Source organism: Lolium perenne, chromosome 3 (genome assembly GCF_019359855.2).
Source record: "Lolium perenne isolate Kyuss_39 chromosome 3, Kyuss_2.0, whole genome shotgun sequence".
NCBI classification, from domain to species: Eukaryota; Viridiplantae; Streptophyta; class Magnoliopsida; order Poales; family Poaceae; genus Lolium; species Lolium perenne.
In genome coordinates this window covers 300433096-300504314 of record NC_067246.2, presented here as the reverse complement: position 1 = coordinate 300504314, position 71219 = coordinate 300433096, and the positions used below count along the sequence as shown (strand labels likewise).

General features: G+C 43.9%; 4 protein-coding genes and 1 long non-coding RNA gene across 5 annotated transcripts; 3 read left to right on the top strand and 2 right to left on the bottom strand.

Moving 5' to 3' along the window:
- Positions 1-45166: 45166 nt before the first annotated feature.
- On the bottom strand, positions 45167-53125 carry LOC127344993 (uncharacterized). The gene is made up of 2 exons (XR_007878378.2): positions 52881-53125; positions 45167-45806 (listed from the first exon to the last, which is right to left on the bottom strand). It is a non-coding gene; the product is annotated as an uncharacterized lncRNA (long non-coding RNA).
- LOC127344992 (putative ABC transporter C family member 15) lies at positions 46428-52591 on the top strand. The gene is made up of 10 exons (XM_051371382.2): positions 46428-47268; positions 47356-48803; positions 48995-49081; positions 49271-49855; positions 49947-50111; positions 50185-50479; positions 50928-51448; positions 51632-51695; positions 51780-52019; positions 52146-52591. Exons 1-10 carry the CDS (start codon positions 46443-46445, stop codon positions 52250-52252), a joined length of 4338 nt encoding a protein of 1445 aa, XP_051227342.1. The 5' UTR covers positions 46428-46442; the 3' UTR covers positions 52253-52591.
- Positions 53126-54781: 1656 nt separating the features above from the next.
- LOC127344994 (protein PLASTID TRANSCRIPTIONALLY ACTIVE 10) lies at positions 54782-59535 on the top strand. The gene is made up of 12 exons (XM_051371383.2): positions 54782-55538; positions 56498-56557; positions 56648-56677; positions 56775-56848; positions 57192-57273; positions 57535-57608; positions 57760-57826; positions 57994-58086; positions 58229-58405; positions 58525-58575; positions 58657-58808; positions 58893-59535. Exons 1-12 carry the CDS (start codon positions 54834-54836, stop codon positions 59281-59283), a joined length of 1956 nt encoding a protein of 651 aa, XP_051227343.1. The 5' UTR covers positions 54782-54833; the 3' UTR covers positions 59284-59535.
- Positions 59536-60577: 1042 nt separating this feature from the next.
- Positions 60578-62913, top strand: LOC127344995 (uncharacterized). Its single transcript, XM_051371384.2, has 5 exons — positions 60578-60886; positions 61797-61953; positions 62145-62195; positions 62366-62458; positions 62606-62913. Exons 1-5 carry the CDS (start codon positions 60729-60731, stop codon positions 62693-62695), a joined length of 549 nt encoding a protein of 182 aa, XP_051227344.1. The 5' UTR covers positions 60578-60728; the 3' UTR covers positions 62696-62913.
- A 329-nt stretch (positions 62914-63242) lies between these two features.
- LOC127344996 (uncharacterized) lies at positions 63243-66990 on the bottom strand. Its single transcript, XM_051371385.1, has 11 exons — positions 66714-66990; positions 66424-66506; positions 66192-66327; positions 65630-66126; positions 65464-65511; positions 65019-65193; positions 64788-64900; positions 64603-64699; positions 64220-64439; positions 63885-64038; positions 63243-63797 (listed from the first exon to the last, which is right to left on the bottom strand). The coding sequence occupies exons 1-11, from the start codon at positions 66913-66915 to the stop codon at positions 63384-63386; spliced, it is 2139 nt and encodes a 712-aa protein (XP_051227345.1). The 5' UTR covers positions 66916-66990; the 3' UTR covers positions 63243-63383.
- Positions 66991-71219: the final 4229 nt, after the last annotated feature.

The following is a 71219-nucleotide window of genomic DNA, read 5'->3' as shown; positions in this document are numbered from 1 at the left end:
TATAATGAAGGGCAAGGTCCTTTAAAGAAGAAGAAGGAGGACAAAACAGGGTGTTTTCGTTGTAAACAACCTGGACACTATATTGATGACTGTCCTACGCTTTGTTGTGATCTATGTGAGTCAATCCATCATGCAGCCCCAGCTTGTCACCTTCTGCAAGCTCCAAAGCCCTCATCAATTATACATGGATATGCAAATGAGGCTCTTATGTTCTTTGAGCTTCCTTGTGGTGCTTTCAAGGCTAAGGTTGAGAATCCAAAGTTAGCTAAAGTCACTGTTGATGGAGATGCTATGACTATTCCTTAATTAATTGATCAATTAAAGAAGATTGTGCCTTCTGACAAGTTAATTTGGGAAGTTTTTCATTTCAAGGAGAACATATATAGAGTCAAGCTACCAAGTAAACAGGAATCTCAAAGATTGAAGAATTTTGGTACTTATATTTGCACTGATAGGAAATCGTGCTTGACTTTTGGTCTCTGGTCTTCTTTGGAGGAGCCACTGTATACATTGCCATAAGTATGGGTTCGTGTGTCAGGTTTGCCGAGTGACATTAGATCTGATTATCTTTCCTTATGGGGGGTGGGAACTCTTTTTGGAAAGACCCTGGATGTTGACATGGGATTCACTTGTAATCATAAGGTCCTTAGGACTAACATAGGGTGTTCGGACCGTATGATAAGGTATCGACTTGTCAATGCGTACAGATTGTAGACTAGGGTTTTCGTGGGAAGTAGAAGGCAAGTAGATCTCGAGGGTTCAGCCGGAAAAGTACTCGACTGCTAGAAAACTAGGGTTGTGTTGATAATGAAATCGATCCTCTCTTTCTCCCTCGACTCCCCCTTATATAGAAGGTGGAGCCAAGGGTTTTGTGATGTACAAGTTACAAAATCCAGGAGACTCTTTGAGTTCGTCCCGTAATAGTTACAAGTCGAGTATTCCTAATACAACTCTATCTTTCCAAACTATCTCTTAATTGGGCTTCTGGGGTTCATAAACTTCGGGTCGTGGGCCTTCAGTAAACCCCAGGTACCATCTTCGGCAGGCCCATTGGGGATGCCTATGTCAGTAGGCCCCGAGATTTTGCTTGAATCGAAGAATCAGGGAAAATCTCCATCTTTACAATTATCATATAATTTCTTCGAGTCAGTAAATAACTTTCATGAAACAATCGTATATTGTACAGGGATAACGATAATTGGGGCTGGTTCATCTAACGGATCAGGTACCAGTTAACTGCTCTTGTGGCAATCCCGCAAAAACCTACTTCAAGATCCCGTCCCTGGACATGATCTCGGGATACTGGCGTAATTCGACATTTGTCGCTTAAGGTCTTACCAGATGTCTGATACGTCCAAAACGTATCTACTTTCCCGAACACTTTTGCTATTGTTTTGCCTCTAATTTGTGTATTTTGGATACAACTAACACGGACTAACGCTGTTTTCAGCAGAATTGCTCTGGTGTCTTGTTTTTGTGCAGAAATTCAACTTTCGGGAAAATCCTCGGAATTTATATCAATGGGCCTATTTTACCAGAAGACTCAGGGAGCCAGAAGGGCAAGCCAGGTGGAGGCCCGAGGGCCCCACACACCAGGCCGGCGCGGCCCATGGGGGGCGCGCCGCCCTAGTGTGTGGCCCCCTCGGCTGGCCTCCGACGCCCCCCTCTGGACTACTTAAGGGGTTCGATCTAAAAATCGCGAGAAGGAAGTCGAAGTCGCCAGAAACCCTCCAGTACGCTGCCACATCGCGAAACTCCGTCTCGGGGACCAGAAGCTCCGTTCTGGCACTCCGCCGGGACGGGGAATTGGAGGAGATCATCGCCATCATCACCACCGACGCCTCTCCATCGACCAGCAATGTTTCCCCCATCCATGTGTGAGTAATTCCCGCGCTGTAGGCTGAAGGGGATGGTAGGGATTGGATGATATTGGTCATGTAATAGCATAAGATTGTTAGGGCATAGTGCCTAGTGTCCGTAATTGGTACTTTGATGATATTGTTGCAACTTGTTATGCTTAATGCTTGTCACTAGGGCCCGAGTACCATGATCTCAGATCTGAACATGTTATTATTTCATCATGATATGCATTGTTTTATGATCTTACCTGCAAGTTGTATACATGTCACCGTCCGGAACCAAATGCCCCGAAGTGACAGAAATCGGGACAACCGGAGGGGTTGGCGGTGATGTGAGGATCACATGTGTTCACGGAGTGTTAATGCTTTGCTCCGGTACTCTATTAAAAGGAGTACCTTAATATCCAGTAGATTCCCTAGAGGCCCGGCTGCCACTGGCTGGAGGACAAAAGATGTTGTGCAAGTTTCTCATTGCGAGCACGTACGACTATATATGGAACACATGCCTATGGATTGCTTTGTACTTGGACACCGCTTTATTATTATCTGCAAATGCCCTGCTTTGATTGTTACATGAGTTTCTCTCATCCATGCAACGCCCGTCATCCATCCCTGTGCCTACAGTATTTTAATCCTGCTGTTTACTATAATCACTACTGATGTCTGTGTTACTCTGCTGCTGTTATTTCACTATTGCTACTGCTATAAACTGTTACTACTGATAAACTCTTGCGAGCAAGTCTGTTTCCAGGTGCAGCTGAATCGACAACTCCGCTGTTAAGGCTTTCAAGTATTCTTTGTCTTCCCTTGTGTCGAATCAATAAATTGGGTTTTACTTCCCGCGAAGACTGCTGCGATCCCCTATACTTGTGGGTTATCAATGTCAAATTCCAGTTATGTTTTATCGGGTACCTAACGCGTCCGTTAGGATTTTTCTTCGCATCTGTTGACACAAAAAAAGTAGCAAAACGCATTCAGAGGCGGTGCCACGCCGCACAGGACGGATCCCGGGGTCTTACCTTCGCAAAGTTCTGCGGCATTCAGAGATTAAATTGCGACTGAGGCGCTCTGAGAATATATTGTCGAGTGCCTTTTTCGGCTGCTGGAATAGCACATTTATTTGAGTCAACGGATGACCTGTATTGTTTATCTTGTCCTCCCGATGGGAGTATATGAAGAGTTATATCATAACTCGAAATATGCTCATCATGAATTTATCAATTTCATCGGGTAAGCGACCAGCGTTCCTGATGGGAGTAGCCCCCGAGGCTACAGCCAAGTGCTTGTACTTGGTTGTAGGCTCACCTTTTTAGTAACTCTGTCACTATATTGGCAATCTTTTTCAGTAATGTCATATTTATCGGGTGCGCGACCAGCGCTCCCGATGGAAGTAGCCCCCGAGCATTTGTGCAAAAACTTGTATTTGATCAAAAGCTCCCGAAATTCCTAACAATACTTCCACTATCGCCAATCCTCCAAGCACTGTAGCCGAACTTTTTCTTTTATTATGACATCAGCACTGACGATAGCCACGATCACTGTATTGGGAAGGCGCAGAAGATATCATGTCGCTGACCTGTGGGCCCAGAACTCTGCAGTTTTGACACGTTCCGCAAGTGGGGGACACACGTCCTCCGCTTTTTCTGCCGCGCGCACTATTGCGCCTGTTTAGTTACCTCCAAGTAAAAATACTTTTTTACCCTTGGACACACATGTAGGGCATCAAATCCATTCTCCCACCATCCAACGGCGCGACGTTTCGCTGGCCTGCTATAAATGTCCTTCTTCTTCCTCCTGTTATCCCCTTCCCTGCGCTGCGCCGCGCTCCTGCTCTCTCTCTCTCTCTCTCCAAAAAAACCTCCATTACTCCTGCAAAGCTCCTGCGCCCTTGCTTGCTTCCACCTTTGCCACTCACTCGCGTTGATGCCACCACGGGCAAGGCTCTCAAGGCACACCTCTCCAATGGTGGCAGAAGACCTGGAGTTCTCCGAGTGGGAGAGATCCAAGATCTCCAATCAAGATGTGAACCTGCTCAAGAAACTTGGGCTGGCGACGAAGTATGAGACACTGATCTTCCCCAGCGAAGAGAGCTTCCCGACGCCCCGCATCGGATACCGGGTAATCTTCGTTGATCATCTTATCCGCGGCTTGTCTACTCCTATCCATGAATTTCTCCGTGGATTGCTCTTTGCTTACGGGCTGCAGCTACACCAGCTGACTCCCAATTCCATCCTCCATATTTCCATCTTCATCACCCTGTGTGAATGCTTTCTCGGGACCCCTCCAAATTGGGGCCTGTGGAAACACATCTTCCTTGTCTGCCGCAACAACTTACACAACATCGCCTACAATGTGGGCAGTGTTGTTATCTGTGTCCGCCCTGATGTCGAATATTTTAATGTCAAATTCCCTGATTCTGTCCAAGGGCGGCGCAAAAGATGGCTCTACATCCGCGAGGAGCACATCGACTCGCAAGAGTACAACATCGCGCCTTTTGATGGTAGTGAAAAAATTCTTCGACGCCGGTCGTGGGATGCTGAAGCTACCGATGAAGAGAAAACATCGACAGATTCACCGATGAAGCGCATCCACGAGCTGCAGAATACCCGAGGCAAAGAATTGTTGGGTATTCAGATTACCACATATTTCCTTAGGATCAGGGTGCAGCCTCTGCAGGCTCGCAAAAACCCCCTCTGGATGTATGCCGACGACAAAGACGCGGATCGCATATCCAAGGATCTTTCAGTGAAGGATTTGGAGAAGCTTATCCGACGTATTTCGTCGCTGAGCAAGAAGGACCCGATTCCATCGTCGTGTCGCGTGGAACCGTATAGCGACTCCAATCCCCTTCCCAACGTAAATGACTTGTCCTCTCGCAATTATGTCTTCCCGAGTTTTTATCGTTTCGACTACTATCTTGCTGAACTTTTTGTTGGTGATTTCCTTCTTCAGAAACATAAACTTTTATCCTCCCTGCCTCCCCTTCCTGAAGGTGGGGAGGTGATGTCTACGCACGCTTCTATTCTTGTAGACAATGTTGGGCCTCCAAGAGCAGAGGTTTGTAGAACAGCAGCAAGTTTCCCTTAAGTGAATCACCAAAGGATTATCGAACTCAGGGAGGTAGAGGTCAAAGATATCCCTCTCAAGCAACCCTGCAATTAGGATACAAGAAGTCTCTTGTGTCCCCAACACACCTAATACACTTGTCAGATGTATAGGTGCACTAGTTCAGCGAAGAGATAGTGAAATACAAGTAATATGGATGATTATAAGTAGTAATTGCAATCTGAAATAAAAATGGCAGCAAGCGAACATGTAGCAGAACTTGTTGGAAACGGTGTTTCAATGCTTAGAAACAAGGCCTAGGGATCATACTTTCACTAGTGGACACACTCAACAATGATCACATAACTGAATAACTTCTCTTCACTTGTGCTACTCCGAATTACTCTCCTATTGGAATCACTAATCATGTAGTGGCTACAAAATCTCCGCTCAAAGTTCATCAAGTACTTGACAAACACCATTCATAGGGATATCCTCATCAAATCATAATCCAAGACAATACCGTTGCAATTTAGACCGAGTACTAACATAGCATACTCACTGTCAACAATAGCTATGAAAGAGGGAATAGATCACATCAATACTATCATAGTAATAGTTAACTTCATAATCTACAAGAGATTACAATCATAACCTACGCCAAGTACTACATGATGCACACACAGTCAACTTTACATCATGGAGGAGGAATAGACTACTTTAATAACATCACTAGAATAGCACATAGATTAATAGTGATACAAAGCTCATGATCACATAAAGATCACACCATGGGAGAGAGAGATGAACCACATAGCTACCGGTAGAGCCCTCAGCCTCGGGGGAGAACTACTCCCTCCTCATCATGGGAGTCAGCAACGGTGATGAAGATGGCGGTGGTGTCGATGGAGATGACTCCGGGGGCAATTCCCCGTACCGGCGGCGTGCCGGAACAGAGACTTCTGTCCCCCGAAACTTGTCTTCGCGATGGTGGCGGCTACGTAACTTTTCGTGGAGGAAGACCGATATATTTAGGGTTTTCACTTCTGGAAGAATATATAGGCGAAGGGGCAGAGTCGGGGGACGCCCGAGGGGCCCACCCCATATGGCGGCGCGGCCAGGGGTGGGGCCGCGCCCCCTATGGTGTGGCCGCCTCGTGGCCCCTCTTCGTCTCCTCTTCGGTGTTCTGGAAGACTCCGTGGAAATTAGACCGTGGGCTTTTGTTTCGTCCAATTCCGAGAATATTTCCTGTGTAGGATTTCTAAAACCAAAAACAGCAGAAAACAGGAACTGGCGCTTCGGCATCTTGTTAATAGGTTAGTGCCGGAAAATGCATAAAAATGATATAACGTGTATATAAAACATGTGAGTATTGTCATAAAACTAGCATGGAACATAAGAAATTATAGATACGTTTGAGACGTATCAAGCATCCCCAAGCTTAGTTCCTACTCGCCCTCGAGTAGGTAAATGATAAAAAGGATAATTTCTGAAGTGACATGCTACCATCATGATCTTGATCAATACTATTGTAAAGCATATGAGATGAATGAAGTGACTCAAAGCAATGGTCTATAGTTTGTTAACAAATAGATAATGACTAAACAACTGAATCATAAAGCAAAAACTTTTCATGAATAGTACTTTCAAGACAAGCATCAAAAAGTCTTGCATAGGAGTTAACTCATAAAGCAATAGATTCTTAATAGAAGGTTTTGAAACAACACAAAGGAAGATTTAAGTTTCAGCAATTGCTTTCAACTTTCAACATGTATATCTCATGGATAATTGTCAACACAAAGTAATATGATGAGTGCAATAAGTAAGCATGTAAGAACCAATGCACACAGTTGATACAAGTGTTTGCTTCTAAGATAGAAAGAAGTAGGTAAACTAACTCAATATAAAGTAAAAGAAAGGCCCTTCGCAGAGGGAAGCAGGGATTACTCATGTGCTAGAGCTTTTCAAGTTTTGAAATCATATAGAGAGCATAAAAGTAAAGTTTTGAGATGTGTTTGTTGTTGTCAACGAATGGTAGTGGGCACTCTAACCCCCTTGTCAAACAGACTTTCAAAGAGCGGCTCCCATGAAGGACGTTATATCTACCAGCAAGGTAGATCATCCCTCTTCTCTTTTGTTTACACATGTACTTTAGTTTTATTTATGGATGACACTCCTCCCAACCTTTTGCTTTCACAAGCCATGGCTAACCGAATCCTCGGGTGCCTTCCAACATTTCACATACCATGGAGGAGTGTCTATTTGCAAAATTAAGTTGCTTACTGATGAATCAGGGCAAAACATGTGGAGAGAATTATTAATGAAAGTTAATTAATTGGGGCTGGGCACCCCGTTGCCAGCTCTTTTTGCAAAATTATTGGATAAGCGTATGTGCCACTAGTCCATTGGTGAAAGTCTGCCCAACAAGATTGAAAGATAAAACACCACATACTTCCTCATGAGCTATAAAACATTAACACAAATAAGGAGTAATAAAGTTTTGAATTGTTTAAAGGTAGCACATGAAGTATTTACTTGGAATGATAGAAAAATACCACATAGTAGGTAGTTATGGTGGACACAAATGGCATAGGTTTTGGCTCAAGGTTTTGGATAAACGAGAAGCATTCCCTCTCAGTACAAGGCTTTGGCTAGCAATGTTGTTTGAAGCAAACACAAGTATGAACCAGTACAGCAAAACTTACATAAGAACATATTGCAAGCATTATAAGACTCTACACTGTCTTCCTTGTTGCTCAAACACTTTTACCAGAAAATATCTAGACTTTAGAGAGACCAATCATGCAAACCAAATTTCAACAAGCTCTACGGTAGTTCTCCACTAATAGGTTTAAACCACATGATGCAAGAGCTTAAACATAATCTACTTGAGAGCTCAAAACAATTGCCAAGTATCAAATTATTCAAGACAACATACCAAATACCACATGAAGCATTTTCTGTTTCCAACCAAATAGCAATAAATGCAGCAGCATTCAACTTTTTCCATGAACATTAAAAGTAAAACGAAGAACACTAGTGTTCATATGAAAAAGCGGAGCGTGTCTCTCTCCCACACAAGGATTGCTAGGATCCAATTTATTCAGAGAATGAAAATAACAAAACTAAAATAAAAGCACACAGACGCTCCAAGTAAAGCACATAAGATGTGACAGAATAAAAATATAGTTTCACTAGAGGTAACCTGATAAGTTGTTGATGAATAAGGGGATGCCTTGGGCATCCCTAATCTTAGACGCTTGAGTCTTCTTGAAATATGCGGGGATGAACCACGGGGGCATCCCCAAGCTTAGACTTTTCACTCTTCTTGATCATATTATATCATCCTCCTCTCTTGATCCTTGAAAACTTCCTTCACACCAAACTCAAAACAATCTCATTAGAGGGTTAGTGCATAATCAAAAATTCACATGTTCAGCAAGGACACAATCATTCCCAACACTTCTGGACACTACCCAAGGCTACTGAAATTTAATGGAGCAAAGAAATCCACTCAAACACAGTAAAAGAGGTAATGCGAAATAAAAGGCAGAATCTGTCAAAACAGAACAGTCCGTAAAAACAAAAAATTTTGAGGCACTTAACTTGCTCAGATGAAGAAGCTCAAGTTGAATGAAAGTTGCGTACATATCTGAGGATTACTCATGAATTTTTACAGAATTTTTAGATTCTCCTACAGAGAGATCAACTCAAATTCGTGACAGCTTAAAATCGGTTTCTGCGCAGAAATCCAAATCTAGTATCAACCTTCTATCAAAGACTTTACTTGGCACAACAATGCAATAAAATAAAGATAAGGAGAGGTTGCTACAGTAGTAATAACTTCCAAGACACAACAAAACAGTAGCAAAATAAAAACATGGGTTATCTCCCAAGAAGTGCTTTCTTTATAGCCATTAAGATGGGCTCAGAAATTTTAATGATGCTCTCGCAAGAAATAAGAGTTGAAGCAAAAGAGAGCATCAAAAGCAAATAAGAAACACTTTTAAGTCTAACCCACTTCCTATGAAAAGGAATCTTGTAAATAAACAAGTCATGTAAGCATAATGCAATAAGCATAGGAAAACAAGACAATCGCAACTTCAAGATTTTCAGCAAAAAGAGAGGTGTTTTAGTAACATGAAAATCCCTACAACCATATTGTCCTCTCTCATAAAGATTTTCAGTAGCATCATGAACAAACTCAACAATATAACTATCAGATGAAACATTTTTATCATGAGCTACATGCATAAAAGTATCATTACTCTCCACATAACCATAATCAATTTTATTTGTAATAGTGGGAGTAACACTATCACAACCATCATTGTAATCATCATAAATTGCAGGCATGGTATAATAATAATAAACTTTATCCTCCATAGTAGGTGGCACCAAAATACCACTATCATTATAATCATCATAAATGGGAGGCAAAGTATCATCAAAGAAAATTTTCTCCTCAAAACTTGGAGGATTAAAAATATCACAACCAGCTTCCCCAAGCTTAAATTCTTCCATAGCATTAGCAATAATAGTGTTCAAAGAGTTCATGCTAATAACATTGCTACAACTATTTTGTAAACAAAGTTTCATGGGTTTTTTAATTCTCTCTTCAAACACATCATGTCCTAATTCAATATAAAGTTCATAAAGATCTCTAATTTTTTTGTTGTTTTCCATTAAGCCTAACTAGTGAAAAATAAAAACAAGAAACAAAAAGATGCAATTGCAGGATCTAAAGGAAATAGCTTTGAGCACTCACACACCGGCAACAGTGCTAGGAAATAGCTTAGTAGTCGGAGGATATGAATACCTTTTACCTTACCTCCCCGGCAACGGCGCCAGAAAATAGCTTGATGTCTACGCACGCTTCTGTTCATGTAGACAGTGTTGGGCCTCCAAGAGCTGAGGTTTGTAGAACAGCAGCAAGTTTCTCTTAAGTGAATCACCCAAGGTTTATCGAACTCAGGGAGGTAGAGGTCAAAGATATCCCTCTCAAGCAACCCTGCAATTAAGATACAAGAAGTCTCTTGTGTCCCCAACACACCTAATACACTTGTCAGATGTATAGGTGCACTAGTTCGGCGAAGATATAGTGAAATACAAGTAATATGGATGATTATAAGTAGTAATTGCAATCTGAAATAAAAATGGCAGCAAGCGAACATGTAGCAGAACTTGTTGGAAAGTGTGTTTCAATGCTTAGAAACAAGGCCTAGGGATCATACTTTCACTAGCGGACACTCTCAACAATGATCACATAACTGAATAACTTCTCTTCACTTGTGCTACTCTGAATTACTCTCCTATTGGAATCACTAATCATGTAGTGGCTACAAAAGCTCCGCTCAAAGTTCATCAAGTACTTGACAAACACCATTCATAGGGATATCCTCATCAAATCATAATCCCAGACAATACCGTTGCAATTTAGACCGAGTAATAACATAGCATACTCACTGTCAACAATAGCTATGAAAGGGGGAATAGATCACATCAATACTATCATAGTAATAGTTAACTTCATAATCTACAAGAGATTACAATCATAACCTACGCCAAGTACTACATGATGCACACACTGTCAACTTTACATCATGGAGGAGGAATAGACTACTTTAATAACATCACTAGAGTAGCACATAGATTAATAGTGATACAAAGCTCATGATCACATAAAGATCACACCATGGGAGAGAGAGATGAACCACATAGCTACCGGTAGAGCCCTCAGCCTCGGGGGAGAACTACTCCCTCCTCATCATGGGAGTCAGCAACGGCGATGAAGATGGCGGTGGTGTCGATGGAGATGACTCCGGGGGCAATTCCCCGTCCCGGCGGCGTGCCGGAACAGAGACTTATGTCCCCCGAAACTTGTCTTCGCGATGGCGGCGGATACGTAACTTTTTGTGGAGGAAGACCGATATATTTAGGGTTTTCACTTCTGGAAGAATATATAGGCGAAGGGGCAGAGTCGGGGGACGCCCGAGGGGCCCACCCCATATGGCGGCGCGGCCAGGGGTGGGGCCGCGCCCCCCTATGGTGTGGCCGCCTCGTGGCCCCTCTTCGTCTCCTCTTCGGTGTTCTGGAAGACTCCGTGGAAAATAAGACCGTGGGCTTTTGTTTCGTCCAATTCCGAGAATATTTCCTGTGTAGGATTTCTAAAACCAAAAACAGCAGAAAACAGGAACTGGCGCTTCGGCATCTTGTTAATAGATTAGTGCCGGAAAATGCAAAAAATGATATAAAGTGTATATAAAACATGTGAGTATTGTCATAAAACTAGCATGGAACATAAGAAATTATAGATACGTTTGAGATGTACCAGGAGGTCGACGAACGTACCATCATTACTGACGATGCGCATGGTACTTCTCGCCCTGAGACTGAAGTCGTAGGATCTCACAAATCCGCGGCTTCCTCTGAAAGAGAAACTGAATCGGAGGCTTCCGAGTCAGTGCCTTCTCTCCCTTCCGCTGCTTCCCCCAGGAACAAGAGGAAAAGGGGTGATGTCGAAGACTCCGGCACCTCCAAGCTCAGTGGATCACCTGCCGAGGAAACTGCTCCCGAGGAGGAGGATGCCTTCAATCCTTACGAGGAGGACCTCGTTAGCTCGTAAGCTACCATGCCTTCTTTTCCTTTCTTGTATATTGTTTGTGGATTCTCATTCTATCTTTTGTGGACAGTGACAAAGAAAAAGAAGAACCGGCTGCCAACTTGACTGCTCCCACGAGCACATCACACACTTTGGTTCTTTCGGAAACTCGTCGCGCAGCGGAGCAAACCTCGCCTCCTCCACAACATCTGGAAATGTCGAGTCTTGCCGCTAGCCCCGAGCCCCCTCACCGAAGAGAGCGAGGGTTGAACTTGGCAAAGAACGGGGCCTCCTGGCAGGGAGCTCGATGACTCCTTCCTTGGATGATGTAAGTACCCTTGCAGCTATTTTGTCTTTTGTCGAGTTTTTTCCCTCTTAACCTTTCTTGCAACTTTCTTTTTGGTCAGCCTCTGATGAAGGAATTCATCCGGCTTGGTACTCAAATCATTGGGTACCGCGACACTGCTGATAGTTTGAAAGGTATATCTATCTTCTGACTCTTTTTTGTTTATCGAGTAGACTATATTGCTATATTTATCTTGACCCTTGCCGTGTTTCCTTCTGCTAGAGGCTCTCGCCAAAGCTAACAAGCATGCCGATGACCTTGCCTTCAAACTTGAGCAAAGTGAAAAAGCTCACGAGAAGGCCCAACAGGATGCTGCCTCTGTCGGAGATCTTCGGAAGAGACTCCAACAGGCTGAAACTGCCTTGAGCGAGAATATAAGCCAACAACATGCTCGTGAGGAAGATGTCATTGGCCTCCTAGAGTCGCAGAATCGGCGCTTTGTCAGTAAGTTAATAAATCCCTTTGCTCGAGTCCCTTCCAAGATTAGCTCTCCTTATATTTATTGATAACCCAAAATTCATCTCAGCGGGAAAGATGGTTCAAGATTTTGAACTTGAAAGGCCTGAAGGGGATCGTCTTCTCGACACCCTTTCTCTTCTTGAAATTCACGGGGATCTGGCGCGCCGCAGTATTTCCGATGCGCGGACCGCATTTAAGCGCATTTTCCCCTACTTCTTCCCGAAGAAAAGCCCGCCAGAAACCTTCTCTGAACTCGCGAAGTGTTATATTCCTGGAGAAGATCTTGGGTTGGCTTTCCGGCAGGAAAACCTGAAGATTGGCGTCGAAGGCACCATAGCTTTGGTCGCCGATAGCCAGCAAAGCGTCGAATGGGCGAAAGCTGGCGACACGCAGAAGATCAGCAAGGAGAGGTGGCAATCTTTGATCAAGGTTGCCAAGCCGCATTCGAAGAAGATCCTCTCCTTCCTCGGATACAAGTCAGCTACTCCCTCCCGTTCTACCAAGCCGGAGGTCAAGTAGACCATCCTGTCTCTGTTTTTTTCTGTTTCTTCTTCTTTTGATGTTGTTGCCTTAGTAGTGTCTTGCGGCAGCCTGTCACTAGTTCAATAGGAACCAATTCTTGTAATGAACGTGTAAATATCCGAATGATTAATGGAATGCTATTTTGCAAAACGATTGATGTCGGGATTTTCTTTCCAGTTTGTTTTTGACAACTATACCGTGATACCTCGTTATTTGGATGCTTTGCCCGCTTCCTCCTACTCGAGGAAAACTTCCCCTCATGATTTCGTTGAAGATTCTTTGAATGCTAATCCTTTACGGGACTTGGATGAACTTCGACAACAACTTCAGTCGATGAAAAAACAAACACTTGTAGTGATGGAACAACTTCGAAAATCATCAGAACGGGAAAAGACTGCTCTTCAGCAAGCTCAAGAAGCTTTAACTTTAAAATAGGATGCGGTCGCTGAGGCTGCACAGGCTGCTTCTCGAGAGGATTATATGCTTGACTTAATGACCGACGCTAGTCTGGATATGGCGGGTATGTTTCACGAACTTGATGTTCTTCCCCTTTATTTGCTTGTTGTCGTCTTACTATGATACTTTTGTTAAGTAGGCTCCTTTGTGGATGCTGCTGTCGAGGATCAGCGGGTTGACGCGAGATCAAACTTGCTTGTTAAATTTTCTTTTGATCATGGCTCCAACTTATGGGCTACACCGGATCGTACCTGCCGGATTGTCCGATTTCAGGACCGCGCAGGCCAAGTTCGTGAATATCTTGATTTCTACACAAGGACGCTGGCGCTAGTTTACAATACCATGTTTCCTCGAAACTCCCATCCGAAGACTCTTCCTGATTTGATGGATAAATTCAGGGATGCTCCTCGAATCCATGGTTTTGTAAAGGCCCAATTGATCGCTGGAGCTAGATTTGCTATGATCATGCTACATGTCTGCTACCCAAAGTTGGATATGACCAACATCGTGGAAATTTGCCATGACAAACTGAAGAGGCGGAGGAGGAACATCGAAAAAATCGACGATGTTGTGACTCCCGTGGCCGAGAAAATAATGGATGACTTACTTCGGATGGACGCTGAATTCTTCGTGAAAGGTAATTATGCTGACTTCATGGGTGCCACTACTGGCGATGAAAGAGTGAACATAGATGACCTAATAGAACATGACTAAAAGTCTGCCTCCTCTGTCAAAATTTTCCTTGACAAAGGAACCCTGTATATTGTAAGCATTATGTATAATGCGAAATAACTTGTATGTTTTTCTTTCCTCTAGCCCCCGAGCGTTTCGGTGGCTAGTGTATTTATTTTTATTGGTTTGCGAGGTGTTGTAGACCAAGGCAAATAACTTGTAGATTGTATATTGTAGAAATTCGTGTATATATATTGAATTTGCGGGTTGCAAGCCCCCGAGTCTTTCGAACAAAAAGATGTATATCAATATCTTCACTATATTGCAGCATCGCGAGACTGCCTCATTAAAAACCTTTCAGTCCTACTCGGTGCCCTAAAAGGAAAAGAGTGCGTCTGAAAACTCGCGAGCTTTTCAGTACAATGTATGTTTACATGTATGTTTCTATGTTGACTGCTACGCGTAGAAGCGCCGAAGTTGCGCCACGTTCCATGGATTCTTCTCTGGGACTCCTGTCTTCTTGTCCTTTATCATGTATCCTCTTCTCGCGATTACTTCTGTGACGATGTAGGGTCCAACCCACGGTGACTCGAATTTTTCATGGCTATCCTGGGAAAGCCGAAGAACTAAATCCTCCACTTGAAAAGACCTTGGTCGCAGACGTCGACTGTGGTAGTTTTTCAAATCTTGCTGGTACTTAGTGTGTCGACATCATCTTCTAGCGCCTTTCTCGAGGTTTCTTCATCATATTCCGCCACTCTCGGTGAATTATGTTCTATTTCTATCGGGAGCACTGCCTCGGCTCAGTGGACCAGGAAAATGGGGTTTCCTGTGTTGCTGTATTGGGTGTTGTTTGTATGCTCCATAAGACGCTTGGCAACTCTTCTGGCCAAGTGTGTCGAGCTTTCTCCAGAGGTGTTATCAATCGTTTCTTGATACCATTGCAGATGATACCATTTGCTTTCTTGACTAGACCATTGGTTTGCGGATATGCTACTGACGCAAAGTGTAGTTTGATCCCTACCTCTGCGCAGTATGCTTTGAATTCCTTGGAGGTGAAATTACTTCCATTGTCCGTGACGATACTATTGGGAACACCGAACCGAAAGATGATGCCTTTGACGAAGCTGACCACCGATGCTGCATCTGGCGAGTTTATTGGTTTTGCCTCAATCCATTTGGTAAACTTGTCGACAGCCACCAGCATATACTCGTAACCTCCTGGCCACGCCTTATGTAGTTTTCCCACCATATCAAGGCCCCATTGAGCAAAAGGCCATGACAAGGGTATTGACATCAGTTCTGCTGCCGGTGAATGAGGTTTTGCCGCAAATCTTTGACACGCATCACAAGTGCGTACTACGTCCTTTGCATCTTCTATTGCTGTCAACCAGTAGAATCCTGCCCTGAAAACCTTGGCTGCTATTGCTCGACTGCTTGCACGATGTCCGCACACCCCTTCGTGTATATCTTTCAGAATAAGCCTTCCTTCTTCGAGTGTAACACATCTTTGTAGCACTCCCGAAATACTTCGCTTGTAGAGCTCTCCTTTGATCACAGTAAAGGCTTTGGATCGTCTGATAACTCGCCTTGCTTCGACTGGATCTTTGGGTAGTTCTTTTCTTAGGATATACGCTATGTAAGCCTGCATCCAAGGAATTTGTACCATCATTATCACGTGCGGTTCCTCCTCATCTTCTGATGTGTTTTCCTCTGGTGCTGCTGGAGCCCCCGAGGCTTTCTCAACCTTCTCCTTCTTTTGCTGCTGTTTCTTCGCCTTGGTTGATCTTTCAGTTATCTCTTCCCAGAATACGTCGGGTGGTATTGCTAAACACTGCGACCCGATGTTTTCTAGAACATCGGCTTCATCATTGCTAAGTCTGCTGATATGATTTACTTCACACCCGTCGAAAAGCTTCTCGAGTTCATTGTATACTTCCTTGTATGCTATCATACTATCATTAACTGTGTCGCACTGATTCATCACCTGTTGAGCCACCAGCTGTGAATCGCCGAAGATTTTTAATTGGGTTGCTCCGCAGGCTTTCGCCATCTTCATCCCATGTATGAGCGCTTCGTACTCCGCCTCATTATTAGATGCGTTTGGGAACGTCATCCGTAGCACGTATTTCAGCTTGTCGCCTTGAGGTGACACTAGTATCACGCCTGCTCCAGCTCCTTCTAACCTCTTGGACCCGTCTAAGTTAATGGTTCAGGTTCTCGACAAATCTGGAGGTCCTGTATTTTGCAGCTCCATCCACTCTGTGACGAAGTCTGGTAAGATCTGTGACTTTATTGCTTTTCTTTTCTCATATGTGATGTCCCGAGGGGAAATCTCTATTCCCCAAAGGGAGACACGACCCGTAGCCTCTGGGTTGTTTAATATATTAGATAAAGGCGCCTCATTGACCACTATTATCGGATGTGCCAAAAAATAGTGTCGCAGTTTTCTTGCGGTTGTGAACACTCCATATGCTAACCTCTGGTACTGCGGGTACTGCTATTTTTGAAGGCGATAAAACTTCACTGATGAAGTATACCGACCGCTGGACTCCATGGAGTTTTCCTTCTTCTTCCCTTTCGACCACAAGTATTGTGCTAACCACTTGAGGCGTGGCTGCGATATATAACAGGAGAGGTTCCTTTTCCTTGGGTGCCACCAATATTGGTGGTGTCGAGATTATGCGCTTTAGGTCCTCAAAAGCTCTATATGCTTCTTCGTTCCACTCGAACTTTTCTCCCTGCTTGATCAGGGCGTAGAACGGCAACGCCTTTTTCCCCACCTGGCGATGAATCTGCTTAAAGCTGCGACTCGCCCAGTCAGCTGTTGTATTTCCTTTAACTTTGTTGGCTTTCGCATCGTCACGATGGCTTGAATTTTCTCCGGGTTGGCCTCGATTCCTCTTGCTGACACTAGAAACCCGAGAAGTTCTCCCGCAAGGACGCCAAAGGAGCACTTCGTCGGGTTCAGCTTGAGGCAGAATTTATTGAGATTGTCGAAAGTTTCCTTGAGATCCTCGATCAAGGTTGATCCCTTCTTTGTTGTTATGACGACATCATCAATGTATACTTGAACGTTCTAGCCGATCTGTGTGGCAAGACACTTCTGCATCATCCGCTGATATGTTGCTCCCGCGTTTTTAAGCCCAAAAGGCATTGCTCTGTAACAAAACACACCATACGGTGTTATGAAAGTTGTTTTGACTTCATCTTCTTCTTTTAGTCTGATCTGGTTGTAACCAGAGTATGCGTCCAGGAAGGAAAGACGTTCACATCCTGCCGTGGAGTCGATGATTTGATCGATCCTCGGGAGGGGGAAGTGATCCTTTGGACAATGTTTATTGAGACACGTGAAGTCGACGCACATGCGAAGGACCTTCGTATTTTTCTTTGGGACCAGCACTGGGTTTGCTACCCATGTGGCTTCTGTGTGCAACTCTTTGATAAATCGTGCTTCTCTGAGCCGATTAATTTCTGACAGCATAGCTTTGCGGTTTGGTTCCGAAAAACGCCGCAAAGGTTATTTGATTGGTATAGCCATTGGATCCAAGTTTAGGGGGTGCTCGGCAAGTTCCCTGGGTACTCCTGGCATGTCAGCTGGACACCATGCGAAGATTTCCAAGCACTCACGGAGGAACTCGATGAGCGCGCTTTCCTATGCGACGTCCATGTTTGTTGCGATAGCTGTCATTTTCTTGGGATCTGTCGGGTGAATCTGCACTTCCTTGGAATTTTTAGTAGTGTCAAAGGTTGGCTCCTTGAGCCGCCTCCCTGTGTCTGGCAACACGTCGTAATCAGTTGTTAGCCTTGACACCATATATTCTGCTTGCATCCCGAAAGTTTCCGACAACCGGTGAAAATCCTTGTCGCACTTATCAGCTAATGCAAAGCTGCCTTTCACTGTGATTGGGCCCTTGGGTCCAGGGAGTCTCCACATTAAATATGTATAATGTGGTAGTGCCATAAACCTAGCATAGGTGGGTCGCCCCAACAAAGCATGATACTGCGACGGGAAATCCACGACTTCAAACTCCAACCTCTCTCTTCTGTAGTTTTCTCGGGTTCCAAACTGAACGTCGAGATTGATCTTTCCCAATGGGTAGCTCGGCTTCTCCGGTGTGATGCCATGGAAACACGTGTCAGTTCGTAACAAGTTTGCCAAGGATATGTTCATCTTCCTCAATGTATCTGCATACATAAGGTTCAAGTTGCTGCCTCCATCTATGAATACTCATGAAACGTCGAATCCTGCGATTACCGCTGGTAATTAAGATCAAAGCTGATTGCCCTGGTCGCGGGACTTCCTGCGGGTGGTCTGCTATGGTGAAACCAATGTCTTGTCCCGACCAATTGAGGTACTCGATTGTTGGTGGAGGCATTTTCTCTGCCAGAAAAACTTGTCGCGAGATTACTTTCTGAGTTATGTTGGAGGGCCTGCCCTTCTGAATCATCGAGACCGCGCCATTGGTGTCGATATAAGGACCTGGTTGTGGAGCTACCACTATTTGCAACTGGTGCCGATTTTTTCGTCCGTGATTGCGGGTGGAGGTGGAAGGTGAATCTCAATCCTTGGCCCCTGGGGGTTTCTGTTTACCGCTTGCGTGCTGGTATGCCCTGCATATCGATGTAGTGCTAGAAAAGTAAGGCAGTCCTTCTGCAGATGCCCTGACTGCCTCTTTCCATTGTTGTCAAGGAAAAAAGTGCATTTGGCATGGTCTGTTTAAGAGATCCTCGGGTGATACATACGGCCTCTGAAACCTTGGTCCATTATTTTGCCTGTTGGGACGGGAGCCGTCCTTGTAGTCGTTTTGCTGCTCGCCACTCTTTTGATAATCATCTCGATTGTTTCCCTCGCTGTTTCCTTGGAAGCCAGCTGATATTTGGCCAGGAGCGTCATAGTCTGAGAACTGTCGAGAGAATCATCGTCTATTTTAAAACTTTCGGTTGCGCTCATCCTCAGGCGACCTATGCCGTTTATTATGAACAACATCTTCTCCATCTGCCCAGCGGTTCGCTATTTCCATGAGTGCTGCTATTGTTTTCGGGTTGGTTCTTCCCAAATCCTCGACGAAGTCCCTCCTTCGGATTCCAGCAACAAATGCATCTATTGCTCTTTCGTCAGATATGTTTTCTGCCGAGTTTTTGATGATGTTCCACCTCTGTATATACATCCTCATTGACTCATCATGCTTTTGTCTGCAGGCCCTTAGCTGCTCCAGTGATGCGGGTTTCTTGCACGTGGACAAGAAATTCTTCACGAATATGTCCTCGAAATTTTCCCAGCTGTCGATGGAACCAGGAGGCAGCTTTTTTATCCATGACCGTGCTGCTCCACTCAAGTGCACCTGGATGCTTTGCATGGCCGTTGCTCTGGTTCCGCCCATCAGTTTCACCGTCTCCAGGTAGTCGATTAACCAATCCTCAGGATCTTGCAGGCCATCGAACTTTTTGTAATTGTCGGGTAGCTTAAACCTAGATGGGACCCGAGTTTTACGAACTCGCCGCGTGAAGCACGGGAGCCCACACATATCCTCCTCGTCAACCTCTAGTGAGTGCCGATGTTCTCTTCTTTCTTGTCGCACTCTGTCGACCCTTTGCCTGTGTCGCTGTATCTCTTGCCCCACTTGTTCTTGGGGGGTCCTGCACTACTGTTGTAGGTCGAGGACTATTTTGCCTTGCAGATCCTTCGGGAGGCGTGCTTGTGCCCGCGAACGCTGTTCCCATGACTCCACATTCTGTCATGGCCATGTTATACAATGCTTCTCTTGGATCTCCGGGGGGTGTCCTGGACGCCAGGATGAAAGCCTGTGTCACCGTATACCCAGCTTCTGGTGTCTTTGGAATAATATTCCCCCTTGTATCTATCGACATAAAGGACATGTCGAGGTTTTGCACTAGGTTCTCTCTCTGCCTCCGGTATATGCTGCAATCGAGACCTTGCACTATTGCGAGCTGCTCTGTGACTATCTCATCCCGACGTACCTGATTGTCGACTCAACTCAGCTCTTCGCATGCTTGACTCGGAAGTCGCGGCTTGCCTCCTATCCAGCGCGGCTTTCTGTTTTTCAAGTTCTCGTCTAGCACGGGTGAGTCTATATTGGTATGCTTGTAACTCCTCAGCTGTGGCGGCCGTAGTCATCGGCTCCGTGCCGTCGAAAGCTTTTGCAACTCTGTCCCAAACTGCTTGCAGAAATTGTACCATCTGTCGTGTTGCGGGTCCAACATATTTGGTTCCCAAACCTCGCGTAAGATCAGCGGGATCGATGTACGAATTTCCCGCATCATCGAAAACCTCCGATGTCTCCTCCTGTGGGCGACTTGCTTCTCCAATTGCATAGATTTGATGGTATTTTGAATTTTGACCTTTGTCGGGATTGGTGACACCATCGTATAGATCGGTGAAGACCTCCCTAACAGAAGTAGATTTGTCGACGAAGCTGAAGCTGTCGACGCTGTCTGAGTCGCTGCTTATACTGGAGTCCGCAGTCGACTCGAAGGACATGCTGCCGAAGATCTTGGCGAGTTTTTCGCTTGTCGTAGTTTTGATGAAGTGTGGCGGCGAAATCTCCTCGTCGTCTGTCTCGAACGATGACGATGATTCCGAAAGATCGGAACCGACCGCCGACGATCCCGACGAAACCGGAACCTCGAGACGATATGATCCTTCTTTTCCGACGCGGAAGTCGAACCTTCCGAACGTCATCTCCATAGGCTCCTCCAGATACGCATATGCATCCAAACGGGAGGGCGGGTATGGAATAAAATCGACTAGACCAGTTTCGATCTGTTTACCTTTGTCCAACGCGTTGCTTGCCACCGAAGACGTCGACGATGTTGAGCATGCCATCGAGATCAGTTCCTTGTCGCCTCTAATTCCCACAGACGGCGCCAATTGACAAGGTATCGACTTTTCAATGCCTACAGATTGTAGAATAGGGTTTTCGTAGGAAGTAGAGGGCAAGTATATCTCGAGGGTTCTTGCGGAAAAGTACTCGACTGCTAGAAAACTAGGGTTGTGTTGATAATAAAATTGATCCTCTCTTTCTCCCTCGACTCCCCCTTATATAGGAGGTGGAGCCGAGGGTTTCGTGATGTACAAGTTACAAAATCCAGGAGACTCTTTAAGTTCGTCCCGTAATAGTTACAAGTCGAGTATTCCTAATACAACTCTATCTTTCCAAACTATCTCTTAATTGGGCTTCCGGGCTTCATAAACTTCGGGTCGTGGGCCTTCAGTAAACCCCGGGTACTATCTTCGGCAGGCCCATTGGGGATGCCTATGTCACCGTAATCTCATTCCTGTAGACAGTGATGTGTTCATTAGAAGGGGTTTCTTTAAGTTGAGATTTGAAGTGGAGGCAGCTAATGGATTCTAGGAAGTAAATATGACTGAGGCAACTAATGGTAATGGTGGGAACGATGATGCACAAAATGGAGAGCACAACAATAGAGGGGGAAATGAAATGGATATGGATCCCAAAGGAACCGAGGACGGAGCTACCTCCAATAATGATGGGCATGGTTCTTATGAGAATAATGGGATGGATGGGATGCAATTGCAAGCACAACAATTTGAGGAGATTAAGATTGGTTCTATTAATGTACAACTTAGTCCTACATGTATACCCCTATATGCCCAAAATTTGGCTAAAATATGAATTTTGTAAGCCTTTATCTCATGTTTAAATTCTGGTGCTAAAAGACAAAATGGGTGCTGATTTTGATGCAGATTCTCCACCCAGAACATCCACCTCGGGATTGTCCCAGGTGGGAATATTGACATCGGGATTGGTGGCTGCCAGTGGCAGCATGCCAGGACATGCAGTGTCCCCACTGGTTGGCACGCGGGCCGAGGCACTACATCCTGCCAATGGGTAGCAGCAGCAGCAGCATTCAGCCAGTGGATAGCACGGCATGCACGTCGTGTCAGCTGCGCTATCGAGCAGCATGTGCGACAGGGTGGGGGCGCAGCGGGCTAGCTGCGCAGGGTTGGATGGCCAGCCGGTGACGGCCACGCATGGGCGGGGGACAAAGAGGTGGTTGGGTTGGGATCTTCTCTAGCGGATGAGGAGCTGCTGGTTGCGTCTGCTTTGGTGGCGCCATAGAAAATCCTCCAGTCTGATCATGGAAGGCCAGGGCGGACTATGCAGGCCAGAGGCAATGATTTGCCAATCATTGGCGTTGTTGCGTGAGGGGGGCGATGGCAGATTATGTGGAGGGATTTGCTATGCACACTACTTTTGTGGCTAATGGTATGCCTATCGGTACACAAAATATTGATGCTTCTATTGCGGGTTATGTTGAGAATAGTATGTCAGATTTTATTTCAAATTTGATACATGATGGGAGTGATGTTTGTGATGCAGGTTCAGTTTTGGTGCCTAACATGGTTAGTTCATTGGAACAAACTAAGGAGGGTAATACAGATGAGGTGTTGTCGAATTCAAGGGAGGGGCTTACAAACTTAGGTTTTCAAGATTCGATGGGGATTGCCTCATCACCAAGGACTAATGGTAAGTCTCCAGTTCTTTCTTGGGCTTCACCAAACACTGCAAAGTCTAGTTTTTCTTTAACTCTGATGGAAGGTTCATCTCAAATTGTGTCAGCTCGACCTAATATGGAGGAGTTTATTGCATTTGGGGGAATTCCAACGACCTCATTGGGAGTGAGTACTAGTGATAGGTTGGGGTGCCAACCTGGAGCGGATATGCCACAGATGGAGAAGGCAATGTTGAATGCACAGCTGAAGGATGCTTCATCTACTGTAGGTAAGCCTATACCTCATTCTATTGTTAATATACCGGATTCTGAAACTATTCATAGGGCGGATCGTTTAGGTATATCATTAGGTCAATCGAATTGGAAATTAGTAAAATCTATTAAAGGTTTAAAGTTGTTAGAAGAGGAACGAATTTTAACGATTTTGCAAAAGAATGTGAATGAGAATGTGAATAAGGAAGAGGGATCTTCGACTATTGTGATGTCGAAAGTATCTACTTTGTGTGAGGATTTGATTGAGGATGATGGCATCCCACTGGACTTAGATGATCATTTGGGACATCTAAAGCCGGTAGTCAAGGAAAAGAAAACTAGGACTAAATTTTTTATGATACTATTAATGTTCAAAAAAGTACTAGGAGAAGAATTAAAAAACAGTTTTCATGATGCAGAATCTAAAAGGTTTAAATTAGAATCCTGGTGGTTTTGGTGATACTGCTAAGCATTTGTTTGTTAAAGAGGCAATTAGGGAGCATAAATTAGATTTTGTAGCCTTGTTGGAGACTGGAAGATCTAATTTCTCTATTCCTTTTTTGAATCAACTTGCTGCGGGGTACAACTATTTTTGGTTTTGTTTACCACCTCATGGTAGAACTGGAGGTATTTTAGTTGGAATAAATCCAGATACTCTTGAGGTGCTTAAGATCAGCAGTGGAGACTTTTGTGTAAAGCTCCATATTAAGTGTAAAATAGATGGATTCGAATGGATATTGGTGCCGGTCTATGGGGCTGCCCAAGATGCACATAAAGCTGATTTTTTGGCAGAATTAGTGCGAACTTGTGAGGATGAAACATTATCTATGTTGGTAGGTGGTGATTTCAATATTATAAGGAAGAGAGAAGAAATAATAATAATAATTTCAAGGCTCGTTGCCCTTTTGTTTTTAATGCAATTATTCAATATTTGAACTTGCATGAAATTGCTCTAGGGGAGACAGTTTACGTGGGCGAGTCATCGAGAGGAACCAACTTATGAGAAGCTAGATAGAGTTCTAGCTTCCATTTTTGGGAACAAAAATTCCCCTTAGTCACTGTTCGTGCATTGATAAGGGCGGATCCTGACCATACACCGATTCTTATTGATTCAGGGGTGAAAGCTCATTTGGGCAATAAGCCAAAATTCTCTTTTGAGTTGCATTGGTTGCGACAAGAAGGTTTTTTTGATATGATCGAAAAGGAGTGGAATTGGTTATGGTGGGTTTGACCCCTATGGATGTTTGATTGAATAAGTTAAGGCACATAAGAAAATTTCTTAAAGGTTGGGAAAAAATCAAAATGGGAAGTATAAAAAGAGAAAGAGAGACTTCTAGGTATTATTGATCATTTAGATGTGAAAGCAGAAACAATTAACTTGACGTTGTCGGAAAGGGAAATTCTTAAAAATGCAAATGATAATCTAAATAAACTACGATGAGAATAGGAGTCTAAATGGGCTCAGAGAGCGAAAGTTAAACATATTAAAGAAGGGGGGGATAATACGAAGTATTTCCACTTGATTGCAAATCGGAAGCATCGAAAAAAAGAAAATTTTCAGTTAGAGCAACAAGAAGGAACCATTGTTGGTGAAGATAATTTGAAACTCTATATTACTGAATTCTATAAAAAATTGTTTTGGGCACTGATGTCTACTCACACTTCTTTTCCTGTAGACAGTGTTGGGCCTCCAAGAGCAGAGGTTTGTAGAACAGCAGCAAGTTTCCCTTAAGTGAATCACCCAAGGTTTATCGAACTCAGGGAGGAAGAGGTCAAAGATATCCCTCTCAAGCAACCCTGCGATCACAATGCAAGAAGTCTCTTGTGTCCCCAACACACCTAATACACTTGTCAGATGTATAGGTGCACTAGTTCGGCGAAGAGATAGTGAAATACAAGTGGTATGAATGAATATGAGCAGTCGTAACGGCGCCAGAAAATAGCTTGCTGGCGTGCAGTTGATGGTGGTAATATTGCAGGAAGTAAAGATGCAGTAAAACAGTAAATAAGCGATGATTGCAGTATTTGGAAACAAGGCATAGGGATCATACTTTCACTAGTGGACACTCTCAACATTGATCACATAATAAAACCACTCTACACTCTCTTGTTGGATGATGAACACCACTAATTGTGTAGGGCTACAAGAGCACCTCAATGCCAGAGTTAACAAGCTCCACAACATTCGATGTTCATATTTAAATAACCTTAGAGTGCATGATAGACCAATGCAATTATACCAAGTACTAACATAGCATGCACACTGTCACCAACAGACTATGAAAGGAGGAATAGATCACATCAATACCATCATAGTAATAGTTAACTTCATAATCTACAAGAGATCACAATCATAAACTACGCCAAGTACTACATGATGCACACACTGTCACCATTACATCATGGAGGAGGAATAGACTACTTTAATAACATCACTAGAGTAGCACATAGATTAATAGTGATACAAAGCTCATCATATGAATCTCAATCATGTAAGGCAGCTCATGAGATCATTGTATTGAAGTACATGGGAGAGAGATGAACCACATAGCTACCGGTACAGCCCTTAGCCTCGATGGAGAACTACTCCCTCCTCATGGGAGACAGCAGCGTTGATGAAGATGGCGGTGGTGTCGATGGAGATGCCTTCCGGGGGCACTTCCCCGTCCTGGCGGCGTGCCGGAACAGAGACTTCTGTCCCCCAGATCTTGGCTTCGCGATGGCGGCGGCTCTGGAAGGTTTCTCGTACCGTGGCTTATTCGTATCGAAGATTTAGGTCACGACGGCTTAAATAGGCGGAGAATCAGAGTCGGAAGGGTTACGGGGGCGCCACACAACAGGGGGCGCCCCCCTGGGCCGCGCCGGCCACCTGTGTGGTGGGCCTGTGGCTCTCCTCTGGTCCCTCTCGGGTGTTCTGGAAGCTTCGTGGAATTATAAGATGCTGGGCGTTGATTTCGTCCAATTCCGAGAATATTTCCTTACTAGGATTTCTGAAACCAAAAACAGCAGAAAATAGGAACTGGCACTTTGGCATCTCGTCAATAGGCTAGTTCCGGAAAACGCATAAAAATGATATAAAGTGTGAACAAAACATGCAGGTATTGTCATAAAACAAGCATGGAACATCAGAAATTATAGATACGTTGGAGACGTATCAGCATCCCCAAGCTTAGTTCCTACTCGTCCTCGAGTAGGTAAACGATAAAAGAATAATTTCTGAAGTGACATGCTACCAACATAATCTTGATCATACTATATTGTAAAGCATATGAGATGAATGCAGCGATTCAAAGCAATGTTAAAGACAATGATTAAACAACTGAATCATATAGCAAAGACTTTTCATGAATAGTACTTTCAAGACAAGCATCAATAAGTCTTGCATAAGAGTTAATTCATAAAGCAATAGATTCTAAATAAAGGCATTGAAGCAACACAAAGGAAGATTAAGTTTCAGCAGTTGCTTTCAACTTGTAACATGTATATCTCATGGATATTGTCAACATAAAGTAATATGATGAATGCAAATATGCAAGTATGTGAGAATCAATGCATAGTTAACACAAGTGTTTGCTTCTAAGATAGAAAGAAGTAGGTAAACTGACTCAACATAAAAGTAAAAGAATGGCCCTTCGAAGAGGGAAGCATGGATTGCTATATTTGTGCAAGAGCTTTTATTTTGAAAACAAGAAACAATTTTGTCAACGGTAGTAATAAAGCATATGCATTATGTATAAGATATCCTACAAGTTGCAAGCCTCATGCATAGTATACCAATAGTGCCCGCACCTTGTCCTAATTAGCTCGGATTTACATGGATTATCATCGCAATACATATGTTTTAACCAAGTATCACAAAGGGGTACCTCTATGCCGCATGTACAAAGGTCTAAGGAGAAAGCTCGCATTGGATTTCTCGCTTTTGATTATTCTCAACTTAGACATCCATACCGGGACAACATAGACAACAGATAATGGACTCCTCTTTAATGCATAAGCATTCAACAACAAATAATATTCTCATAAGAGATTGAGGATTGTTGTCCAAAACTGAAACTTCCACCATGGATCATGGCTTTAGTTAGCGGCTCAATGTTCTTCTCTAACAATATGCATGCTCAAACCATTCAACTCATGATAAATCACCCTTACTTCAGACAAGATGAACATGCATAGCAACTCACATGATATTCAACAAAGATAGTTGATGGCGTCCCTAGGAACATGGTTATCGCTCAACAAGAAACTTAATAAGAAATAAGATACATAAGTACATATTCAATACCAAAATAGTTTTTAAGCTATTTTTCCCATGAGCTATATATTGCAAAGACAAAGAATGAAATTTTAAAGGTAGCACTCAAGCAATTTACTTTGGAATGGCAGAGAAATACCATGTAGTAGGTAGGTATGGTGGACACAAATGGCATAGTTTTGGCTCAAGGATTTGGATGCACGAGAAGTAATCCCTCTCAATACAAGGCTTAGGCTAGCAAGGTTGTTTGAAGCAAACACAAGTATGAACCGGTACAGCAAAACTTACATAAGAACATATTGCAAGCATTATAAGACTCTACACTGTCCTCCTTGTTGCTCAAACCCTTACCAGAAAATATCTAGACCTTAGAGAGACCAATCATGCAAACCAAATTTAGCAAGCTCTATGTATTTCTTCACTAATAGGTGCAAAGTATATGATGCAAGAGCTTAAACATGAGCACAACAATTGCCAAGTATCAAGTTATTCAAGACATTATACCAATTACCACATGTAGCATTTTCTGTTTCCAACCATATAACAATTAACGAAGCAGTTTCAACCTTCGCCATGAACATTAAGAATAAAGCTAAGAACATATGTGTTCATATGCAACAGCGGAGCATGTCTCTCTCCCACACAATGAATGCTAGGATCCAATTTTATTCAAACAAAACAAAAACAAGAACATACAAACGCTCCAAGTAAAGCACATAAGATGTGATGGAATAAAAATATAGTTTCACTAGAGGAACCTGATAAGTTGTTGATGAAGAAGGGGATGCCTTGGGCATCCCCAAGCTTAGATGCTTGAGTCTTCTTGAAATATGCAGGGATGAACCACGGGGGCATCCCCAAGCTTAGAGTTTTCACTCTCCTTGATCATATTGTATCATCCTTCTCTCTTGATCCTTGAAAACTTCCTCCACACCAAACTCAAAACAAACTCATTATAATCAAAAATTCACATGTTCAGAGGTGACACAATCATTATTAACACTTCTGGACATTTCCCCAAACCTACTGGAAGTTAATGGAATAAAGAAATCCATCCAACTTAGCAAAAGAGGCAATGCGAAATAAAAGACAGAATCTGTCAAAACAGAACAGTTCGTAAAGACGAATTTTTTTAGAGGCACTGGACTTGCTCAGATGAAAATGCTCAAATTAAATGAAAGTTGCGTACATATCTGAGGATCACTCACGTAAATTGGCAGATTTTCCTGAGTTACCTACAGAGAACCCTGCCCAAATTCGTGACATACAGAAATCTGTTTCTGCGCAGTAATCCAAATCTAGTATCAACCTTACTATCAAAGACTTCACTTGGCACAACAATGCAATAAAGTAAGATAAGGAGAGGTTGCTACAGTAGTAACAACTTCCAAGACTCAAATATAAAACAAAATTGCTGTAGTAAAATAAAAACATGGGTTATCTCCCAAGAAGTGCTTTCTTTATAGCCATTAAGATGGGCTCAGCAATTTTAATGATGCACTCGCAAGAAATAGTAGTTGGAGCAAAAGAGAGCATCAAAAAGCAAATTGAAAACAAATTTAAGCCTAACCCACTTCCTATGAAAAGGAATCTTGTACACAAATGAATTCATGAAGAACAAAGTGACAAGCATAGGAAGATAAAAAACGAGTAACTTCAAGATTCTCAACATAAAGAGGGGAAACTTAATATTATTAAGATACATATAACCATGTTTCCCTCTCTCATAATAACTTTCAGTAGCATCATTGATGAAATCCACAATATACCCATCACTTAAAACATTCTTATCATGAGTCTCATGCATAAAATTATTACTACTCCCAACATAAGCATAGTCATTCTTATTAATTGTAGTGGGAGCAAATTCAACAAAGTAGCTATCATTATTATTCTCATCAAGTGTAGGAGGCATAGTATAATCATAATAAAATTTACTCTCCATAGTAGGTGGCACCAAAAGACCACTATCATTATAATCATCATAAATAGGAGGCAAAGTATCATCAAAGAAAATTTTCTCCTCAATGCTTGGGGGACTAAAAATATCATGCTCATCAAAACCAGCTTCCCCAAGCTTAGAATTTTCCATATCATTAGCAACAATGGTGTTCAAAGCGTTCATACTAATATGTTCCATAGGTTTTTTAATTTTCACATCAAACCATCCATGTCTTAACTCAGGAAATAGATTAAAAAGCTCCATGTTGCTTTCCATTATGCCTAACTAGTGAAATAAAAACAAGAAACAAAAAGATGCAATTGCAGGATCTAAAGGAAATAGCTTTGAGCACTCACAACGGCGGCAGAAAATAACTTAGTTACCTGGGACCGGAGTGTGAGTGCCTTTTACCTTACCTCCCCGGCAACGGCGCCAGAAAATACTTGACTGTCTACAACTGGCGCGTGGTTGACGTGGGAGGAAATCACTGTGGTGTAGCTTTTCGTTCCCCGGCAACGGCGCCAGAAAATAGCTTGATGTCTACTCACACTTCTTTTCCTGTAGACAGTGTTGGGCCTCCAAGAGCAGAGGTTTGTAGAACAGCAGCAAGTTTCCCTTAAGTGAATCACCCAAGGTTTATCGAACTCAGGGAGGAAGAGGTCAAAGATATCCCTCTCAAGCAACCCTGCGATCACAATGCAAGAAGTCTCTTGTGTCCCCAACACACCTAATACACTTGTCAGATGTATAGGTGCACTAGTTCGGCGAAGAGATAGTGAAATACAAGTGGTATGAATGAATATGAGCAGTCGTAACGGCGCCAGAAAATAGCTTGCTGGCGTGCAGTTGATGGTGGTAATATTGCAGGAAGTAAAGATGCAGTAAAACAGTAAATAAGCGATGATTGCAGTATTTGGAAACAAGGCATAGGGATCATACTTTCACTAGTGGACACTCTCAACATTGATCACATAATAAAACCACTCTACACTCTCTTGTTGGATGATGAACACCACTAATTGTGTAGGGCTACAAGAGCACCTCAATGCCGGAGTTAACAAGCTCCACAACATTCGATGTTCATATTTAAATAACCTTAGAGTGCATGATAGACCAATGCAATTATACCAAGTACTAACATAGCATGCACACTGTCACCAACAGACTATGAAAGGAGGAATAGATCACATCAATACCATCATAGTAATAGTTAACTTCATAATCTACAAGAGATCACAATCATAAACTACGCCAAGTACTACATGATGCACACACTGTCACCATTACATCATGGAGGAGGAATAGACTACTTTAATAACATCACTAGAGTAGCACATAGATTAATAGTGATACAAAGCTCATCATATGAATCTCAATCATGTAAGGCAGCTCATGAGATCATTGTATTGAAGTACATGGGAGAGAGATGAACCACATAGCTACCGGTACAGCCCTTAGCCTCGATGGAGAACTACTCCCTCCTCATGGGAGACAGCAGCGTTGATGAAGATGGCGGTGGTGTCGATGGAGATGCCTTCCGGGGGCACTTCCCCGTCCTGGCGGCGTGCCGGAACAGAGACTTCTGTCCCCCAGATCTTGGCTTCGCGATGGCGGCGGCTCTGGAAGGTTTCTCGTACCGTGGCTTATTCGTATCGAAGATTTAGGTCACGACGGCTTAAATAGGCGGAGAATCGGAGTCGGAAGGGTTACGGGGGCGCCACACAACAGGGGGCGCCCCCCTGGGCCGCGCCGGCCACCTGTGTGGTGGGCCTGTGGCTCTCCTCTGGTCCCTCTCGGGTGTTCTGGAAGCTTCGTGGAATTATAAGATGTTGGGCGTTGATTTCGTCCAATTCTGAGAATATTTCCTTACTAGGATTTCTGAAACCAAAAACAGCAGAAAACAGGAACTGGCACTTCGGCATCTCGTCAATAGGTTAGTTCTGGAAAATGCATAAAAACGATATAAAGTGTGAACAAAACATGTAGGTATTGTCATAAAACAAGCATGGAACATCAGAAATTATAGATACGTTGGAGACGTATCAGGCACCGGCGCCAAATAATTTTTCTTTAGTATAGGAGGAGGTTCAAGATATTCCTCAGATCTCAGCTGTTGAGAATGAGATTTTGACCGCCCCTTTTTCGGAGGAAGATATTTAGAAGGCGATCTCACAGATGGAACATAATAAAGCCCTAGGACTTGATGGTTTTTTGGCGGAGTTCTATCAAAAATTTTGGGTCGTAATAAAAGACGACTTGATGGCACTTTTTCATCAGTTTACTAATGGGGAATTGCCTCTTTATACACTGAATTTTGGGGTAACCACATTACTACCCAAGAAATAGGATGCGGTTCAAATTCAGCAATATAGAACAATTTGTTTACTTAATGTGTGTTTCAATTTTTTTTACTAAAGCGGGTACAAATTGCATAACGAGGATTGCCCCCAAGAATTAAAAACCAACTCAGTTAGCTTCTATGCCAGGTAGGAATATTTTAGAGTGGGTGGTTATTCTTCATGAAACCATTCACGAGTTACATAGTAAGGAAATGGATGGGGTATTGTTTAAGATTGATTTTGAAAAGGCATACGATAAAGTGAAATGGCCGTTTTTACAACAGACTTTGCGAATGAAGGGCTTTAATACAGAGTGGTGTACAATGGTTTAACAATTTGTTCAAGGGGGAAGTGTAGGAGTAAAGGTAAATGATGACATTTGTCATTGTTTTCAAACAAAAAATGTTTGAGGCAAGGAGATCCGTTGTCTACAATGCTTTTTAATATTGTAGTTGATATGCTAGCCATCATAATTGTACGAGAGAAAAATGATGGTCAAGTTGGGGGTCTTATTCCTCATCTTGTTGAGGGTGGTATCTCTATATTACAATACGCCGATGATAATTTTTTTTTTTTGAGCATGACCTCTTGAAAGCTGTTAATATGAAACTAATTCTATGTCTATTTGAGGAGCTCTCAGGACTTAAGATTAACTTCCACAAAAGTGAGATTTTTTTGTTTTGGTAAGGCAAAGGATGAGGTTGACCAGTACAAGCATATTTTTTGATGCGACGTTGGTTCCTTACCCTTTAGATACTTAGGTATTCCTATACATTACAGAAAACTCCGAAATTCTGATTGGTATCCAGTGGAGACCCGGTTTGAGAGTAAATTGGGATCCTGGAAATGCAAGCTACTATCCTATGGAGATAGACTTGTTCTCATCAATTCAGTTTTAACAAGCTTACCTATATTTATGTTGTCTTTTCTCGAGATACCTGTTGGGAAACGACTGGATTTCTATAGGTCTAGATTCTTTTGGCAGTCTGATGAAAATAAGAGAAAATATATACTTACAAAATGGAATTTTGTCTGTCGACCCAAAGATCAAGGGGGCTTATGTATTGAGGTTCTCGAACTCAAAATTAGATGTTTATTAAGTAAGTGGCTCTATAAACTTCTTAATGAGGATGAGGTGTGGCAAGAATTGCTACATAATAAATATCTAAGACAAAAGACCTTATCTGTGGTGAAAGCTAAGCCTACAGACTCTCCCTTATGGAAGGGATTGATGGGGGTTAAGGATGATTTCTTTACCAGAGGATTTTTCAAAATTGGTAATGGAGCATCTACTCGTTTTTGGGAAAACACTTGGTTAGGAAAATACCGTTAGCTCAGCAATATCCATCTTTATATAATATAGTGCATCACAATAATGTAACGGTAGCTCATGTGTTAGCTCAAGCACCTCTGAATATCAGTTTCAGACGGTTGTTGGTGGGTAACAAATGGACTTTATGGTTACAGTTATGCCAAAAACTTATGTTGGTCAATTTAAATGGAGAGAATGATCGATTTGTTTGGAGTTTGACAATCAATGGCTTGTTTACAGTAAAATCTATGTATGGGATCTTATGAATGATCACACCCCCTTCTTGAGAAAATATTATGGAAAGTTAAAGTTCCTCTTAAGATTAAAATATTTATGTGGTTTCTGAGTAATAAGGTTCTGCTTACCAAAGATAATTTAGCTAAACGACGGTGAAATGGGTGTACAAAATGTGTTTTTTGCGGAGAGCAGGAGACTATTGAACACCTCTTCATAAATTGCCCTTTAGCTAAACTTCTTTGGCGCACGGTTAATTTCACGTATGATCTTTCACCTCCAACCAACATTACGAATATGTTCGGTAATTGGTTAAATGGAGTTGATAGACAATCTATGGCATTCATCCGTATTGGGGTTTCTGCTTTATGTTGGTCTATATGGAGGGTGAGGAATGATATTATTCTTAAAAAAAAATCTTTTAACTTTTTGCAGGTTATCCATATGGTGTCACATTGGATTCAGTTGTGGGCTCTGCTATCACCGGAGGAGTAGCGGGATGCTATGGCTTCTGGATGCACATGGCTCCAGATGGTCGCTCAGGATATCTTGTGCCTGGCTGGCTGGCGGCATAATAGGCGGCTACATTGATGTGTAGTCATACTTTGTTTTATTTCTTTCGCTAGTTGATTCTTATATCAATTCTCGGCGATGCGTGATTTGTTTTAAACTCTGTTCTCAAAACTTATTAATAAAAGGCCGTGTGCATCATCATGATGCAGAAGGCGGGGTTTTAATCCCCATTTTAAAAAAAATGTGGACGGAGGGAGTAGTTAATTTACTATGTGTTGCACTTGATAATGCAATTTGTATACGTTGATCTACCAGTGTCAAACAATCACAATGCAATAATAACACCGGGACTAAATTAACGAGGTTCTGCGAACTCGCTACTTCTTGGGGAATGACTGTGGGCGTGCCTTCCCTTTGTTACCGCAACACCTGACTGGCTGGCCACCCTGGCACCGGCACAAGCTGCCCCTTTTTCCTACATGCATGTTGCTATCAAGTCGTAACACCCCCCCCCCCATTACCACATTATATAGCAGGCTTATGCTACAAGAGCCAATATCCAACACTAATACAACTCCAAGTTCAAACTTAACCTAACTCGTCATAATATTGGACACGTATATGCACTCTGATGTAAAAATCAGACCGGATTGACGAATGGCATGCATTTGGTAGCCTGGGCCGATTCCTTGCACCACTGCACCAGGGACAAGAACCCCCTACGTGTTCTAGATGGGACACGGGCCAGAAAATGCCTCTCGTTTGGTCGCATGCGCAGAGTTTTTCGGCCCCGTGGAGATTTGGGCTCTGGCCATTTCGTAGGTCGGTTTTAAGGCCAAGTAGCAGCCCAGAACAACGCCCCTTGTTGTCCGGTTGCAACCCAAAATCCGCTTCTGGTTACCTCTTTCCTTCAGTGATCAATACCGCACAAGCAAGAATACAATGGAAGCAAGAGAAAACTTAGCAGTGATCATATACGTGATGACCCACAAGTATAGGGGATCGCAACAGTCTTCGCGGGAAGTAAAACCCAATTTATTGATTCGACACAAGGGGAGACAAAGAATACTTGAAAGCCTTAACAGCGGAGTTGTCAATTCAGCTGCACCCGGAAACAGACTTGCTCGCAAGAGTTTATCAGTAGTAACAGTTTTATAGTAGTAGCAGTAGTGAAATAACAGCAGCAGCGGAACAAAGACAGCAGTAGTGATTATAGTAAACAGCAGGATTAAAATATTGTAGGCACAGGGATGGATGACGGGCGTTGCATGGATGAGAGAAACTCATGTAACAATCAAAGCAGAGCATTTGCAGATAATAATAAAACGGTGTCCAAGTACTAAGCAATCCATAGGCATGTGTTCCGTATATAGTCGTACGTGCTCGCAATGCGAAACTTGCACAACATCTTTTGTCCTACCAGCCGGTGGCAGCCGGGCCTCTAGGGAATCTACTGGATATTAAGGTACTCCTTTTAATAAAGTACCGGAGCAAAGCATTAACACTCCGTGAACACATGTGATCCTCACATCACTGCCTTCCCCTCCGGCTGTCCCAATTTCTGTCACTTTGGGGCCTCGGGTTCCGGACAGCGACATGTGTATACAACTTGCAGGTAAGATCATAAAACAATGCATATCATCATGAAACAATAACATGTTCAGATCTGAGATCATGGCACTCGAGCCCTAGTGACAAGCATTAAGCATAACAAGTTGCAACAATATCATCAAAGTACCAATTACGGACACCAGGCACTATGCCCTAACAATCTTATGCTATTACATGACCAATCTCATCCAATCCCTACCGTCCCCTTCATCCTACAGCGGGGGAATTACTCACACATGGATGGGGAAACATTGCTAGTCGATGGAGAGGCGTCGGTGGTGATGATGGCGATGATCTCCTCCAATTCGCCGTCCCGGCGGAGTGCCAGAACGGAGTTTCTGGTCCCGAGACGGAGTTTCGCGACGGTGGCGGCGTTCTGGAGGGTTTCTGGCGACTTTGACTTCTCGTCTCGTGTTTTTAGGTTGAAACCCCTTAAGTAGTCCAGAGGAGGGCGTCGGAGGCCAGCCGAGGAGGCCACACAGTAGGGCGGCGCGCCCCCCTCCTGGGCCACGCCGGCCTAGTGTGTGGGGGCCTCGGGCCTCCACCTGGCTTGCCCTTCTGGCTCCGTAATTCTTCCGGAAAAATAAGACCTTCGACATAAATTCTGGGGATTTTCCTGAAAGTTGGATTTATGCACAAAAATGAGACACCAGAGCAATTCTGCTGAAAACGGCGTTAGTCCGTGTTAGTTGTATCCAAAACACACAAGTTAGAGGCAAAACAATAGCAAAAGTGTTCGGGAAAGTAGATATGTTTTGGACGTATCAACTCCCCCCAAGCTTAGCTTATTGCTTGTCCTCAAGCAATTCAGTTAACAACTGAGTGCGATAAAAGAACTTTCACGAACACATTTGTTCATATGATGTAAATATTCTCATGATATGGACAAGTACTTAGGCGATTCATAATAAGATACATGCAAATAAGATCATCTAATAGCTATGTCAATCATGGAAAGGCACCAACAAATTAATAATAAGCATCATGAATCATGTCTATCACCAGGATTGCAATGTTCATAAAAGGATATGATAAAGTGGTATCTCGCTTGCCCGTATTTGATCAGCAAAACATAAATGCCCAGGCACCTCTGAAGTTCATAGAAAGACTAGAAATAGAGATTATCAAAGATAAAAGCATCAAAGTTATACCGCAGTCCATCATATTTTTGGACAAGCATATTATACTAAGAATGACAGTTGTGCTCTCAAGAAAGTGCTCAAAGAAAGGATGGTGACACAACATGAAAGTAAAAGATTGACCCTTCGCAGAGGGAAGCAGGGATTAACATGCGCTAGAGATTTTCATTTTTAAAACAGGAGTAAAATTATTTTGAGAGGCGTTTGCTGTTGTCAACGAATGGTAATGGGTACACCAACTACCTCGCCAACCAGACTTCCAAGAGCGGCTCCCATGAAGGACGTTATTTCTACCAGTAAGGTAGATCATCCCTCTTCTCTTTTGTTTACACATGTACTTTAGTTTTTATTATGAGTGACACTCCCCCCAACCTTTGCTTACACAAGTCATGGCTAACCGAATCCTCGGGTGCCTTCCATCAATCTCATACCATGGAGGAGTGTCTATTTGCAAAATTAAGTTGCTTACTGACGAATCAGGGCAAAACATGTGAAGAGAATTATTAATGAAGTTATTAATTGGGACTGGGCACCCCGTTGCCAGCTCTTATTATGAAAGTCTGTCAAAAGTAAATGACAAGGTTGAAAGATGAACACCACATACTTCCTCATGAGCTATGAAACATTAACACAAATTGAGAAGCATTTTGAAGGTTTAAAGGTAGCGCATGAGAATTTACTTGGAATGGTTTGAAATGCCATGCATAGGTATTTATGGTGGACACTTTGGAACAACTTGGTTTTCAGGGGTTTGGAAGCACGAGCGGCGTTCCCGCTCAGTACAAGTGAAGGCTAGCAATAGACTGGGGAGCGACAAATCAAGAGAGCAGTCACTGTCATAATCATGCTTGCGGCAAAATAAATTAACGGAGGCATAAAAGTGATACAAGAACTCTGAAGCAAAGTAAATCATCGAGGCTTAATTGACTTTTGCTCAGTCATATGCATGCGTGAGCATGTGCCAAGTCGATTCAAATGAATTATTTAGAGGAGGATACCACAATTTCATACCTATTTATAAATAAAACAATGCAAGCAAACATCCATGACATGCTACTCATATTAATAAATTGGAGCTAAACATGAGAGATCATGAACTACTAGACTTTCTTAAATGACATATACCTCACATGAAACAACTAAGCATGCTCACATGGATGAGTATATGTACAAAAATGAAAACAAATAGAGTTCATACCAGCCTCTCACCACAGTCGAATTGTCGTAGATCGTCATTATTGCCTTTCACTTGTGTAGCTTGGATAATATGGAATGAAAACCACGCTCCAGCCACCGAAGACCATTGAACTCATAATGAACTTTACAAAACCAAATAAGAACAGCAAATATTTTTGGTGTTTTCAAATTGGAAACAAGAACAAAAGGAAACAAGCAAACAAAGCAAAATCTTTTTGGATTTTCTTATAGCAAACCAACGATAGCAAATAAAGCAAAGTAAAAGCAAGAAACCAAAATAAACAAATGGTAAAGAGAAAAAACAGAAATATTTTTGGTCTTTTTGTATTTTAGGAAAGAAACAAAGCAAAAAAAAAGAAAATGAAAACTAGAAGCGTCACATAAACACAAAGCAGCAGGAATTCGTCAAACTTGACAGCAGTACAGTAATCGATTTTTAAGAAATTCGTCCGCTGCCCAAATCGAAAAGTGTTGAACTAATGAAAGTTAGATAACAACCTGGGGAACATGCACAATAATTGGCTTCGCAAAATAACGTACTGGCTGTTTTTGAGAATTTTTTTGGTAACAGTCCAGAATCTGTTTTTAGGCAGCACTTCCCCAAATATCATCTACCTCTTATTAGAAAACCACTCCAAGAAGCTAAACAAGTATATACAAGTACCCAGTAACCATAATATGCAAAGAATGAGTGATTCCGACATACCTCCCCCGAAGCTTAGGCTTTTGACACTTCTTGATCACATTATATCACCCTTCTCTCTTGACCCTTGAAAACTTCTGCCACACCAAACTTCTCATAAACTTCATTAGAGGGGTTAGTACTCAAAAACTTTAATCCACTTTAATCCTATAGTGACACATTGCAAGAACTCAATAAAACATTAGCTACAGCACTCCACGTCTAGAAAGCCTTACTTAAAGTCCACAAGAGACAATGCAAAAAAAATAGAGATAGAATCTGCCAAAACGGGAAAGCCAGTAAAGACGAATTTTTTCGAGGTACTTAGGTTGCTCAAATCAGAAAACTCAAAACTAATGAAAGTTGCGTACATATCTGAGGATCACACGTGAATTTTTACAGAACTTTTAGATTCTCCTACAGAGAGAAAAACTCAAATTCGTGACAGCTAAAAATCTGTTTCTGCGCAGAAATCCAAATCTAGCATCAACTTTCTATTAGAGACTTTACTTGGCACAATAATGCAATAAAGTAAAGATACAAAGGTACTGCTACAGTAAGTAAAACAAGTGGAGGAAGAAAGAGATGTTGTTTACCTCCTCTATGCATATAAAAAGTATTTGTTAACAAGGTTGATCAAGTCTTGCCACCAAATAAATTTTACATAGCATAAGAAGAAATAAACCTCAAATCAATCATGTTACCTTGAATTGTATTGATATGGATCCAATCATAGTATTTTGATATCCTTATTTAGGCTCATATATAGGACAATCAATAGCTCCCACTTTGATAGTTCTCACATTAGAAATCGTATTAACTCCACATACTTTATCAATCCTCTTGGGGAAATAAACGGTATGCTCCTTGTCATCAACATTGAAAGTAACTTTTCCTTTATTGCAATCAATAACAGCCCCTGCGGTGTTAAGAAAAGGTCTCCCAAGAATAATAGACATATTATCATCTTCAGGCATTTCCAACACAACAAAATCAGTTAATATCAAGCAGTTATTAGTAACTTGAACAGGAACATCCTCACATATACCAACAGGAATAGCAGTAGATTTATCAGCCATTTGCAAAGATATATCAGTTGGTATCAACTTATCTAAATAAAGTCTCTTGTAAAGAGAAAAAGGCATAACACTAACACCGGCTCCCAAATCACATAGAGCAGTTCTAACATAATTATTCTTAATAGAACAAGGAATACTCGGTATACCTGGGTCGTCCAACTTCTTTGGAACTTTGCCATTGAAAGAGTAATTAGCAAGCATAGTGGAAATCTCCTCATTAGGAATTTTCCTTTTGTTGGAGACAATATCTTTCATAAACTTTGAATAAGGAGGCAATTTAATAGCATCAGTCAAAGGGATTTGCAAGAATAAAGGTTTCATCCAATCGCAAAGTTTATTATAGTGTTCTTCTTCCTTTGATTTTAGTTTCTTAGCAGGAAAAGGCATCTGCTTTTGAACCCAAGGTTCCCTTTCATTGCCATGTTTCTTAGCAATAAAATCTTCTTTAGTATACTTTTTATTTTTAGCATGCTTTTCAGGTTCATCTTCAACCTCTTCTTTATCAGAAGCATCATTCTTATCATTATCATTATCATGTTCATTACCACTTTCAGTTTCAGCATCGGAAATAGAAATACTATTAGGATCATTAACAGGTTCAGAGGATTCTACAACAGTTTTATGTTTCTTCTTCTTTTTCTTAGAAGGAGCACTAGGTTCAATTCGTTGAGAATCTTGTTCAACTCTTTTGGGATGCCCTTCAGGATATAGAGGATCCTATGTAGAAACACCACCTCTAGTTGTTACTTCATAAGCATGTTTCTCTGTAGAATTATTTTTTAACAAGTCATTTTGCACTTTAGTGAGTTGATCAATTTGAGTTTGAACCATATGAAAATGTTTAACAAACATCTTAACATCATTGGAGGTTCTCTCCATAATATCATGCAAATTGCTAATAGCTTGAGAATTTTCCATTAGATGATTCTCTACTCTCATATTAAAATTTTCTTGCTTAACAATATAATTATCAAACTCATCTAAGCATTGAGCAGGAGATTTTGAATACGGAATATCTTCCCTGGTAAAGCGTTGAAGAGAGTTTACCTCAATCATGGATGAAGGGGGAATTATCTTGCATAAATCTTCTATGGGAGGTAAATTCTTCACATCTTCAGATTTAATACCTTTCTCCTTAAGAGATCTCTTGGCTTCCCTCATATCTTCATCATTTAATTTAATTAAACCCCTCTTCTTCAATATTGGCATCGGAGTTGGTTCAGGTGTACTCAGAGTTGTACCTTTTCTTGTAGTGGATGGTAATATGGCGACTTTAGGATCGCGAGATTTACCCATGATGGAGAATTTGCAGCGAACAATATCAATCCAAGTGAACTTCCAAATAAAGCTATGCTCCCCGGCAATGGCACCAGAAAATAGCTTGATGTCTACTCATGCTTCTTTTCCTGTAGACAGTGTTGGGCCTCCAAGAGCAGAGGTTTGTAGAACGGCAACAAGTTTTCCCTTAAGTGGATCACCCAAGGTTTATCGAACTCAGGGAGGAAGAGGTCAAAGATATCCCTCTCAAGCAACCCTACGATCACAATGCAAGAAGTTTCTTGTGTCCCCAACACACCTAATACACTTGTCAGGTGTATAGGTGCACTAGTTCGGCGAAGAGATAGTAAAATGCAAGTAATATGGATGTATATGAGTGGTAATAGCAATCTGGATAAAATATGGCAGCGAGTAAACATGCAGTGGAACAGTAAACAAACGGTGACCTCCCCGGCAACGGCGCCAGAAAATAGTCTTGATGACCCACAAGTATAGGGGATCGCAACAGTCTTCGCGGGAAGTAAAACCCAATTTATTGATTCGACACAAGGGGAGACAAAGAATACTTGAAAGCCTTAACAGCGGAGTTGTCAATTCAGCTGCACCTGGAAACAGACTTGCTCGCAAGAGTTTATCAGTAGTAATAGTTTTATAGTAGTAGCAGTAGTGAAATAACGACGACGGAACAAAGACAGCAGTAGTGATTATAGTAAACAGCAGGATTAAAATACTGTAGGCACAGGGATGGATGACGGGCGTTGCATGGATGAGAGAAACTCATGTAACAATCAAAGCAGGGCATTTGCAGATAATAATAAAACGGTGTCCAAGTACTAAGCAATCCATAGGCATGTGTTCCGTATATAGTCGTACGTGCTCGCAATGAGAAACTTGCACAACATCTTTTGTCCTACCAGCCGGTGGTAGCCGGGCCTCTAGGGAATCTACTGGATATTAAGGTACTCCTTTTAATAAAGTACCGGAGCAAAGCATTAACACTCCGTGAACACATGTGATCCTCACATCACTGCCTTCCCCTCCGGTTGTCCCAATTTCTGTCACTTTGGGGCCTCGGGTTCCGGACAGCGATATGTGTATACAACTTGCAGGTAAGATCATAAAACAATGCATATCATCATGAAACAATAACATGTTCAGATCTGAGATCATGGCACTCGGACCCTATTGACAAGCATTAAGCATAACAAGTTGCAACAATATCATCAAAGTACCAATTACGGACACCAGGCACTATGCCCTAACAATCTTATGCTATTACATGACCAATCTCATACAATCCCTACCGTCCCCTTCAGCCTACAGTGGGGTAATTACTCACACATGGATGGGGAAACATTGCTGGTCGATGGAGAGGCGTCGGTGGTGATGATGGCGATGATCTCCTCCAATTCCCCGTCCCGGCGGAGTGCCAGAACGGAGTTTCTGGTCCCGAGACGGAGTTTCGCGACGGTGGCGGCGTTCTGGAGGGTTTCTGGCGACTTTGACTTCCCATCTTGTGTTTTTAGGTCGAAACCCCCTAAGTAGTCCAGAGGAGGGCGTCGGAGGCCAGCCGAGGAGGCCACACAGTAGGGCGGCGCGCCCCCCTCCTGGGCCGCGCCGGCCTAGTGTGTGGGGGCCTCGGGCCTCCACCTGGCTTGCCCTTCTAGCTCCGTAATTCTTCCGGAAAAATAAGACCTTCGACATAAATTCCGGGGATTTTCCTGAAAGTTGGATTTCTGCACAAAAACGAGACACCAAAGCAATTCTGCTGAAAACAGCGTTAGTCCGTGTTAGTTGTATCCAAAATACACAAGTTAGAGCCAAAACAATAGCAAAAGTGTTCGGGAAAGTAGATACGTTTTGGACGTATCAATACGCTACGAAATAGTTTTAGACACCATTGTTTAGACACGGCCATAGTTCACGAGACGAGACGAGACGACACTTGTTCAGTCACCATTAGACACTAGAGACGACATATATAGTAGCAGCGACAGAGTACCAGGTGAGCTTCATACATCTTCTTCGAAGACGACACACCTGGTAGCATCGCCATGGTCCAAGCACCTGCTCATCACCTCAGTGCAGGTGTGGTCGAAGATGACCACACTGTACTAAAAGGAGGACACCTTCTTGAAGGTGAGGAACTGACCTACCTTGAGCTGATGGGCAATGGCGAAGCCCACCCATCCCTGGTCGATGAATGCGTCATTGCCGTCTCTCCTCGTAGTCATCCTCCAGCTGTAGCCAGTGTTGGTGCGGACGATGATGTTCGAAAGGATGGGTCCGAACCACTTGCCGAACTTGTCAGTGATCGGGAGCTGGCCGAAAGTGGGCTTGAAGATGATGCGGAGGAACTGGTCCGGCCCTATCTCGTCGTGGAAGTGGCCGACATTAGCCAGCCTTCATCGACGCTTCTTCGACGGTCCCTCGTCGGGAACCCAAGCATTATCTTCTCAGTCTACAACAATAACACATGCCATTAGAGGTGTGGCTGCTCACAAGCATAGATGAAAACGGTCATGAAAACATTAGTAAGGCCTCATACATTGGGTCACACGACAACTCAAGGGACTGCCCTCAAACTAAGTCTAGTGTGCAAGTAATGTGACACACACGACTAAGTTTGAGGGCAACACCTTGCCTTCTATTGTGCCATTATTGAATCACAGGCCAATGCAGATTTGAAGAAGCATAAAATGCATCATACATTGGGTCAGAGGGCACGCATAGGGAATGGCCACAAACTATGTTTAGTGTGCAACGATTGTAGCATACATGACTAGGTTTGAGGGCACCGCCTTGCCTTCCATGGTGTCATTATTGAACCATTGGACAGCTCAGAAGAAAAACTAAAAGAGGCCTCATACATTTGGTCACACGGTAGGCAAAGGGACTGTCCCCAAAGTAAGTCTAGTGTGCAAGGAATGTGGCACACACGACTAATTAAGTTTAAAGGAAGCACATTGCCTTCCATTGTGCCATTGTTGATTCATTATCCAACACAGAAGACAAACCAAAAAGATGCCTCATATATTGTGTCACACGGCAGGCAAAGGGATTGTCTGCAAACTAAGTCGACTGTGCAAGAAATATGGCAGACACAACTAAGTTTGAGGGCAGCACCTTGCCTTCCGTTATGTCATTGTTAAATCATTGGCCAATGCAAAACTGAATAAGCAGAAACATGCAAAGCAAGGTACCATAGGCCTCATAATATGAGGATATATGGAGGATATATTTGATCAGAACCAATGCCATGATCATGTTCAGTCATGCCATAGGTTCTGATCAATCATCTCCCCATACTAGGATCCCTGGTTATAATCATCGGCCAAGTTCAATCACAAACAACACAAGCACCAGTTCAAATAGAGTACATTACGAGTGATACTTATGGTACATTACAAATGCAGGCCAGTGTACATTACAAATGCTACTTAGGGTACATTACAAATTCTACCAAGCTCAACCGTTAGCAGAATCTCCTACACTACATCTACAACACATTCATCACTCATCACAAAATAGCCCTGATTCTCTTGACCTTATCTTTGTTTGGAAAATTCATTTGGAGCAGATCGTATATACCAAACTCTATCTTTCTCTTTTCAGCCACCAACGCCTTTCTTTCTGCCTCTCATTCTTGTTCTCATAACTTGTGCTTGAGTTCTCTGCGCATTCTTGAGCAGAGCAACCTCGTTCTTCAAGTCGTCTATCTCCTCTTGCGTGCGAACAAATTAGCGTGACTCAGCTTAATCTTTGGCACAACAATCACAACATGCAAAACCCCAGCACAAAAAACCCTTCCCTTCTTTGCATGCACAGTAAAATCAGACAATTTGACCAATCGTAGTCCGATCTAGAATGGATCTACCGCGATTGCAGATTACACTAACAGATCTAAGCAAATCGTAACCATGAACATCAGCAATCGACACGAACAACAACCAATCGCGACGAACACCAAGAAATCGTCTATCTGAACCCAATCCTAATGGAAACTCTACCGGATCTAATCTGCATGTCGTCGCAAATGCTAAAGCATGGCCTGCACATCGACGACGAAGGTAAGAGGAAGAGGAGCTTACCGCCATTATTTAGGTCGAGGACGAGGTCGAGTTCGCACTCGAACTCGAGATGCCGGTGAAGACCCCGGTGCAGGTTTCGGCCGAGGTCGCGGTGCCTCGCGGTCGTCTCCTCCTCCGGTCCCGCTGCTCCTCCCTGCGGCGGTGCGACGGATTTTTCGGTAGTAGAGGAACCGTCTTGGTGATGTGACAGTTTGGGGGGGGGGGGGGGGGGGAGAGTGAAGAGGCGAGTGAGATGAAGGAGAGGGGCGCTGGGGCTAGTTATGACGCGTATTCCTGAAGTGACGGAGCGTTTCCGTCTCCCTTCACCACGCGTGCAGCCTTCTCAGGACAACTGCCAGGCTCTACCATTTCGGGTGTTCCTCCAAAACTTGTCCCGAAGGTGATTTAAAACCTCGCGTACGTCTTCAGACAACCAAATGGCCGTTTCCCTTCCCATGCAAAAAAGGGCCCAGCGGGCTACCAAGGCGGCGGAAGTGTCCCACCGGCTGGTGGTGCTGTTCGCAAAAACAGACAGAGACAGATCCATGGCCAAGTACGTACTCCTATAGGCTAGCTAGCCCTATATGTGCATGTTGGGATGACAGCAGCACCGTGATGCACGCCGGCCTCCAATCGGGACGTGACATGTCAGCAAGTACTCCCGGCGTGCATGCACAGCCAGCGCACGGGGACGGCAGCCCGGCACGCGTCCGGTGCGTGCCGCCGGCGTCCTGGCACGCGGCGGCTCCGATCAGGAATATTTCCAATAGGTCAAGAAAGAGGTATAAAGGGGCCATCACGATGGAATCAAAGGTTCGAAAGCGAATACGATTCAGAATCTCAGCGCATTGCGTTCGGATCAACGTTGCTGCTATACATGGCATATTGGTATCACCTTCCTGCAGAAATAATAAAGACACAATACAATAAAAGGTAGAAACTCATCGTAGTTTCGGGGTTAGGATTCACCATCTTCTACCTCCGAGGACCAACGGCGGCAGGGCAGCAGACTGCAGACGCTCACCACCACACACACCAACACCAGCCGATCGAATCGTAAGTTTCCGGCCGCCTACTGACTCACATGCATGATAGCACGCGTGCTGCGTCGATAGGCCCCTCATCCATGGTGCCATGGTGGTTACACGCATAGAGACGGCGCAAGGACTAGGGGCCTGCGGTGCATGCACGTCAGTAGGCGGTTGGCGGCATCCACCGCCACCGAGATGCCCATCGAGATCGATCCGCCGGTGGTCGGCCCCAGATTTGATGGCTCGTCTCCCTCCGCCGTGGCCAATTTGGATCGGATGTCCTTCGCTCCTGTCGTATTTCCTGTCTGCGTGATCGGTGGCATTGGACCTTCCCCCGTCCCCAGTACTACATTCATCAGCAAATGCTTGCGCGTGCCCTTTTTCATTGTTTATCGCCTTATCAGGTCATCTTCCTGCAAAAAAAACATATAGGGCATGTTAGCTGACACGGATGTTAATTCTGTTCTTTTCCAAATAATCGATACTACGACATTTAGGTGCTGATATTTCTTGGACATATGTGTTGAGCAAGATACTATGTAGTAGGAACAATTAGATGCCAAAGCGCTACTTGTTTATTCTACTTGCACTCATGGACTCGTGGGCGCCGCTACCGGCTCTGGTAGGCACATGTTTTGCTATCGCCGGACACAGGATGCCGACCTATGTCATGTTCACCCCCAAAATAGTCGAAACTTGACGCCAGCAAACTCAACATGCATGATGCATCTTGCAAAACCCTTGTATCTGTCCTCTGATTCGTTTCATCTTCATTCTTCGCAGGCTCCTCTCCTTAAGGTCGGCAGTAACACTTGAAAAAGACCACCACAAAGCTCAATTGCAGATCTGGTTAACAGAGTAGGCCCCAAAAAACCCAGAGCCTTTGAGGCCATGTGCTCGCAGGCTCTCCTTTTGGTCTGCTCCCGTCCTCTCTCGCAATTTACCTCTTAGCCTTTTTTAGCCCAACTTTGTCTCTCTGCGCTCCACTCCGTCCTCCTTCAATGTAACAGGGCAATCCGCTGCCACCTTCTGATGATTTTCTGCAACCGATGGAGCAATTGCCAGCATTGGACTACGTCCGTGGAGCCCTGTTCGCTCTACTGCTGGTTTGGATCCTTGCAGAGTTTGTAAAACAGGGGAAGAGGCATCAAGAAGCAGGAGGGCATGGCACCGTGGTCTCGGCACAGCGAAGAGGCTTAGCAGCCCATGTAGTTGCATTCTGCAATGCTTCCATCACGCTATCACATATCGGGTTCTCGGTCCTCTGGGTCTGGAAGAAGCAGGCTCTCTCTCTCGGCTTGGTATTTGAATCTGCATCATGGCTTCTGGCCACTCTACTCTTGCTCTACTGCAAGCGTGAAGGCTCAGGAGGAGTAGCATGCTACTACTGGCCTGTGGTTCTCGTTTCTTGGTGGTTCTTCAGCTTCTTCTCAGAATCGCTCCTCATCTCACTGCATTTGCTTCGCCTCTTCAGTTCTGCAACCGTTGTCGATTTTGCTTCTCTTCCCTTCAGCACCATCATCTGCCTGGTTGTTGTAGCTATGAGGCTATCCAAAGCAAACCAGAAAGAAGAGCCGGACCAGCAACCTCTGCTGCTGAGGGAAGACAGTGATGACAGCAGCAGGGACAGGTTCTCTAGCTCAGGGTGGTGGAGTCAACTCACATTCCGGTGGCTGAATCCAGTCTTCGAGAAGGGACACAGGGTGAGGCTCGAGCTGGAGCACATCCCATCGCTGCCGCAGTCCGAGACAGCAGAACAGTCGTATGCCTTCCTTCAGGAGACAATTCACAAGCAGAAACCTGAGCCAATGCCACTGCGGAAAGCCATCATCTGTGCTGTCTGGACGCCTCTGGTCGGCAATGCAGTCTTTGCAGGTTAGTGAACAGTTATTTTTTTATCTCTTCAGAAATAGAGCTAGTGTTTTATCCTCATGATAAACAGTGTTTGTCTTTCATTCCCAGGGCTCAACACTGTTTCTTCTTACATGGGACCATTCTTGATCACCTATTTAGTGGAGCTACTCTCTGACAAGAACATGGACAAGGGCCATGGCCATGGCTACATGCTTGCATGCCTGTTCTTTGCCTCCAAGACAGTGGAGTCACTTTCACAGCGGCAGTGGTACTTTGGCGCACGCAGAATCGGATTCCAGGTCCGTGCTGCACTGATGGTGTCCATCTACAAGAAGTCCCTGCTCATGAAGAACTCGAGCACAGTTGCAGGGAAAGTCGTGAACTTCCTTGACGTTGATGTCGAGAAGGTTGGTGAGTTCTTCTGGTACATCCATGGGATCTGGCTGCTGCCATTGCAAATTTTCTTGGCACTTGCCATCCTGTACCGTAGTCTTGGTGCAATGGCCTCTCTGTCTGCAGTCCTCGTAACTGTGTTGGTGATGGTGAGCAACACACCATTGGCGAATTTGCAGCAGAACCTTAATGTTAAGATAATGGAGGCCAAGGACTCACGCATCAAGGCCATGGCCGAGGCTATGAAGAGCATGAGGATCTTGAAGCTCCATGCATGGGAGACAGCCTACTTGGACAAGCTCCTAAAGCTCAGGGATGTGGAAAGGGGTTGGCTCAGGAGGTATCTCTACACTTGCGCAGCAATAGCATTCCTATTCTGGGCCTCGCCAACATTGGTTTCGGTCGTTACCTTTGGTGTCTGCATTCTTGTGGAGATACCACTGTCAGCTGGAACAGTACTATCAGCCCTTGCTACGTTCAGAATTCTCCAAGACCCGATCTATAACCTCCCAGAGCTCGTCTCAATGGTCTCACAAACCAAGGTGTCCCTAGATAGAATAGAAGAATTCATCAAAGAAGACCACCAAGGGAAGCCAAGTTCGTATGGCAGCATAACTGGAACAAAGGACTTGCCAATGGCTGGCGAAATGGAAATTGAACCAGGAGAGTACAGTTGGGAAGCTGACAATAGCTCGAAGAAAACAAAGATTACACTCAAGATAGACAGCAAGCTGAGCATCAGGAAGGGTCTCAAGGTTGCAGTGTGCGGGCCAGTTGGTTCAGGCAAATCAAGCCTCCTTTACAGCATCATGGGGGAGATTCCAAGGGTTAGTGGTGCAGAGGCAACCGTTGTTGGGTCAATGGCATATGTCCCACAGAGCGCATGGATTCAAACTGGGACAATTCAGGACAATGTGCTCTTTGGGAAAGCTATGGACAGAAGGTTATACCAAGAGGTGCTACAAGGATGTGCTTTGGATAGAGATTTGGAGTTATGGGCCAATGGAGATCTGACTGTAGTAGGGGAAAGGGGTGTGAACCTAAGTGGAGGCCAGAAACAAAGGATTCAGCTTGCCAGGGCATTGTACAGCGAATCTGATGTTTACTTCTTGGATGATCCCTTCAGTGCTGTGGATGCTCACACCAGCGCACATCTCTTCAAGGTACATACATGAGTAATCTGCAACACTTGCTTAAAATGAGCTTCAAAGACAATGCAGTGCAATTTACCAGCAATAAGTATTTAAGTATTTTGTTTCATTAGTAAGAGCAAATGACCTAATTTCTATTCTTGACATGATCAGTGCGAAGTTATTCACAAAAAATGAATCAATTGATCAATTTCAATTTGCAGGAATGCTTGCTGAGACTAATGTCCTCTAAGACAGTCATATATGTTACTCATCAGCTAGAGTTCTTGCGAGATTCGGATATTGTTCTGGTAAGATGTCAACCCAGTTCCCAGATGCAAATTTTACTGTGATGAAGATAAGCTGTACATTTTTAGATTATATTCAAACATAATAGGTAAACCGTTGCAAATATCTTAAATAAAGCATACACAGTTATACTGTCATCAGCGCATGACAACATCCAATTCTAACATCTGGCTGCAAATGGTTACTTGAAGGTCATGAAAGATGGGAGGATTGTTCAGTCTGGAAAATATGATGATCTGATAGCAGACAAAGATGGAGAACTCTCAACACAAATGGCTGCACACAACCAGTCCCTAAGTCAGGTCAACCCAGCAAAAGCACATGGCTTGACTAAAAGCAAAAAACGGAAGAAGCAGATGGAGCTCACAGAAATTGAATCAGATTGCCATGTCATAGGGAGGGAATGTGAGGAAGAACGTGAATCTGGAAGAGTCAAATGGGATGTTTACCGGAAGTTTGTCACTGCTGCATATGGTGGAGGTCTTATTCCTGTGATTCTTCTATGCCAAATATTTTTCCAGGGATTACAGATATGTAGCAACTACTGGATCGCATGGGCAGCAGAGAGAGACGATCAAGTAAGCAAGAAGAAGATGATTGGTATCTTTGTGCTATTGTCTGCAGGAAGCTCGGCATTTATATTGGGAAGGGCTGTCTTCCTTTCAACAATTGCCATTGAGACTGCCCAGCAGCTCTTCTTAGGCATGACCAGAAATATTTTCCGGGCACCAATGAGCTTCTTTGATTCCACTCCGTCAAGTCGGATACTCAATAGGGTGAGCTAACAACCTTACTTCTCCATAAGAAAAGTATACCAACTGCACTTCATGTTTTCAGTTCTCGCAGCTTACATTGTCTATCTTGCAGGCTTCAACAGATCAAGCCACAGTTGACACAGATATTCCCTACAGGCTAGCAGGGCTGATATTTGCAATAATTCAGCTCATCAGTATTATTTTCATCATGTCTCAAATTGCTTGGCCTATCTTCCTGTTATTCATAATAATAATTTCAATCTCCGTTTGGTATCAGGTACAGCTTCACTTTTCTTGTTCTGCTTCTCTCGGTTTACAAAATGCACAGTACTAACTTGTACTTAATGTAGAGCTATTACATCAGTTCAGCGAGGGAGCTAGCAAGGATGGTTGGCATTAGAAAAGCTCCAGTCCTCCACCATTTTTCAGAGACTGTATCAGGAGCTGCAACTATTAGATGCTTCAATCAGGGAGAGAAGTTCTTCACAAAGACCCTTGCGCTAATTGATGACTATACCCGCATCACTTTCCATAATTCAGCAACAGTTGAATGGCTATGCATACGTATCAACTTCCTCTTCAACCTTGTGTTCTTTGTGATGCTAGTCATACTTGTCTCCTTGCCCCGGGATACAATTGATCCAAGTAAGTTTTGTTGAAAATAATATATTACTGGCACCTAAAAGCTCAAATTCAGAAAAAAAGGGGGCAGGATTTGCAGTTGCAAAAATATTACTCCGTCAGTTCAAAATTATATGAAGTTTTGTCATAAGTCAAACTTTTTTAAATTTGATCAAGCCTATAGAAAAATGTATACAATACCAAATTAGTTTCACTAATTCATAAGATATATTTTCGTACTACCTATATTTCATGTTGTAGATATTAGCACATTTTTAGATCGACTTGGTCAAATATAGAGAAATTTGACTTAGGACAAAGTACAAGCTAGACCTTTAAATAATTTGTAATGGATGGAAAAGTATGTCTTACAGGGCTTAAAACTTTGGATTCAAAATGCGCTTTTCTGTACAGTTTTAATAAAATACCACATTTCTTTAAACAATATCTGCTTCTGTTTTCTCTTTCGTAGGTCTTGCAGGGCTGGCAGCTACCTATGGACTTAACCTTAATGTGTTGCAAGCATGGGTCATATGGAACCTGTGCCATGTTGAGAACAAGATGATCTCTGTAGAAAGGATTTTGCAGTTCTCAACCATACCGAGTGAGCCTCCATTAGTGATTGAGAACTGTAGACCAAGAGAAACATGGCCATGGTGTGGAACAATTCAGATCGAGGCTCTCCAAATTCAGTACAGCCCTGAAATGCCCATGGTACTCAAAGGCATAAGCTGCACATTTCCTGGAGAAAAGAAAATTGGGGTGGTTGGGCGGACAGGGAGTGGGAAGTCTACTCTCATCCAGGCTTTGTTTCGGGTTGTCGAACCATCTGCAGGAAGGATACTCATAGATGGAGTGGATATATCACTTCTTGGAGTGCATGATTTGCGGCGTAGATTGAGTATTATACCGCAAGAACCGACTTTATTCCAAGGGACTGTCAGAGAAAACCTGGATCCTCTACAAGAACATCTGGACACTGAAATATGGGAGGTAAACAATCTATAGGTTCTGGCGAAAATGCTCTTTTAAATGAGAATGCCTCTAGTGTCTATATGATCCAAAATACCCGTTGCAACCCAGTTCCAGCACTAACATTATACATTTTCTTGAATCAGCACTCATAGGCAGTTTCATAGCTTATCAATTCTAACTTTCAAAATCTTCATCTCTCAGGTTGTGCGTAAGTGCCGCCTTGAGGAAATCGTCAGAGAAGACAATAGGTTGTTAGATGCACCAGGTAAATTGAAGTTATGATTCTCACATTCTGTCGAAATTCATTTCTCATGATTGCCCCGTTAAATGGTAGTAATTTATGAAACAGTTGTTGAAGATGGAGGAAACTGGAGTGTGGGGCAAAGGCAACTTGTCTGCTTGGCAAGGGTATTGCTAATGAGAAAGAAAATACTTGTTTTGGATGAAGCCACGGCATCAGTTGATACTGCAACTGATAATATCATCCAAAAGACTATAAGGCAAGAAACAGACAATTGCACAGTTATTACAATTGCACATAGGATTCCCACCGTGATTGACAGCGACCTTGTTCTTGTACTTGGTGAAGGTAAGGAACACTAACAGAATTCATAATATTTTCTTTTCCAAACATATTTTGGGGTGTTTAATTGTCAGTCACAACAAACTGTATTATATGACAAGATTATCTTTTCTTACCAAATTCCTCCTGTAGGTAAGATACTAGAGTTTGATTCACCAGAAAATCTCCTTAGGGATGAAACCTCAGCGTTCTCAAAGCTGGTGATGGAGTTCGTGGGAAGGTCAGAGGGCAGACATTAATCAGAGCTAATCTAGAAGCATTAAGCAACTACCAACCTACTTGACCTCGTTTAGACCTGTATATATGCATATAATCTCTGACGGAGTATAAAGAAGGCTTACTTCACTGGACGATTGGATAAAAGAGGGTGCAAGGAAACAAGGGAATTTTCTTTAGTGCTGAAGAATGAAGATTAGATCAGTAGCATATGGATACTGGAGCTCTTGTAGAAATCTAATTTATCTCTCTGTTCTAGCCTTTTTCCTAGGGGACAGTTGCAGTCTTGCACATGGTGTTTGTTCATATCTTGTTGCCAATGCAAGTGGTGCTAGATATATGCATCTTCTTTTGATATTTTCTACCGGCCACTAAATCAAAACAGATTATTTCTTATCCTGTTTATTTCTACAGAGACATTCTAAGTTTCGTGTTTGACTTTCTTCAACCGGCAGAGACCCTCAGGCCCCGTCCCATTCTACTGAAAATGAAGCAGGTATCAAGTATTGCAATTTCTAGAAAACAGAGGCAAAACAATAGCAGAGCATATAATCGACAGAATGCAACTTGCAGAAAGAGTAAAAGCAGGTCAGCGCCAGTGAGTAATCCGATGTTGCCGTGAGGCAGTATAGACAGGGGGCGAGTCCTTACCTTCTGGGCAAAAGAACGAACAGTTGGCGGGCACGGGTGAACCACCGGCGATGGACCGATAGGCGACAGCCTCGCGAACGACCGCAGGTTCCCCAGCCGCCGCCGGTCACCCCAGTCGCGCAAATACGCGGGCGCTGCGCTTGCGCCGCAGCACCTCGCAAACCCCGGCCCGGGCGATTGCTCCGGTGGTCGGTGCACATTGTCGCCTTCGCAGTTGGTCTTTTTTGTATCCGGGATGAAATGGACTACAGTTACATAGATACAGTACTAAACTTCATCCCAAAACTTAAGTTTTATATTTTTCTGAAAAGTCAAAACCAAGTAAAATTTAATTAAACTTTTAGAACAATATATCAACAAATATAATACTTTATAGATATCATATAAAAAATATTTATTAAAATATATTTATTATCTATTTAATGATACTAATTTTATATTTGCATGTTAATAATTTTGGTAAAAGCTTAGTCGACCTTGACGTAGTTTAATTTTCTAAAAATAATATAAACCTTAAACTTTGGATGAAGGTAGTACATACATGTAAGCGTTTTTATATAAAAAACATGAAAAGCTTCGTTTTACGAGGTGAGCAAATTTGAGGAACCAAACTCTGAAACTTTGAATGTCCGAAGACTTGAACACTTTTACTGTTCACTCCCTCGCATACAGCTGACTGACGCATCTAGGTCAATAGCAGAATATATCACATCTCCCTCACGTAACTTACACTTGTCCTAAAATATATCTTCATACTATATATATTTGACAATGTGGGTATTATCACATTTTCATATAGATTTTACAAATTTAAAGAAGTTTAACTTAAAATAAATCTATAGCTTTGTAACGGAATGAGTACGTGTGCGAATAAGGCTTGGATATTTCCTCTATATCCGAAATTTCAAAAAATATTATACATCCAGCCGAAAAAAATCCACAATGCACTTTTTTTTTAGAAAACACTGCTTATATTACTTTCGGAAACACAGAAACATCGTTTGCGATTACATCAATGATAAAATCGGGTGGATCATTCTTTCACAATTGGGGATCATCCACCGCCTCCCTAGCTAGAACCTGAGCTGCAAAATTAGACATCCTAGGGCAGTGTTCAAAGATTACATCATTGAACTCTCTACAAAGAAGAAAAAAAAAGCAATCTTCATAGATAGCAGCTGCACGTCCCTGTGTGTGGCCTCCGTTCTTCATCACATCAATAACTTGAACACAGTCTGAATTTATAACTAGCTTACATCATTGAACTCTCTACAAAGAAAAAAAGAAGCAATCTTCGTAGATAGCAGCTGCAGGTCCCTGTGTGTGGCTTCCGTTCTTCATCACATCAATAACTTCAACACAATCTGAATTTATAACTAGCTTTGAACAGCCGAAAGCTTCAACCATAATCAATCCATAATCAAGCCATCTCTAAACGCCATAGCTTCAGCGGTAGCTGCATCTTCGACAAAAGGTGGTACGGTTTCCACCGGCAATAAAGAAACCGTGGTCACCCCTAAGAATCATCCCTGATGCACCTGATCCTTTTTCTGCGTCAAAACTAGCATCAATATTAAGCTTAACATAATCCTCTTTGGGTTTAACCCATCCATGCCTACTGATCCCATTATTCTCCGTCTTTCTTGATCTAGTATAATTCGTCACAAGAGCCAAAATTGCTTGTGCTGTTCTTTCTGGCTGTCTCACTGATTCGCCATGGGTTGCTTGACGTACCAGATTGTAGTCGCAATGAGCTCAACCATAGTAACCTCTGAAAGTCTACAATGCACTTAGTTTTCAGGAAAATGTAATGTGGAAATACATTCTGGAAAAAAAAAACGGGTGTATCTCTCACTGACATGTGGCTCCCCACGGTGGCACCTTATCCTCCTCGCGGCTTAAACCCCCGGACGGGACGACCAACCGCCGGCCGTCCCCCGAAACCCCGCAAAAATGGCGACCGCCGCCACCTTCCTGCACCTCCTCTCCCCGCCGGGCCTCCGCCCCAAGCCCATCCCCCGGACCCGCCTCCGCCGCCTCGCTCTGTCCGTCTCCCCCTCGGCCCCCGACGAGACCCCAGCCGACGACCCGCCGGTCATCCCCTCAGTCCTAATCAAGAACAACGAGCCCGAGGACGTCGCCCGCCGCCGGAGCTGGGTCGAGCACGGCTGGGCGCCCTGGGAGGAGGCCATGAGCCCCGAGGTCGCCTTCGCGCGCCACAGCCTCAACGAGGGCGAGGAGGTGCCGCTCACCTCGCCGGAGTCCCTCGAGGCCTTCCGCATGCTCACCCCCGCCTACCGCGAGAAGGTGGAGTCCGAGCCCGGCTACCTCGAGCGCCTCTTCGCCATGCGCGAGACGCCCGAGCCCCTCGAGACCGCGTGGGTCGGCCAGCTCCCCTTGCGGCTCGTGCCGCCGCGGGACTGGCCGCCGCCCGGCTGGGAGGTCGACCCGGACGAGCTGGCCTTCATAAGGGAGGCGCACAGAGCGGCGTCGGAGAGGGTGGACATGGAGGCCGCGGCCGCGGCGGGGGTCACGAATGTGGACAAGGTGGAGGATGCGCCGAAGGATTTGGCGCTCGAGAGGTACAAGGTGTTCTTGAAGCAGTACAAGGAGTGGGTGGACACCAACCGGGACAGGCTGGAGGAAGAGTCCTACAAGGTAACTCCATTATCTTATCCGTGTCAGTACTCGCTAATTGATGAATTTGTGATAGAATGGTGCAATGCTAAAGTAATTTTTAGTGGTTTGTTCTTGTTGTTAAATGAGAGTTGTGGACTGTAACTTGCATATGTGTGAAGCTTCTTCAGGCACATTTGTTATGAAATGTGTTGCTCGCTGAGCACTCACCCTTGTAGTAACTAGGCAGTGATAATACCTTGTTGTGATTAGTTAAAAGATGACTGGCATATCCTTCAATACTAGTGATTAATTAGCTCAAATATACCCTCGTAGTCATGATTATATTTATACATTGTGATAGTTTGATGATCAATTTTATTGTTGCAGTGGACTGTAGACATGTAATAAAATGATACGGTGGTGGTATTCGGCAGCCAGTTACATGCCTGTTTAGTTGTACATTGGTCGTGGACCATGTTGCTCTGCAATCCATGTACACTTTTGTCTAAACTCTTGTTATAGGTGTCGGCTAGTGGTGCCTCTTATTTATTTTGAGTTTAACTCAAAATATCTGTTTTGTACTTGCCCTGGACTGCAAAATGTTAGATAATTGTTAAGTTGATACTTTCCCCAGTCACTAAGATTTGGAACCAGTATCCTAGTACTTTATTATACAGGTGTTGTTAACTTGTTGCTTGTCGGTTTATGGGTATTTCTATTGTCTGTCTAGCCCTATGATTTCCTGCAAGCTATACAGGTGGTAGTGAGTGTGTATTGCCACTGTTACAATCCAGGCTGGGAATGGTTTTTATTTCACTTAAGCCACACATTCTTCTAATGATTTCCTGTGCAAGCTAAGAAGCTAGTTTTGGTTGTGGTTTATTTATATATACAATGATTTTGAGTCTGGCTTGTCATCTCCTCGCGTATTTGTAGTGTTTGCCATTGTTCCAGGATTGAGCAGTAATATTCTTTTTTTGGCTATTTCTGTTACGCAGTTTGATCAGGATTACTACCCTGGTAGACGAAAAAGAGGTAAGGACTACCGAGAAGATATGGTATGTCCGTTTGCTCTTAAATTTACTGGCTGGTTTGTTTTTAGTTTTCCTCATCTGTCAATTGTTGATGTGTTGATTGCTTTTGTGCAGCTTGAACTTCCATTCTTCTACCCTGGACAGGTTCCACTTAAACTTTTTGTTGTGCCTTCCCTCTTCAGTAACTTGTTGACTGTTCTCACTTTAATCGTTGACAAATTGTTAAATGTTCCACACACAGATATGTCATGGTAAAGTGATCTCTATTCACCTCCACCAAGGAGCTTTTGTGGATATCGGTGGTGTCCATGATGGGTATGGACTCCTCTTAATCTGCTGCACATTTGTGGAGTTGCCATGGCTGATACAAGCTTGTGTGTTATGATATCTTTAGTAACATTTTGATTTTGTTGTTGTCTTTGCTTCGAAATGTGACCTGTAAACCACAGTCAATAATGCTACATGGAATTGTTAATGATATCTGCAAGTTGGCACGAAACTGAAGTACAAGATTATACCAGCTAGCATTATGTTGGATGATGATCGATAAATAGCACCGGCAAACTTACCTTGCCTTTTACAATTCAGTATTTTGTTTTTACCTAACTTGCTATAGTAAGTATTTAACTAGTGCGGCTACATCTCGTTATATTATCAGGTGGGTACCCATAAAAGGAAATGATTGGTACTGGATCCGCCATCACGTCAAACCTGGCATGAAAGTCTATGTGGAAATTCTGGTTAGTAATCTTAAAGTTCACTTTTAACTTCTATTGCTGTTTCTGAAGATATGTAATAGCGATATGTAGTGAAGGAATGCTCAGGTTATCCAGATTGCAAAATATGATATGTTAATGTTCTTTGGCATTATCAAAGAAAAGTTTTATTTATTGATATAATATATCTTCTGGGGTTGTTTTTTGAAACCTGACTCCTAGATGTTTCAGTAAATTTCGTAGATTTGCCTTGGTAATGGGTAATAACTATCTATTATCATGCAGGCCAAACGAGACCCATATCGTTTTCGCTTCCCACTTGAGATGCGCCTTGTATATCCTAACATTGACCACCTAATGTGAGTGCCATCACTATCCTCACTATCGCTTGTCGTTACTAATGAATCCTGATTGTGTTTAAGGTTTTAATGTCTATCGTGTTATGCCTTGCTTCAGTATACCTCTGGTGCCAGCTGACTATGTGTTGTCCTATTTTCTTTCTTGCTGCAGATTTAATAGGTTTGACTATCCGCCAATATTTCACCGAAAGGAGGATACTAATGAAGAGCAGTTGTGGGTACGACTTAACCAGTGTTTTTTTTGGAATAGTTTAACCTTTTTTCTCTTGATTCTGTTTTCTGTTACTCTGTTCAGTCGTGTAAACGCCTCAGGGAATTTTCACATTCTTTTTGTTCTTACTTCTTATGTGTTGTGTGTGCTTCTTACCTGTATATGCGCTGACAGCGTGAAGGTGGAAGGCCGCCCATTCCTAGGAAAAAGCCTTTGGAAGACATGGAAAAAGAACCATTGGTGTCGGACCACCCCTTTGTCGAAACGGTACTGTCACATATTTAACGCTAACATGCTTTCTTTCCTCTTGCTTCCTGCTATTGTTTATCATCCTACCATACCTTTGTTTCCTTGGTGCATGCTGTTCCCATTCGATAGGTTTAGCATGAATCTTTTTATTTGCTTGCAGCTTTGGGAATGGCATAATGCAGAGCAGATGATTTTAGACCATGAGGATGACAATCCAGATAAATTCAGGGATACAACATACGAGTCAACAGTTGATACGTCTTCATTCGACGAAGTAAACAGAGTTCAATACACTGAAGCACCTTACAAAGATTCAATGCTTAAAAAGAAAGTTGTGGTACGTAGTCATGTGTCCTGGTTACTTTGATCATCATAGGATGTTTATTTTACAGTTTCAACTGTCCCTTACTCCCTTAATGATAGGCTCATTCTTGGCCTGAACTTTTTCTGTTATAGAATGTAAATATCAAGGAACTTGATATGGAGGCTGCTCGTGCTGAGCGTAAGGTACCGTTTATGCCCTGCATCAGCTTGATTCCGTTAGTCAGTTGCCACTTATTTCGTAATGCTGGAATTTGATTGATGCAGGAGATTAAAAAGCTTATGGAGGAAGCACGGGAAAGAGGAGAGGAGTATAAAGTTGACAAATTCCGACGTAACAAAGAAATGGACGAGTATGATCTGCTACAATGGCGTCGTTCTTACGAAGAAAGGGAAGCCCTCCTCAGAGACATATGCTGGTACCTGCAACTACTGTCTCTTATATGCTGCAACTTTTACCACATTCAATGCACAGGCTCTTATATAAACACCTGAATCGGCAGCCGGAAAGCCCTCGGTCTCCCCATCGAGGAGCCCGGGCGACACGACGTGGATGAGACAGTGGTGTACGGAAAGGACTACTACGACGAGTCGAAGCCGATGTACCGCTATGACTACTGGGGCGAGCCGAGGAACACAGAGAAGACGAAGCTGGAGCGGGACGTGGAGCGCCACAACCAGACGATCGTCGGGGACGCAAAGAAGTGGTGCGAGATGTCGTACGAGGACTATGTCCGGAAGAAGACACTGATGGAAGCTGCCGAAGCCAGGGAAAGGCGGAGGAAGGCAGAGGAGCCGCCTGAGGAGGAGGAGTACGACGATGGGATGGACCTCGACTTCGAGAAGATGAACGATCCTCTTGCCCCGCACAACCGGTACTACATCACGAAATGACCGGTTAGGTTAGACGTGGCGTAGCCTTAGAGCGTTAGATGTACTAGTTGTTTTTGTTATGTTGTCAGAGATGTGAATATTCGGTAGCTTTGGTGCCTGTTGAAAAGCTGTGATTTTGACACTGTGGCCTGTGATGATTTCCTGATGGAGTGCAAAGGAGGGACAATGTAAAAACAGGCCAGCTTGACTGGTTTTAGAATGGATCCCACTTTGACTCGTCTCTATTATAAGGAAATGGTTCGGTTGACCTGACGTGGCAGCTACGTTTGCAGATTGTTAATTTATGTTCGGCACACTGATTAATCTGAACCCCTTTTCTGATGGAGACTTATGGACACCAAGGATGTTGATACGTTTACATATTGTTTGGTTGTGGATTTATGGCTGATGCACTTGAATTAGTTTTGGAGGGTTTGTGCGTGAAGCCTGGTGCAAAGTGTTGTTGTTCCGTGGGTGCAAGTGCTTGCGCAAGAATGGGCGCTTGTACCGCATCCCTTTCCTTGATCCAAGTCTGGCCTTTCCAGCATGTGAGGTGCGCCTTCTCCGTTTGAGATGGCCAACCAACCGCATCACAAGTTCACAACTAAGTAAAATGCATAAAACGTGTGAGCAAAGTGGCACTACATGCGTATCAAAATCTGGCGACGTTTGCAAACAGGGGTGAAATTACTGGCTACCTAGGACGTTTATCAAAAGATCGTCAAAGAATGGTTCATGCGTGATTGATTGATTCCATTCTAACAAGGATCATGCAGTTGCTGTGAGCCGGCCGACGCCGCCGACCCCATGATGGGCCACCATCTTGGCATTGGCACCGTCGCCGTCAGCCGAGGTCACCGTTCCGTTCTTGTACTAGTCCCGCAAAGGGACCAACCGAACTAATCAATCCCGGATTGATGCCTGCCTTTTTCAACGAAAATCAAACTAATCACTGACCCGCCACCGGACAAAACCCCTGCGCCAATTGTTTTTTTGCTGATTGCTAATCCCCGGCAACGAACTCTCGTGACGCCACCACTTGCAACTCCATCTCCCCCGGCCCCGGCATATTCGCTCCGCCTGCGATACCATCCCTGATCCTCCCATCATCATCATTAGCAGCTCTCCAATTAAGACCAGCAGCTTTCTTTTAAGGAAGAAAATTAAAGAGAGCAAATTTCTTCAGAGAGACAATTCACGATTTTTTTTCCTAGAGAGAAAATTCAGGAGTTTCCTTTTCTTTTCCTAGAGAGAAAATTCAGGAGTTTCCTTTTCTTTTTCTAAGAGAGAAAGAGTAGAGCAGCAGGCGGGCGGGATCGCCATTGGTGCAGCAGATTTTGGAATAGGAAGGAGGGGGAGGGGGTATAAATATAGTGCTAGTATATAGGGAAATCTAAAAGTAACGTTATATACCGGGAATAGGAGCCGGCCGCCCGTCCAGGAGGAGGAGCCAAGGGAAGAAAAACATGGGGGACGGTGGTGATGGCGCCGCCGCCTCCTCATCGCCGCCGGACGCCGCCTCGGCCGCGGGGTTCTCCTACCTCGCCGTCTTCCACAACTACCCGCTCATCGCCGCGCTGCTCGGATTCGCCATCGCGCAGACCATCAAGTTCTTCGTCACCGGGTAATAATTGCTAATTAATCTTCCTCCTCCTCCTCCTCTTTTCACCTTGCTTAATCTCCCTTCCTCCTCCTCCTCCCATGGCGTACTTTATTTGTTTGTATCATTTTGTCATCGAATTGCGGGATCCGGCCCCGGTAGGCGGCTGCGATTCCACGGGTCAAATTAAGTCGCGTCTTCGGTTGCTTATTTTGCTTGGCGCGTGGGGATATGTTGAGTTCATGGAGATCTGACGTTGACAACCTGTTCAGATTTCCTATCATTCTCCTCGCTGGAATGCTTGCTTATGGAATGTGATTCCTTCTAAATGATTTAGTAGCTCCGATTTTTCCTTGTTTCAAGTTGAGCTGGACGGGACAAGAAATTTCGCGGTGATCATATTAAAGCGTAAGAGTTGGTGGGTCTATGTGCTCTTCTCGGGCGGCCAATTGGAAGCCTGCATGGGTAGCTAGACTGAAATTCACAGGTTCTCAAACTGCATCATTCAGAGTTCCTTGATCACCCAAGTCCGATATTTAGACGCGACAGAAAAACTAGAAATACGAGCGATTTGATCTCTTTTAATGATGGATTAAAAATAGGAATCTCTCACCGCCTTCAACTGTTTTGATTGTCCAACTTCCAGTGAGATGGCCAACGAGTTGGTCAATGCCTCAATGGTTACTGACATGCAGTGCTCCTGCATCTGCTTGAAATAAAATATTACTTGGGTCAATGACAAGGGAAACCAAAACAATATTTCTGATCCTTACGCACATAGCCAAGTCTTGTTTCGTCAGTACGAATACTCCTAGCTCTCACCTTCTTCTGGGAGATTAGCATGATCTCAGATAAGCAGTGACTTGCGTGATTCATTTTCGTCAGTTAGTTTTTCTGCAATAGGTTTAATGTGTATATTGTTTCGAAAACGAAGGTACAAGGAGAAAAGATGGGATCCTAAGCAGCTTATTGGCTCTGGTGGCATGCCATCGTCGCATTCTGCGACTGTTACAGCGTTATCAGTGGCGATTGGCTTCCAAGATGGCTTTGGCAGTGCCCTTTTTGCGACAGCAACCATATTTGCAAGTGTGGTAGGTTATCCATCTCTTCTGCTGTGTGTCTGAAGATGAAAATCTTGCTTTTTAATCAAGAAAATGTGGTGTTTCTTGGACATTATTTTCTATCTTGAGCTGTTCAGTGTCAACATTGTGCAACATTTTTAACTTAATTCCCTATCTGTTAATTCATAATTTGAATCTCCATTTTGTCACTTGATTGGCAGGTGATGTACGATGCTTCTGGTATCAGATTACATGCTGGAAAGCAAGCAGCGGTATGTAACAATTGCTTGTGTGAAGTTTCAATGCTGATTCAGAAGCTTGTCAATATTATTAGGGAGGCACCGCGAAATTGTGTGCTATGCCTACTTTGGAATATTATTGCATGAAGAACAAAAATAATTGCGGTTAAAATGAACATGTCCTTATTTTCTCCATCCTTTAGGTGCTGAACCAAATAGTCTGTGAACTTCCTTCTGAACATCCCTTGGCTGAAACAAGACCGTTGCGTGAACTTTTAGGCCATACTCCGACCCAGGTTTGTTCAATGTCATTTTTATTGTCCATTTCAGTGTTGTTTGGCAGATTGAAAGCGGTGCCACATTTTCTCAGTTGCTAACTGAACCGTTCGTTACTGCTATCTGCTTGTCTGCTACTAACTTATCATCCATTGAATTGTTCCCAGGTTGTTGCCGGTGCATTGCTTGGGTGTATGATAGCTACTGCAGGGCAAATTGTTATTGCAGTGACAAGTGCAGCGACAAGTGTTGTATGATGCTGCTGTGTTGAAGGTGCTAGCATTTGCAGGGACTCAAGAAGAAGAAGCTTCTCTGGTGTTTCTGTAACTTAGGTATTCTGTACGATGTGTAATGTCGTGTGGTAGTGCTGTTGAAGATCGATCAAGTTTTGATAGCACATAATTGTATGTTCAGGTGATGTTCTCAGGCTTGATGTACAGAACATTTATTCGATAACTTCATTGTTCTGCTGAAATCTCGAAAGTGGCTGTGTCAGTGATTATCAATGCCACACTAATTTCACTCTTTAAAACCTGTTCGGATACTAATATTTGGGATTTAAATTAACAACGAAAATCTTGAAAAGAACAGGAATATGGATTTCGAATTCAGAGCTTAGTACATCAAAAATCTTGGAGAAATCCTCTTTATTCAGATATCATGTGTTTGATTTTTTCCAGTCCCTCTCACAGACAAGCACAACACAGTTATCTAAAATATCATGTGACAAGATAATTTTATTCAGATTGATGTAATGCCTCTGGAAAATGTATGATGATGTTATCAACATAATATGTGAGAAGATATCAAAAAACAAACTGACGATCATGTACAATGCAGCATGCAATGGTTAATGTCACATCTTGTAGCTGAGGTTCTAAGCTATATACTGTACTTACTACCAACATTGGAACCCAGTCAGTTACGAATGGATATCTGGCATTCTTACACTTGGGGCCCATTTAAACTCAAAATTTGAGAAAAGACTGTCCTAACTTCTGAATGAGCATCACTCACCATGTCAGGTTCTGTTCTCCATGCTATGTGCTCATCAGGCCTGACCAAAATAACACTTTTGTTACTGACCTGACACATCTCCCACCATGAGTTAACAGGTGCCCTAGGCATTTCCTCGACATCAACATAGTTTGTCCAGGGTGCCAACTCAGATATGCTCCCTTTCACTTCCCCATCGACTGAACCTTGTGGCCACATAACACATACTTTGGCTGACACCTCGACTTCATCTGCTATCCTCAGCATAGTCCGTGCAAGCTTATATGACTCTTCCAGTGGTGCGATAATGATGACAAACTCAACTTTATCCCCACTTACTAGGTCCATTGTTGAGAACACACTCTGTAAGAGTTCCTCGGGTCAAAATTTGCACATGAGTACAGGAATGGCTAAAAATGCATATACTATTTAGGTGTTAAGGGGGCAAACCTCATTCAAAGCGGACAGTGCTCTCACTGGCATGTGCGGTAGCCGCAAACCAATCTTAGCAGATGGGATGTACTCCCCTGATGACCTCTTAGAATGCCTCGGTTTTTCTGCTTGATGAGTAGTATCTTCAGCAACTAAGGCTCCTTTTTCATAGCTGAAAGTTCACAGACAAGATCTAATTAAGAACGGAACTTGCCTATTTGGTTATATTTATTCAGAATGCTGTTGTCAGAGGTATGTGGCCTACTCATGCTATCCCCTCAAGTAACTTTTAAAAGAAGAGAAGCACTCAAAGTTCTTTTGAAGAATAAATAATTGACAATAATGGGGCTAACCGGAAGCCAAGATCCTCTGCAGGAAACTGCAGCTGCAGACTTTTTCCTTCATCAAGAATACTTCTCAGTTTTGCTAGTCTTGAGGATCCGAGGGGATTTTTCTCACTCAAAATGTAGTCTGAGACTTGTGTCCGGCCAATGGAGAACAGCCCTTCTAGAACCACCTTCTGTAAATTTCTTGGAATGACTGGCGCTAGGATGCTGTTGATTACTTTGTGCACTGACGGAAAAATGCAAAGGATGCATATAATAAGATCATGACCAGGGGCAAGTTGTATTGAACTATGACTTGTGCACAGATGTACCATATTGTCAACATTTACTTTTCAAAGAAAATAACACAAAATAGTGTATAGCCCTCATGCAGGAGCAGGACATATTACCTGAGTTTGCAATAGTTGGATCAAGGCCAAGGGTAGCAGGAATAGACATCGCTGCTTTGAAGTTTTCCAAACTAAGTTCTGTATTAAAAATGGCAACCTGCCATGGTAAAGAAGCATGTGTGCTATATTTCAGTAATTTGTTGAACATATATTAGCACTGAATGAAGAAGGAAAGAAGATCTAACAGGTTTGCGCTCTGACTCATAAGTCTGTATTATTGATGGGGCAGCGATGCCATTTTGTAGTAAACACAATTTCCAAGCCAAATTATGTGCATCCTGAACACCAGTGTTCATTCCTGCAAAAAAATAAAATCAGGAAATGCACATTTATTTATACATTTGAACTTCACATGCATAACAAAGAAACTCAACATGGTAATATTGCAGTATCAGATTTGAAGATAAAATACTAACCAAAACCACCAGCAGGAGGAAAACGGTGAGCAGCATCACCAACAAGGATGACACGATTGTTACAGCTAACATACTTCTCTGCAACCTCAGCATGCATCGCCCATGGTTTTATGTCTAATACCTGAATATCTGCTGGCTCCCATCCAACCAATTTAACAATAATTTGCTCGCATACCTAGGAAAAAAAAGGAAATACATATGGGGAACAAAGGAGGGAGGCGTGTAAATATGGCATAAAATTTACTCTGCAGACTCACTTATCACATATTAAATTCTAAGGATTGCAAATGACTTCTTCAAAGAATAGTAGCAACAAATATTTCAGAAATACAGTACAAGGTTATACAGAATTGGTTACTGGAATTTTTTTTAGTAGATTAACACAGGTGAATGAGGCAGGAGATGCCAAAGAACAAAGTCGAGACAAATAATCAACTGAAATCACCTTATTGCTGAAATCCTCAAACATCTGTTGAGGCGGATAAAATGGAACCTGCACATAAAACAGAAAATCAAATTAGCAGTCAGATAGAGCACTAGGTAAGGAAGATCACATACTTCCTTCAGCGCAAAGGAAAGATACGCATAAAAGACCGCTAAATTTGAAGTACCTGCAATACAAATTCCCCATGCTCCAGGTCATGTGCAACCAGCACACCAATTGCATCAGGGTTGAAAATAAAGAAGAGCATCCCAGGCCTCTCACTGGATAAATACTTTCCAAGATCTCTGCTCACAAAATGAACACTGACCAATTTCTGCAAGTCCCTTTCACCTTTCATAGATATACCAGCCAATTCGCGCACTTTGCTTCTAGCACCATCTGCCCCCAGAAGAAGGCCACAGTGAAGCTTCCTCTCCTGCATCCTGCCCTTGTTGTTATATGATGCCCCAATCAAAACGCCCTCATCGGTCAGCTGAATGGAACTACACTCATGTCCCATCAGTATCTTGTTTTCGAACAGTAAATCTTGAGTGGAGCCACCACCGAGCTCATCAGGGTAGCATGTCTGGAAGCCAACGCCATCCAGTTTCTTGAGTAGCAGATCCACTAGCTTGTACTGCGAGAAGTGTGCAACCGATATAGGACTGATGGCCTTGTTAAAATCTGCACAAAACAGCCGTCAGCCAAACGATCTATGAAGACAGCAACATGAAAGGAACTGAACTGGCCTTCCTGCTTCATGTGATCGACCGAGCCGAGAATGGATCCGGAAAGCGAAGTGCAGTACACGAACTTCCTCCACAGATCCACCGGCGGCTGAGCCCTCTCGATGTCCCCCGCCAGGCCATCGAATTTGCGGAAGATCTGTCGGTACCACCGCTCCTATTAAATCACCGTCCAGGGTACATATACAAGATGCTTAAATGGCAATGCTGGAGTGCGCTTGAGAGGTAAACCCACCTCCATTGTGCGATTGTTGATGAAATGCGCCCGGGGGTGCCGAGTGAACTCCATGCTTTTCTCTAGAACCGTGCATTTAATGCCTGCAAGGTTTGAGTATAGTGATTAGCAGCGTCAATGTGAGAAAAGGGCGTCCACGGGTTCATGTGAAATTCAGCAGCATAATTATCCCCCACAGTGAACTTCGCCGTGTCCATTTTCATTTTCCCCACACATCTTCATCTCCACCCAAAAGTGCAGCCCACTGAAGCGCGAATTGGAACTTAGCTGCGGAGGGTTGAGGCGCTTACCGAACTTGGCGAGGAGGAAGGAGAGGACGAGCCCGACGGGGCCGGCCCCGACGATGACCACGGGCAGATGCGGCGCGTCGCCTCCGCCGCCGCCGGCGAGGGAGGAGAAGGGCGGGCGCTGGAGGTTGCGGCGGCGCATCCAGGTGATGCCCCGGGCCGCGGAGAAGAGGCGCCAGCCTCCGCCGCCGGCGATCGACGGCATCGTGGCCTCGGTTGTGCCCCTGCAGTTTGCAAGAGGGGTTTGTGGGTTTAGAACGCAGACACGAGTACACTACAGTTCGAGGCTATAGCGCCTAATGGAAGTACGTCTTTCACCTTAGAAGACAGCTAATTCACACAGTTGACAATGGTTCTCGGCCGCTTGCCGACACCCCGCCCTACAGCCTGCAGCCCGCCGACCTCCGGCCGCCGCGGCTCTGTTTTTTCAGGTTAGGGCATCTCCAACGGTCAACCAATTCTGGAGGTCCAAAATTGATCGCGAGCGTCTGTTTGCGTCATCCTCCGAACATATTTTGTTCTGTTTGCGTCTGGGGTGCTTCCACTGAGGCGTCCCATTTTTAGATTTACAACATATTTGAAAGCAAAGAAAGTAGTACATTTGAAAGCATAAAAACTATACAAAGTAGTTCTAGAAGCCTAGACTAGTTGCTGCCTGACGGGCCAGCCCCGTCGTTGCGTCGCTCCCTCGCCTGCTTCTCCGCCGCCTCCCGTGCAGCCGCTAGGGTTCGGTGCGCCATCGCGTCCTCTAGCAAGCACTGTCGCAGCCTCGCGTTGGTGGCGTCGTCCTTGAGCGTCTCGAAGGACTCGACTATAGCCCTCTGCTCCGCCGACCTCTACTTCGGGGTAGGCGCATCAGGGTCATCGGAAGACCATGATATGTCAAAGTCGGAGTCCTCTGCGGCTGCAGCGGCCGCCACCTTGCGATGTTCCATCTCGGCGTCGAACACCGCGTGGGCCGCCCTCTCCTCCTCTGCTTCCTTCTCCGCTTCAACCAAGGCCTCGGCATCCCTGACCGGGTCGAGGAGGTCGTCCGTGCTGTCGTCGTCGTCGAACTCCTTGTCGGAGCTCGAGGTCGGGGGAGGTGGAGTGGGAGGTGGAGGTGGAGGTGGAGGCGCGGCAGCCTGGCCGCGGCCGGCGCTGCTCATGGTGGCTCCGGTGGAGGCTGAGCGGCAGCGGCGCTACGGTGGAGGTTGTGCGGCGGCTAGGGTTTTGTGGAGAGGAGATGAGATGCTCGCGCCCCTGTTTATATAGATCGGAGGCAGGGCGACGGCCGCGGCACACGTGGCAACGCCGTTAGTTCGTGCGCAGAGGTAGGCGACGGCCGCGCGCCACGCGAGGCATCACCATTTACGCGGCCTGCCGAAGCGACGCCTCAGCGCCTACTGGCGGGCCGCTGGGTCACTGCCAGGCGGGCCAGACGAAACGTCTGCCAGACGCGAGCAGACACTTTCCGCGTCCACGCAGCGTCCGCAGAGACGCATCTGAGACGCATATTTGGGTCAGGTTTCCGTCGCCGTGGACGGCCCGGTCACTTTGCGTCGTCCCGCTGGAGGTGGTACCAGACGCATTTTTTGGCTCGGCGGACGCAAATGGTCGCTCAACGTTCGTTTCCGTCGTCCAGTTGGAGATGCCCTTATGGAGTGTCCGAAGATGGCTTCATCCCCGCTGTGCTTTTGTTGGGCCTTTTTCACATAAGATTTTGTTTTCCTCGTTTCTGGTCTTTTTTCCGCATGTTGGGTAGACTAGATACGATACCCAATAAAAATAAAAGGAAGCCAAAACAAGAACGGGAATAAAAAAGAGAGTAAACTAAGATTTCAGTACATGGATCACTTACCTCCGTACAATCCTATAATAGCCAAAACTTTAGGTACATTACAATCCCTCAAGTCTCATTCTACCGCTTCCGTATAGTCAATTTTGGTAAAAAAAAAAAAAAAACTGGTTCGTCCTCTACCCCTTCTAGTATTCCCCATACTCTTTAGAATTTCACTGGGGCCTTCGCTGGATATGCTTAAACCACCTTAGTCGGTGTTGGATGCTTCTTGTCGATCGGAGCCACCCCTGATGAGGACATCCCTACTACACCACTACATCCGCCATTGACAAATGAAGATGAACCTGCTGTGAAGCTCAAGTCCGATGAAGTTCGGACTGGACCAATTACAAGGGCTCGTACGAAGCTACTTAAACAACAGGTGAACTTGTTTCTAAACGATACTTTGATTGATGAGAACTTTATACTACCTAAGTCTTGCTACTTATATATCATCAGGTATCAAGAGGAGACGAGCATCGCACGAGGAGTAGATGAGGAGACGAGCATCGCACGAGGAGTAGATGAGCAGCTGGACGTGAAGACGGACGTCAAGATGGACGTGAAGCTGGACATGGAGCTGAACATGAAGATATCTCATGGACGCGCGAGGGAGGAGCGGGAGGCATGCGCGAGAGGAGAAGTTGACGTCCAGGCCGGCCCAGCGCCCGGTCAGACCGGCCGCCAAACCGGCGCGTCCGGTCCCTGGCCCGGTTCAACCGGGCAGCACGCCGGATTCACCCCGGCGCCAACCGGGTGTCGTACTGGGGCCAACCGGAAGGACTTCTGCGACACTTCCGGTTGCCGCCCGGTCCCTGGCCCGGTCTATGCCGGCCAGCCCGGCCCCAGACCCGGTCAACCGGGTTCCAGACCGGACTAGTCCGAGTCTGTCTCGACCAGATCTATTCTGGGTCGGTTTTACTTGTATCTTTTCGACCAGAACTTGTCCCGGACGCCTATATAAGTGCCTAGGACGACCCCCTAGCTGCTTTAGACCACGTTTAAGATAAACCCTAGTTCTTAGTTGTTTGCTTTAGCAAAACTATTGAATCCCTACACCATATTGCTTGATATTGTGTAGATCCTGATAAAGTCTTGTGTGATCTGCTGTTCCATTGGGAATTAGACGATTGCAATTTACCGCTTCGTGGTCGGCGGCTACGTGCGCAAGTGTGTGGAGTTGCGAATATCTTGCAGGGTTGAGAGCTGTTGCATTGGCGACAGGAACCAATCGAGAGATCTCGTTGCGTCATACAAGTTATCATCCACTACATCGTCGTATTCCTCCGCTGCTATCACCCCGTGAACATCATCACCACCGTTGCTTACTGAGAAGATCGGGCCACCCCATATTATCTTGGTATCAGATTTCCAGTTTTCCTCGGTAAGCCATCCACAATCCACCCCATAGTTGAGTTGTGAGTGTTTTCCTATCCAGAAAAAGCCAAAAAATATTAGGGTTAGGGTTTGCCATAGCCTTAGATTGCACTAATTTCGAGTTTTAGTTGCTTTTCGTAGTTGTTTTTGCGTATCTTTTTCTTGCATCTAGTATTGTTAGGGTTTGAGTCTCTATTATTATCTAGTTTCAGTTTTGTTACTTCGAGTCCACATAGCGTACAGTGTGCTTGTTCCCAACCATAGACACAGCCTTTCGATCTAAGTGACTAGGAACTTCCCCAGAAGAGACTAGTTTTACCGCTCGACAGGCTGCTCATTAGGGTTTTGGTGCTTTGCATATCTTGTTGGCCGTGTTATCAAGGAGTTGTGTCATAAAATCAAAAAAAAATTGAAAAGAAGCAAAAAGAGCTACATAGCTGCGTTACAAAAGAAAAATCCAAAAAGACAAGTGAAGTGCTAGAAGAATCAAGTGAAGGCCTAAGTTTACTTTATTGCACCCGTAGTTGAGCAATCTTGTGCCTGTCTCGTTGAGCTTTGCTAGCGTCTCTCTGGTGCATTGAAACTTTTCCTACATATAGTTGTTTTGCCACATTTATCGCCTTGTGTGAGTATCATTGGTTGTCTATGGTCAGCGCTAGAGCTTGTTATTGGTGCAAATAGGTAGCCTACCTACAGCCCCACATATATCCTGCTTTGCCGTGTGATTTGTTCTTATACCCTTGATATTCGCTTCGCTACATCCGTGCACTAGTTGTTACTACAAGTGGTAAGCAATACTAATTCACTTTGGAGCGGTAAGATTTCCTTTTCTTATCAGTTTTGAGTGAGTTGTGAGAGTACCACTATATATTTTTGATTTAGTGCACTAATCTACTAATGATGTCTGCTAGTGATCATAAACTTGTTAACCAGGAAAACAAGAGTGCTGCAGATATCATCACATGGAGGGAGTATGAGGCTCTTCATAATGACATGCGACGTGAATTCCGCGCTCAGGATGAGGTTCTTAAAGGGACGGTCCAAGAAATCTCCCAAAAGCTGGATGCTACTCATGTGACCGTCACTACAATGCAAGATCAAATGACGGATGTACAGCGCAGTCTTGCTGATTTGCGCTTAGCTGTTGAGAATTTGACCGCGCAACAACAACAAGAAGATGACGAAGATCCTAAGCTTCAAGATGACGCACACAATGCTCGTGGTGCGCCACGTGGTAATCGTCCTCGCGGTTGGGCTCCACTTGGCCGCAATGGTCGTGGACAAGATGAGGAAGATGGATTGGGTAAGCCCAA

Coding starts and splice junctions, on each gene's coding strand:
- LOC127344992 (XM_051371382.2), top strand. CDS start 46,443: ATGGAGCAATTGCCAGCATTGGACTACGTCCGTGGAGCCCTGTTCGCT. Junction 49,856..49,946: donor CAAGTCGGATACTCAATAGG/GTGAGCTAACAA, acceptor TCTATCTTGCAG/GCTTCAACAGATCAAGCCAC. Junction 50,480..50,927: donor CCGGGATACAATTGATCCAA/GTAAGTTTTGTT, acceptor TCTCTTTCGTAG/GTCTTGCAGGGCTGGCAGCT.
- LOC127344994 (XM_051371383.2), top strand. CDS start 54,834: ATGGCGACCGCCGCCACCTTCCTGCACCTCCTCTCCCCGCCGGGCCTC. Junction 56,678..56,774: donor CATTCTTCTACCCTGGACAG/GTTCCACTTAAA, acceptor TTCCACACACAG/ATATGTCATGGTAAAGTGAT. Junction 58,576..58,656: donor CTGCTCGTGCTGAGCGTAAG/GTACCGTTTATG, acceptor TGATTGATGCAG/GAGATTAAAAAGCTTATGGA.
- LOC127344995 (XM_051371384.2), top strand. CDS start 60,729: ATGGGGGACGGTGGTGATGGCGCCGCCGCCTCCTCATCGCCGCCGGAC. Junction 62,196..62,365: donor ATGCTGGAAAGCAAGCAGCG/GTATGTAACAAT, acceptor TCCATCCTTTAG/GTGCTGAACCAAATAGTCTG. Junction 62,459..62,605: donor TAGGCCATACTCCGACCCAG/GTTTGTTCAATG, acceptor AATTGTTCCCAG/GTTGTTGCCGGTGCATTGCT.
- LOC127344996 (XM_051371385.1), bottom strand. CDS start 66,915: ATGCCGTCGATCGCCGGCGGCGGAGGCTGGCGCCTCTTCTCCGCGGCC. Junction 66,507..66,713: donor CTTCCTCCTCGCCAAGTTCG/GTAAGCGCCTCA, acceptor CAAACCTTGCAG/GCATTAAATGCACGGTTCTA. Junction 64,440..64,602: donor TCCAACTATTGCAAACTCAG/GTAATATGTCCT, acceptor TTTTTCCGTCAG/TGCACAAAGTAATCAACAGC.